Source organism: Mus pahari, chromosome 10 (genome assembly GCF_900095145.1).
Source record: "Mus pahari chromosome 10, PAHARI_EIJ_v1.1, whole genome shotgun sequence".
Taxonomy (NCBI): domain Eukaryota; kingdom Metazoa; phylum Chordata; class Mammalia; order Rodentia; family Muridae; genus Mus; species Mus pahari.
This window is the reverse complement of record NC_034599.1, coordinates 51728851-51790977: the sequence shown is the minus strand read 5'-3', so window position 1 is coordinate 51790977 and position 62127 is coordinate 51728851. Positions and strand designations below refer to the sequence as shown.

Sequence of the window (62127 nt, the reverse complement as noted above, 5' to 3'; positions counted from 1 at the left end):
TGGTTGTGAGCCACCATGTGGTTGCTGGGATTTGAACTCAGGACCTTCGGAAGAGCAGTCGGGTGCTCTTACCCGCTGAGCCATCTCACCAGCCCTAAAGATTTAATTTTTATGTATATGGATCTTCTGCCTACATGTATGTTTGTGTGCCGTGTGTGGGCCTGGTGCCCACAGAAGCCAGAGGAGGGTGTTGGATCCCCAGAACTGGAGTTACAGTTAGTTGTGAGCCACCATGTGGGGGTTGGGATTCAGACTTGGCTTAACCGAGACATCTCTCTAGCCCTGCATCCTACCAGTGAGCTGTATCTCCAGCCTCTGTGAACTATTTAGTAGAGGTGAAGGAACCCTGCCCTTATGTTTTAGGAGTCTGTTTGAAAGGGTCACACACACACACACACACACACACACACACACACACACACACACACGCAAAGTTGTGTTCAGCCCTCAGCTTGACTGTGTTGTGAAAGACTCAGGTTCCAGCACGGCTTGGGCACAATGGTCTGGGTACCAGCTTACCACCTTAGCCCAGGCTCAGAGCAGCAGAGCAGTGTCAGCCTGTGCCAGTGCCTGGGGGCAGGGCTGGGCAGGGCAGGGCAGGCTGTGTGAATAGAGGGTGTTGTCAGTCCTCTAGGGGAAACAGGAGATGAGGGCAGATCCTGCCTGGCAGGTTTGTCACCCACATCTCTGCTTACACTTTCAGGGACGCTCCTTACTCTGGGTGGAGACTGGCCCGGAGGAGCCAGCCTTAACTTCCTGGGAGTGGCAAGGTGGAGCTGTGAGTTATATGGGGATGCTCTTGGTCTTCCTAACCTGGGGGTCAGAGACATCACATTTATAAAAAGGAAACTAGTGTTGGCAGCTTAAGACACAGAGTATTCTGGGGAGGTACGGGGCGGGGTGGGAAGTGATTTTTTTTCATGGCAGTGTTTCTCTGTGTGGCACCACCGAAGCCTTGCTGGCTCTCATCTATCGTTCGTTACTCTGCTGTGTGGCTCTAGCTGGGTCTCAGGCCCTCCCTGATTCTGTCTCCCTGTCCCTCCTGTCCCTCTGGAGATCTTTTTGTTGGCAATCCACCTGGTTCCAAGTTTCCTGCATGAAGTCTCTGAGAGGGGCCCAGATGTTAAAATGGGCACCATACCATGAGAGAGTGTTGTCTGGGGGCAGGCAGGGTGGTGAGCGGGAGCGAGGCTCAAATGTTACAGATACTGGGACACGTGCAGAGGAAATCCCAGTCCCCAGAGCTGGTCAGCTGCCAAAGGTCTAACTTCCTGTTCTTAGGCCTCATGGAGTCCCATGTTTTCCCAGAGCACAGAAACCTACTGCCTCCTCCCTTGTGCTCAGATAGGATCTCTGGGAGCCCAGATTGGCCTTCAATTTTTTAGGATCAAGAATGACTTTGGGGCTGGAGAGATAGCTCAGCTGTTTTTTGTTTGTTTGTTTGTTTTGTTTTTGGTTTTGTTTCGTTTTTTGGTTTTTCGAGACAGGGTTTCTCTGTGTAGCCCTGGCTGTCCTGGAACTCACTCTGTAGACCAGGCTGGCCTCGAACTCAGAAATTCNACTCACTCTGTAGACCAGGCTGGCCTCGAACTCAGAAATTCGCCTGCCTCTGCCTCTGCCTCCCAAGTGCTGGGATTAAAGGCATGTGCCACCATGCCCTGCCGGCTCAGCTGTTAAGAGCACAGACTGTTCTTCCAGAGGTCCTGAGTTCAATTCCCAGTGACCACATGGTGGCTCACAATCTTCTGTAATGGGGTTTGATGCCCTCTTCAAAGAGAGCAATGGTGTACTCATATACATAAAAAAAAAAATCTTAAAAAAAAATGACTTTGAACTCATTTTTATGCTCCTGCCTCCTAAGTACTGGGATTATAGGCAAGAGAGAACAATTCAGCTTTATGTTTCTTTTTTAATGACTTCAGCCCAGATGATCCCCTGGGCCAGAGTTTGCTTCCATTGCCCCTGATCTTGCATCATGCTCTCGTAGGAAGGGCCGGAGGATTCTATCTGCCCTGTGGCTCTCATAATGGCCTTTCTTTGGAGACTTGAGATCTCACAACCCATTGCTAGCATGATATGCTCTAGGGGTATGGCTTTTCTGTGTCTGCGTTGGTTCCCCTCCTTTAGAGAAGTACCTGGGTCCTCCTAGTGAAGCATGGAGATTGTAAAATGTTCCACACAAAACTCTGCACGTCCAATCTTCCCTTTATGCACTGTGTCCCAAGCTTTGGCATCTCCCCCCCCAGTCCCCATTTCCCTTACTTTTGCTTTTGCAGCCACAATGAAAGGAGGTTGGGGGAGGAATGGGGCTTTGGAGGCCAGGCCAAGGACTCTATGGCTGGGAGCATTTATTTTTATTTTTATTTCCCTGAAGTTCCCTGTAGCGTAAGGGCTTTGGTCCCATCTCAACAAACAGCCCGTCTGCCGGTACAGGTGAGAGTAGAGGACTTTGGGAATGCCCCAGGAGGTGGAAATTCAAGAGCTTGTCCAGATTTGTCCATCCCCACCCCCATGAAGCTAGGCCACATGGCCTGCCCCAGGGGAGTGAAGCTGCCAGGGATAGGAGCCCAGTGCACAGTCAAACCCAAACGACGTACAGCTGCCCGGAGCCTCCGAAGCACCATTCGCCACGGCTCCGTGGAGTCAAGTGCCCCCATTTGCCTGCTCCCTCGTCTTGAGGACAGCATGGCCGCCAGGGTGGCCTCTAACACTCCCGGTCCAAGCGCTGAAGGTTGCTGGCCAGTGCTTCGGGTGCTCTACCCCAGGGCTCTGTGGGTGAAATGGCTTCAGACCTTTGTCCATGCCGTGTTCTCCAGGGCTTCATCAGGCCTGGCTAGGCCAGCACCATGTTCAATAGCTTTCTTGCCTTAAATTAACCAACCCCAGAGCAACCCCACCCATCTTGCACCTCAAATATATTAATCTATTGCCTAACACTCCTCCCCATTCGGCTTCAGGAAAACACAGAGAGGTTGCTCTCATTCTCCTGACCTTGGCAGTCTGGGTCAGGTATGACTTATCTAAGGCCACAGTCCCAGGACCCGGAGTTGTGACCCATCTAGGATGCTTTCCTGTTTTCTGCAGTGAGCTGACTTTAGCTGCCTCTCACCTTGGCCCCCATGGCACTCCAGGTCTAAGAGAGCCGAGGACGGCTCCAGCTCTTGACCCTACTTGTTCCAGCTGTCTCCCAGCTCCCTCCACCCCTGGCATCTTAAGGTCTTTTTTTTTTTTGGCTCTGGAGATCCTCAGGCCAGACCAGGGTAGAGCAGCAGTGGGCCTGGCGGGTGGGCAGGCAGCATCTGGTACAGGCCAGGTCTCACACCCAGTACTGGCCATTCCTGAGGGCAGGATTGGGTGTCCGGCAAAACTGCAATAGTTCTGGGTCAGGCTGGCCTCCTGGTGGGGGCCCCTGGCCAGGCACAGTTATGAGTGGAATGGCTTGGCCTGGCTCTACCTTTCGAAAGGTCTCTGTGTCACTGGCTAGGCCATTGCGGGGTTTGGTGGTCAACACCTGGACATCGTGCTTGCCCGTCTTGTTGCGTTTGCGAAGGTAGAAGAGCAGAGGCAAGATGAGGGCCAGGAGCAGGAGGACCAGGCACACCGGAATGATGATGCTGAACATGTTGGCCTCTAAGAAGCCCAGGAAACCACCTTTGGCCACAGTGGGCATGGGGCTGGATGCTGCCCGACCTGGCTGGCCAGTGGGGACGCTTCTTCCTGGTTTCTCTGTTTCTGTACGAGCCGCTTCAGGGACACTGAGTAGGGCCACACTGTAGGATTTGGCTGCATGGTAAGGTTCAGTGGCAAAGTCCAGCAAGGCCACAGCAGGTGGGACACCATGTGCCCTCAGCTCCAGAGTAAGTCTGTCACCTGCTGGGCCAGTGGACCTGCCCTCTGGCCTGCCCACCTCTAGCCCCAGCCTTCCCTCTTCCAGGTCCTGCTGAGTGAATTCTTCCACAAGTTGGTCGCTCCTAGATTCTGTTCGGCCTTGGGACACCAAGACCACACGGCCATAGCGGGGTCCTGCCAGGAGCCGGAAGCAGGGAATACTGCCTGTGCGGTTGGCCAGCTCACTGGCATCGAGCACAGTGGGGTCAAGGCGCAGGGTGGTACCCTGAGGCCATGGCCCACCGGCCCACACACGCAACAGAGCCTGCACTGTGACATTTACGGTGGCTGATGCGTTCACACCCCTGGCCAGAGCTACGACTTTGAAGTGATCCTGAGAGGAAGAGAGGTTGGTGAAGACAAAGACCACGTCCCCCTGGTCCACCTGCAGCTGGCTGAAGGCCGAGGCAGGCTGCCCCCCTACTAGCAGCTGCCCATACAGGGGTCCCCGAGTGAGGCGATAAGCTACATCTGGCTCCTCACGGTCGGAAATAACCTGGAGCTGCTGCCGGCTCAGTGAGGAACGTCCTAGAGCTTGGGGCACCTCCAGGGGTGCACGCAGCTGCACCTCAATGGTGGATGGCAAGACATCCACAGACAGGGACATGGGTATTGGGGGGCTGGCTCCATCAGACATGCTCAACTGGAAGACGCCGGCCACACTGCTCCCGTTTGCCACGAAGGCCAGTCGCCCTGCATCCACATCAGCCTGTGTGAAGTGTGTCACAGGTCCAGTGTTGTCCCCAGCCAGGCTCAGGAAGCCATTGTGGGGTGCCCTCTGTACTTCATACTCAATTTCCCCTGGAGCTGAGTCTGGGTCGACTACACTCAGCTGGGCTCGAGAGACAGGGGCTCGTGAGCCCCTGGTGACACGGAGAGGAATGGAGGCCTGTGGCTGAGGGGGCCGCTCATTCACGTCCCTCACAGTGATGACAAAGGCCTCAGAAGTCTGGGGTCCTGCCACAGACGTCCCCATCGGTCCCTGGAGGTGGGCACGGAAGCGGAAGCCATCTTGCTGGGTGCCCCCACCACCATGGGTGTACACCAGTTGTCCCGCGGCCAGCTCAGACTGCAGGAAGTGGGGCCTCCTGGCATGGAGTGGCTCCTCAGACACCAGGAGCTGGCCCCGGGTGGGGAACTGTGTGACCTGGAAGAGTACGTCGTGCCGACTGCGCTGAGATGCTGGCACACTGGCTAGGAGGTTGGCGGCATCAAGGGCAGCCACGGTGATCTTGGCCCGCTGGCCCTCAGGGACCCAAAGACCTGGGGGGAATGAGACATAGGCTATGAAGTTCCAGTCCACTGGAAGGAGAACCAGGAATCCCCAGAAAGGAGACCCCGGGGCAAGTCTGCACTGCTCCAGGATGGGGCTCATGGCCCCGGGAGAACAGGACTTCTGATGCCAGCGTTCCTATGCACCATCCCTCTAACTCCCTGGGACTAAGACAGAAGCCGCTATCCCTCTGTTTGGGCACTCTCTATTTCCCTGCATCCTCCGCCTTGCCATCCCACCATGCTATTCACCTTTGTTCTTCCAGAGACGGCTGGGATGCTGGGGACAGGCAGCTTCGAAAGACACCATCACGGCCAGGGTGGCAGCCAGATCCCTGGCAGGTGGTGAGGACAGCTGGAGGCCGATGGTGTCGTGGGCTTCCCAGAAGGGCTCAGAGGACATCTCGTGCTCATACAGAATATTCCCAGCGTTCACCTAGTGGGAGACACGGTGGTTGGGTGTGACAGGTGGGTTCAGTCTGTAGTTCCTGGGAGCTCCCTGTCAGGCTGGCAGGGCACGGGCACTCTCTAATCTCCTCAGTGTCCGGCCTTACCTCTTCTGGCTGAACCTGGGTCTGTCTGTGTAGCCTGCTGTCTACCTCATTGGTTCAAGGGGTCCTTAGGGAATCACACGGCCGGGAAAAGCTGGGCTCTGAAGCTGGGGTGATTGGTCACTGATTCATGTTTCCGTTTAAACTGGGTCCCTCTTCCTTGCTTCCCACAGGCACCGCTTCTAGTCTCCCTTCTGTTACATCAGATCTCCCCCAAATAGATTATCTTTCTTTTTTCTATGCAACCAAGTTAATTTTTCCTTTCATCTTAAAGAAAATCACTCTTGGATTTACATTTTTTTTTTTTCTCGAGAGAGGGTTTCATGCATCCTAGTCTGCCCTGGAACTTGCTAAACTGCCAGTTTTTTTTTTTGTTGTTGTTGTTGTTGTTTTGTTTTGTTTTTTAAGATTTATTTATTTATTATATGTAAGTACACTGTAGCTGTCTTCAGACACTCCAGAAGAGGGCATCAGATCTTGTTAGGGGTGGTTATGAGCCACCATGTGGTTGCTGGGATTTGAACTCTGGACCTTTGGAAGAGCATTCGGGTGCTCTTACCCACTGAGCCATCTCACCAGCCCTAAACTGCCAGTTTTATGTGGTGGTGGTGATGACTGGAACCAGGGCCTCGTGTCTGCTAGGCAGGCAGGCTTCCATTCGATCCATCTCATCTTTTCAGCTGGCACTTACCACCTCCCTCTTTTCACTGCAGCAACATTCCCCAAGAATAGTGTCCAATGTCACCATACATCCTCAGCCCGCTCCACTCAGGATTTTGTTCCTATGATGTCATCAATGGCACTAATGAGCCCTATGCATTAGAGCCAGAGACTGGCTTGGGTCTCGCTGACCGCTGAGCATCGATTGACAAGATGAAACTTCCAGGATGTGATTTTCTGCTTTGGGTCTCCTCGGATCTCTCTTGGGTCTCTGCGGGTCCTGCTCCCCAGCATCCTGTGGCATGGTCGGTCCCTGTCCTACCTACTCCGTGCAGTCTCAGAGCCCCAAGTGGTCTTCCCCAGGCTCTACAGCCCAGCTTACTCTCACTGGAACCCCAGTCTTAAATATCCACCTGTGTCTTTTGCTCCACTGATGTCTATTCAAGCTCACTAGGCCCAGATGTGCCCAGTGGCCTCACCTGAGACTCTATCGCCATGACAGCAGCTCTGCTGTTGAGTGGCTCAGGGAAAACCCCAGAGACTTCCTTAGCTCCTTTCTCCCTCCCCACCCAGGTCCTATCTGGGTTACTGCAAACGTTTTCTCTCTCGTATTCCGCTCAAGGCCTTGGCCCACTGCCTCTACAGTCCTAACCCAGGGTGAGCCTTTGAAAACGTATGGTGAGTTTCCTGTTTTTGTTTTGAACAAGGGTCTTACTACATTGCCCAGGTTGGCCTTGACCTCCCAAGCTCAAGTGGTTCTCCTGCCTCAGTCTCCCAAGAAGCTGGTGTGTGCCACTGTGCCAGGTTGAGGATGGCTCTTTCTCAGTGCTGTATCAATTCACTAACTGATCGCAAAGACTCCATCATTATCCAGGAGACCTCACATCAACTTTACAACCCATTCTTTAGGGCCAAGTGTATGTTCAACCCCAAGTAGTATTCTTTGTTTCTGTAAAGAAATCTGTTTCCTGCCCCTTCTGACCAAGACGCATCCTCATGCCTTATCTTTGTTTCCCCCTTTAGGAGGGAAAAGCAGAAAGATTTTCCTTTCAGCAAGGCAGGGCTTGCACAATCGTAAACCAGAAACGGAGTGGGGTGGCTGTGAGCGAGCGAGCCACCTCGGAGTCCCAGAGCACTGCAATCGGGTTGTGCTGTCTACACTGGGAGCCGATCTGCGTTAAGGGAGGGGGTGTCTCCTCAGTGGTTTGCTATGAGAAGGAGCACAGGCTTTTAAAGAATCGGTTTATCAGGTTTCTGGAAACTTTCCTAAGGCTTCAGCGGTGACAACTAATGTTAAAATATTAAATGTAATGTGTATTCAAATAAAACACATCTGTGGGCCAGATGTGTCCTAAAGGATTGAAGACTGTCAGTTGTAAGAAACCTCTAGTCCAGGCTGCTGGTGGGCACGGTGGGAAATGGAGCCCCCCTCCCCCCAGCAGTGGTGGTGGAGGTCAGCATGACACCTGGCTGCCTGTTGGTGCTCCCAGTACGAGAAGGCCCGAGTGAGAAAAAGGCAAAACTCAGGCCAGGTGTGGGGACAGTGTCCTTAGGTGAAGGGAACTCAAGGCTTAGTCATGGTCTTGCTTCTTACTAGCCATGTGTACTGAGCGAAAGTCACTGGACTGCATATGTACTGCTTCATCTACAAACGGACGTTACCTGAGCTCTGCTCTGTCTAGCCCAGCGTCTTGAAGGGCAGTGGTACTGTTTGTCAATCCACTGCCTACTGCTACCTGACCTCTGCCAGGGGAGGAGGGTGTCTGTGCCACGTAGCCTCTTTCCAGCCTTCTTGGGTGGCACTGCCAGTCTGGCCCCCTGGTGGCCATTCAGTCCTGTGTCCTTCATGTTGCTGGAGCATGGGGGTTGGCTGGGTGGGGAGGGGCACCCATGGCCTTGTCCCAGCCTCTCCTCCTTCCTGGTCCCTGATAACAAGGCTCTCAGTGACTCAGGGCATACAGCTGCCCTAGCCACTGGCAGATTTTATTGTGGGGGGTGGGGCAGAAAGGGGCTGTGGTAGATGCTAGGGCCCGGGAGAAGAGAGAACACAAGCCTAGCAAAAGATGTGCAGGGCCCAAGGAATCTTACTTGACCCTAGTTAAGGCAGCTTCCTCCTCTGAGCTACCTGCTGGGTGGGAGTTGCTCCCCCGCCCCCACACCCGGAGGGCTCCCTGCCCCCCCAGCCCCACCCCCAGCTCCTCTGTTCCAGTACTTCTCAGGAGGAGCACACACCCTGATGGGGTAGAAAGGAACTTGTGGGGCCCAGGAGGCCTCTGAGTTCTGGAAAGAGACCTGGAGGTGGGTCCTGCCCTTTTCAAGGGCCAGGGTAAGCCTTGTTGGAAAGTTCTTGGAGCAGCACCACAGTGACAGGGCCAGTGGCAGGGTCAGCCATGTTCTCGTGGATCCTGCTCATGGGGTCATGCTGTGACTTTATGTGCCCACATGACCTCTAGGCGGGAGCACCGAGTGAGTTGTTTGTTCACAAGAGCCTGTCCTCCACCATGGCCCAGAGGAGCTGCTCACAGTGCCTGAGACCTTGTGGGGACCAATCCGTTCGTTCGTTCATGTGAAGAGTGATGACCACTGCCCCCCACTAGTTAGCACCTATAGCTCAGACAGCCTCGACACGCGGCTGGGAATTAGAATGTTGATCCGTGGTCCTGGTGTGCCCTAGGGACTCTGCTCCGAAGAGCAGATCTCAGTGTCCCTCAGCTTGGCCCACTCTGCCTGGGACTCATCTGCCCCCAGCTTGCTTACATTCTCTGGCATCTTTCCTGAGTTCCAAGCTCAACTTCATCCCAGACTGTCCGGCTGAAGTGAGCTCGGCCCCTCACCAGTCACTGGGGTGCCCCTGGCCCTCCTTCCTGGGCCCTGGTCACCCTCTGGGATCCAGCTGTGGCTTCCTTCTGGAGGCCTAACCCTGAGCTGGGGCAGGATCCAGAGAAGCTAGCTGCTGGTGAGGTGCATGCTCCAGCTGGCAGCCACCTAAGGTAAGGTTGGGGTCTGTGTGGTGGCTGAGGAGTGAGGCCCTTACCTCAGCCTGGGTGAAGTTCACCAAGGCCTCCTCTGCACTTCCTTGCTGGGCATGGAGGAGTCGGCCAAGCTGGGGGCCTCTCACCACCCGGTAGAGCAGGTGATGAGGGTCAGCGCCTGTGCTGGAACTGGCGCTCAGGCTCTGGCTGCTGAGCGGCTGCACAGACTCTGCGAAGCATGAAGGAGCCCATTAGCTTTTGACAGGAGCCCAGGCCAGGGTCCCACACTACCATCCTCCATTCTGCCTCTGCTAGCCAGCATGCAGACCTACCTGGACAGACAGTCAACTTCCGGGTGCCCTCCAAGGAGAGGACTACCTGCTTCTGGGCCACCACTCGGAAGAAATGTCCAGGAGAAGTGTGTACGCCGTCAGAGAGGTCGAAGTGGAAGCCTCCTTCAAGGGCTCCTGAGCACAGGGCGGGTGGAGCTGGATCCTGCTGGCCCGGGGTAGCTCCCTCCCCTCAAGGTACCCCCACCCCAGGAGGCTGGAGAACCCACTTGGCACCCACCTCTGTGTGAGAACAGTACAAGCCCACTGTCCAGCTGGGCCTGTGTGAAGCGGAGGACCTCGCTGTCCGGTGCTACCCTCAAGGCTATCCGTCCGTTGCTGGGCTGCTCGATGGTGTAGACCAAGTCTTCTGGCCCCGAATCATTGTCTGTTCCCCTGAGGGCCTCAGGAGGGATGGGCACAATGGCCCCCTCCCAGATCTAGGGACACAGACTGTGAAAGTTCTGCCCACATTGTGCCCTTCCCATCCCCTTCCTCCTGGCCCTTGCACTTCCACCAGGTCCCCAACCTGCTCTGCTCAGCTGTCATGGACACCTGTGCCATTCTGGGCCTTCTATCTCATTCTCCTTTTCTGTCACGCAGGTTCCTTCCCCACCTGGCCTAATCTTAATTGTACCTCAAAGCCAGACCATGTTCCATCCAATAGCTGACTAGAAATGTTCCTGTGTGGTCCTTACCAAGTTCTTACTTCAGAGATCCCCGACCCTGACTGAAGGTGCTGCCGTGTCTCCCTGGTGGGCAGGGCCCTCCCTTCTCTCCCGTCATGGCATACACCACCTGGCGAGGGTGGGCACAGGACAGAGGTAATGGTGTCGGCTAGCACACAACACTTAGAACTAGGCTCTCCTGCCAACTGAAGCTCGGGAGGGAGGTGGAGAGTGGAGAGGAGAGCTGAATTTTCGTATCAGCTAGGAACCCATCCATGCAGAGTGCAGGGGAGGCCCCGTTGGCTACCCACCCACGCAGGGCAAGGTCTTCTTCCGGAGCCCTGTTCCATGTGGCACAGTGCCAGCCACTGAGGCCATTCTGGGTAGGAGGCCCTTATCTCAGAAAACATCCTTCTAATACCTATCTCCCTTCCAGAGTCCAAGAGTAAGATAAAAAAACCAGTGTTGGGCTCCGGGGGGCTAACATGGGTGGATATTGCCACCTAGTGGCCAATTTACCACACAACATTTCCAACTTAGGCAGCCCTTGGTTATCTAGACCCTCAGTCTCTCTCTCTATATGCATGCTTCGTTGTGATCTTCTTCTTCTTCTTCTTCTTCTTCTTCTTTTTTTTTTTTTTAAGATTTATTTATTATATGTAAGTACATTGTAGCTGTCTTCAGACACTCCAGAAGAGGGCGTCAGATCTTGTTAGGGATGGTTATGAGCCACCATGTGGTTGCTGGGATTTGAACTCTGGACCTTCGGAAGAGCAGTCGGGTGCTCTTACCCACTGAGCCATCTTGCCAGCCCCGTTGTGATCTTTATTTGTTGTGATCCCAGAGCTCCCAACCTGCATCCCACAATACAGGGCTTATAATAAATTTCTTTAGATAGGTATTTTGGGCCTGAGACATGAGGGAAAACCCTTCTGTGAACAGGTAGGTCCAGGGACTAGCAAGGCCAAGGATGGTCTTTCTAAACCAAGACTGCCCAGTAACAAAACCTCACAACCGTGTTCCGTTTTCAGCACAGTATCATCTCTCTTCTTCCAAAAGCCAGTGAACCCATTTCACAGAGGATGAGACTGAGCCAGAGAGAAGGAGAGAAGGGACTCTAGTCTCTTTCTGGGACTAGAGATGGGATAGGTCGAGGAGTGAACTCACCTGCAGGCCTGTGTTTGTGGTGAGAACAGGGGGTTGGTCATTAACAGGAAGGATGGTGACAGTGAAGGCCACAGGCTGGCTCTGGCGGTCCATCTCCGAGGCATTAGCTAGCAGGACAAAGCCGTCTGTCTGTGTCTCACTTCCATCATGCACGTAGCGGATCAGCTGCTCTTCCACCTATGAGGAGACTCAGGATTGGTTGTCAGGCTCCAGCTAGCCCAAGACTCAACAGGGATCTTGGGACCAGCACCCTTCATGTCCCATGGTTAGGTACAGGAGATAGATCCCTTTACCCACAGGTAAGAAGTGTGTATGTGGGGCTGGGGAGATGGCTCAGTGGTTAAGAGCACTGACTGCTCTTCCAGAGGTCCTGAGTTCAATTCCCAGCAACCACATGGTGGTTCATAACCATCTGTAGTGGGATCTGGTACCCTCTTCTTGTGTGTCTGAATAGAGCAATGGTGTACATATATAATATATATATTATATATATATAAAATATATATAATATATATATATTATATTAAATACATTCTTTAAAAAAAGAAGTGTGTGTGTGTGTGTGTGTGTGTGTGTGTGAAAAGTGACAACGGTTTCCATTTCCCAGGGGAAGACTGAAATAAAGCATAAAGCAGTGTCAGTGACTAGAGCCGAGGAGGCCCTGGTGTCTCCAGTACCTCTCTCCAGGAGAAGGTGCTGAGGCTCCCATCTTGAGGATGATCCTCCTTCTGCAGGGCCCCGTGCTGCGGTGGCTCTAGCACCTGTAGGACAAGGCCTGGCAGCGTGGGGAAGTAAGGCCCAGTGATCTGGACCAGCGGAGGGGCCAGCGTTCGGGTGCCACCCTCGGGAACGCTGAAGTTTTGAACATCCAGGGGGATGACTGTGGGCAGCACTTCCAGCTCCACAGAGATGCCTTCAAGAGGATCACCCAGGCCCGAGGCCACATCCAGGGAGAAGGAATCACTCCAGGCTCCAGGGCGAGAGTGCAGGTAGAGAACCCGGCCTGAATTCACTGCCTCCTGGGAGAATCTCTGCACAGGATCCAGGCTGGGCGGCTCCTCTGCCGAAGCGCCGTGGGACACCATCACCAGGTAGCCGGCGTTCGGGGGGCTTCTTAACGAGAACATGATGTCGGCAGGCAGCACTGCCTCCTGGACTACCTGGTCAACAGAGACGATGGGGACAAACGGGGTCACAGGCTGTCGTGGACCTCAGGTGGCAGAACAGGTTCGGTCGCCACGTGTGGCTAATTCAGCCACGTGTGGCTGGTCAGCGTTCAGGAGCTATTATAGCTGACACTATGTACCACAAGAGGGCGCTCTCACCATGCGTAGCAGCACAGGCTCCCAGGTCTTAAGCAGTTTGCTGATTTGATCCACCCCAAAGGAGGCCGAGTACTCACTCAATGCCTGATCTAGCCACAAAAATGTCTAAGCACAACCCTTATCAAAGGGTCTTCAGATCCTATGCCTTTTCTTTCTTTCTTTCTTTCTTTCTTTCTTTCTTTCTTTCTTTCTTTCTTTCTTTCTTTCTTTCTTTCTTTCTTTCAGATTTATTTATTATTATATGTAAGTATACTGCAGCTGTCTTCAGACACACCAGAAGAAGGCATCAGATCTCATTACAGATGGTTATGAGCCACCATGTGGTTGCTGGGATTTGAACTCAGAACCTTTGGAAGAGCAGTCGGGTGCTCTTAACCGCTGAGCCATCTCTCCAGCCCCCAGAATACATTCTTTTAGCTTGGAATGCCATCTGCTACTTTTTTTTTTTTTTTTGTGCTGTCCATACTTCATACTTTTCTCTTCTCTCCGCTTCTCCCCTACCTCTTCTTTTGTCTGGCCTGGAACTCATTTAACAGACCAGGTTGGCCTTGAATTCAAAGAGCTCTGCCTGCCTCTGCCTCCTGAGTGCTAGGATTAAAGGTGTGCACCACCAAAGCTTGGCTCATATGCTGCCTCCTCTGGTGTGGACACTTTCTGACATGTTTACTCATGGTCTTTCTCAAAGTCCAAACACTCAGAACTGGAAGGGCCTCCAAACTGGGCTTTTACAGCAAGGCAGTGAGCCAGCTGGTCAGCGTTGTGCTGCGAGCTCCCTGAGTTAACAGACACTTCATAGGCCCTCACAGTCCTGGTGTGTGGGGTCTAGAGAAAGAGCTGAGAACCTGTGGATCTGAGGGGCAGCACTCCTAAAGGTCACCCCTCATGGTATCCTCCTAGGGACTGTGACAGGATACACACTCTTGGTCTCTGCTTCAGAGATTCTGTGGATTTGGCTGGAGCCCAGATTTTACACGGTCAGCCATAGCACGGACACATGTGTGTGTGTGATCTCTGGAGGGGCATGACACTTAACAGGTAGGTGTATGTTCCTAGACGCAGCATGTGGAGCTACAGCACATACAGGTGACTACTGAAGCTGTAATACTCCTAAGACTCGAGTGCCCACAGGAACACCCCCTTCATGGAAGTATCCTCAGCTTGGCAGGGCCTCGTGCACCACCTTACCTCTAGCTGGTCCCTTCTGATCTCAGCCGCTTCTCCCTGGAAGACGTAGATCTTTTTGTGCTGTACCAGTTGTAGTGGGGCCAGGGGGCCCTCTAGGGCAATGGTCACTTGTAGGATGGTGTTAGTGTGCACTGGCCCTGCTGCCACAGAAAACGCCAGAGTGTCTTGGGGGCTAAGGCTGCCATTGTGGCTGTAGAGAATGGCCCCATCCAGCAAGTCCCGTTGGGAGAAGGAGGTGACTGACTGGCCATCCCGGAGCAGCTGCCCCCACTGAGGGCCAGCGGTTAAATGGTAATGGACCTCATTTCCACTTCGTATATCCAGGTTGGTGTCTAGGTGGAGCACAGCGGTGTCAATGGTGCCCTGGCCTCCTTGAGGAACCACGAGACTAGAACTGTTGGCTACGTGAAGATAGGGTTCTGAGGCTTGGACCTCCAGCATGGCAGTAGCCTGGTGCTGCCCATCAGACACCTGTAGCTGGAGCCAGCCGTGGTCGGCCCCCGAGTGCACAAACAGAACTTGCTTCTTCCTGAGATCCTCTTGGGTGAACCGGTAGATGGGCCTTGTGGGGTCCTCCATAGCCACGATGCTGCCAAAGAGGAGGTCCTTGCGGGTCAGCACCAGTTGCGCATCACTGAACCCTGAATCAGCATCGCTGAAGGCCACATCATCGGTAGTCAGCAGCCGCTGTCCCCCCCGGGCCACGTGGAAGACACGGCTGATGGTCTGCACAGGGGCGTGGTCATTCACAGGCTGGATGGCCACTCGGAAGACACCACGTACCTCCTCCCAGGCCATGTCACCGCTGCCCTCACCCTGGCGTGTGGCCACAAACGGGATATCATCCTCTATGGTCTCAGAGTCATCGTGCTGGTAGACCAGTCGGCCATGGAGTAGGTCCTCATTAGTGAAGGATGTCACTGGGGTGGCCTTCCCCTTTGGGTCCCTCCAAGCCAACCTGCCATGGTGGGGCTGCTCCATCACCTCATAGAGATAGCTGGCGCTGTTGAGACTCTTGACGAAGAGGTGGTCAGCGGACAGCACGCCCTCCCCCCCCTCGGGTACCACGAGAAGGACGTTAGTGAGGACGGGAGCGTTTGGGTCACCACCAATGTGGATGGGGAACGTGTAGAGCGGGGAGAAATGGGGTGGGGATGTGACCCGGAAACGGAAGGAGTCGTCGGCTGCCTCCGAGGTCCGCATTGTGGCCCTGTAGGTCACCCGACCGGCCTGCAGGTCACTCTGGCTGAAGCTCTGGCCATCTGACAGCCTTGTACCCTGAAGCAGGAGATTGCCTCTCCTGGGGGCCTGAACCAACTCATAGTGGAAGGTATGAGAGTGTGGGCCTCCCTCTTCCTTCTCTTCCTCCAGGGACGCCTCTAGATGGGCTGGGGTGAGGGTCTCCTGATGAGGGTTCTGCGTATGCAGAGGCTCAAGCCTCAGCATCCATATTGTGGCCCTCTGGATGGTCACTGGGAAAGACAGATTGCTCAGCGTCTCCTGGCCCACCTGCACCTCCAAGGTCAGGTCCTCCGCCGTGTCTTCGGTGTGGTGTTGTGGGTCAGTGCTCAGGTACCTCACTCGGCCTTGCTCCACATCGCGCTGGTGGAAGGCCATTGTGTCCCACCACTCGGTGCCCTCGACCCCGCCGGCCCCCTGCTTCTGCAGCTCCCCAAATTGCAGGGTACCAGTGACTCGGAACAGCACGCTCACATCCTGTCCCACTGCGTTCGTTTCTACTGACAGGTTGGCAGGCAAGATGGTTGCAGCAGAGCCCTGGGCCAGGTGCAGCCCTGTGTTGTGGAGGATCTGTATGGCTGGACGGACAGCCACTACCTTCAGTGTAGCTGGAGCACTGGCCTGCATCCCATCACTGACCCGGAATGTTAGGTCCTGCGCAGGCCCACCACGGTGGACATAGACTATGTCGCCCGCCTCCAGTTCCCGACAGGAAAACTCAGTTGCTGGTTCTCCCGGCTGGTCTCGGTGTTCCACAGGGACACCAGAGGAGATGCCAAGGAGCTGGAAGGTGAGACCCTCACAGGCAGAGTCTGGGTCGTAGGCCTGGAAAATCTCGGGTCCCAGAGGCTTCTGTGTGTGTTCCAGGATCACCATGAGGCTGCCGTGGGGGAAGATGATGCGAGGTGGATCGTTGACAGGATTGACCTGGATGGGCAGGATGTAAATTTGGCCCCTCCGCAGGCAGGAGGGCACAGGTGCCCGAGCAGTCACCGACACCTCCAGCATCAGCTGGTCAGAGGTGTCTTCAGAGCCGTCGTGAACAAAGCGGGCCTTACGATTCACCACGTCCAACAGGGTAAACATTTTCCGGGTTTGGGCTCCCGGGATGTCTAGCTCCAGCTCACCATGGCGTGCATTCTGGCTCACACTGAACAGCACCTGGGACTTGCGCAGCTCTGCCTCTGTCAGGTCCAGGGTGGGCTGCACGTGCCGCCACTCAAGCCAGGCCGTGCCACCCTCGGCCACCACCAGGGGACTGATGGTAAGCAGCTGGGTGAAGTTCGCAAAGACCGCAGGCAGTCCTGGCTCAGGAATACACGGCTCTGGCAGTTCCATGGCTGGCCAAGCTTCCGGTGCCAGGGTGGAGAAAGTTTCATATGGGCCATAGACCTCTTCTTCATATTCATCCTCCTCAGGCCTGCAGCCTGCTGCCATGTCACGGGTCAGCCAGGCATCCCGGAGGCCCCGCCTCCTGCCATTAACGCTGAAATCTTCTATGCAGCCTACCAGGGAGATATTGGCAGCCCCCGGTGCCAGGCCCAGACGGTGCTCCTGGAGGTGGCGAGAGGCCTCTGTGTCCAGACCCCCAAGGAGGAGACTGCCACGTGGCTCCAGGTAGCTGAGGACCCCACGGTTGAAAGTACGCGTAGGGTATTGGTCTACAGAGATTTCCAGCCGGTGGACGTCTATGTGTACGCTGACCTCGTGGGGCTGCCCGTCAGCCACAGGCACGCTGTTGCGGAGTAGCATGGTGCCTTGGCCCTTCTCAACCACAGCTCGCAAGTGGCCCTCAAATATGTCCACGTAGATAAAGTTGCCACGCTGGTCCCCTGCTTGGAAGGCCAGGGGCGCTTGCTGACTCCGAGTGGTGAGCGTAAACTCCAGCGTGCCCTCCTCCCGAGTGCTCCAGGCGGGGAAGGCAGCCAGTGAGTGGGGCCCAGAGAAGCCCAGGCCCACTTCGTCACCAGCAGAGAATTCTTCAGAACAACCTTCACGAACGTCGGGGGTCAGCGGACGGAGGAGGTTGCGGCCATTGAGAATGGCGGAGTGGAGGCAGCCCCTCAGGGGTCGGCTGATTCCCTTCAGGTAAGGCAGGTCAAGGCTTCCAGAGGAGCCCACAAAGAGCCCGTAGGTGGCCTTGAGGTGGGATGCTCTTGGGATGGGGGCAGAGGTGTTCAACACTCCGTCGACAGACAGCACAGCCCAGCTATCCGAGACAGTGAGCACTACTGTGTGGGGGGCCGAGTCACTCAGCACTGTGTCTGCTGGCGTCTGCAGCCTCAGCTCCTTCTGTCCCAGGGCAAGTCTGACCTGAAGAGAGACAGGGAGATCAGGGGTGGGAGTGGCTGTCACTGAGCCCCCCTCAGAACCCGGACCAGGACAAGGCTTTCACCCTTAGCTCCCTATTGTTTCAACTGGGTAGAGTCAAGGCCCCAGTGTGGCTCAGAGACTGTCCCTGACCCTGGGGATTTACACAAAGCAAGGTTCTCCCCTGAAGCAACACTTTGCATGGTCTCCTCCTTCATCTCTTTTCTTGAGTAAGCAGTGTCAGAAAACCTACTGTGGGTTCCAGAAAAACTACCCCTGGAGGAGTAATGTGCCCTCTGGAATCCCCCGGTGAGCCCCTTAGTATACAAAAGTAGCTTGGCTCACTGTAGGTGAAGAACCCAGAGAGATGGTCTGTGTTTTCCTTTTGAATGTTTTATCTATTTATGTGCATGTGTGTGTGTGTGTGTGTGTGTGTTCATGTGTGGTGTGTGTGTGCATGTGTGAGAGACTGTGTGTGTGTGTATGGGTATTTGTGAGTGTGGTGTGCATACATGGGTGTGTGTATGTGTGTGTGTGTGTGTGTGCTTCTGTATGTATGAGAGTGAGTGTGCCTGTGTGTGTGTTCATGTGTGGTGTGTGTGCTTGTGTGAGAGTGTGTATGTGTGTGTGTGTGTGTATACGGGTATTTGTGAGTGTGGTGTGCATACATGTGTGTGTGTGCTTCTGTATGTATGAGAGTATGTGTGCCTGTGTGTGTGTTCATGTGTGGTGTGTGTGCATGTGTGAGAGTGTGTATGTATGTATGTGTGTGTGTGTACGGGTATTTGTGAGTGTGGTGTGCATACATGTGTGTGTGTCTGTATGAGAGTGTGTGTATGTTCATGTGTGGTGTGTGTGCTTGTGTGAGAGTGTGTATTTATATATGTGTGTACGGGTATTTGTGAGTATGGTATGCGTGTGTACATGTGTGTGCACCTGTGTGTGTGTGTGTGTGTGTGTGCACCTGTGTGTGTGTGTGTGTGTGTGTGTGTATGTGCAGGTACATGTGAAGGTCAGAGGGAAACTCTGAGGAGTCAGTCCTCTCCTGTTATGCTGTGGGTTCTGGGCACTGAGTACTGGTCACCCATCTGGCCTGCACAGAGGTGCATCCACCCACAAGCTGTCCTGCCAGCCTGGATGCTCTGTTTTGGAGGATCTAGTAGAGGAGGTGTCCTCCATGAGACATAGACACCAGAACTGGAGTGGGCGGTGGCAGAGTACAAGATCTTAGGAACCCAAGCATGGAGCATCTATGGACCCTACTGTATCTGCTGCCCCAGGCCCAGGCTCCAAGTGACAACTTGTGGCATCGAGAAGCCATGGCAGCTGTAAGATGATAGGGCCAGGGTCCCTCAGTCGCAATGGGGCATGAAAGCAGATGGGTCCAAGCCTAAGATACTGGGTTCCTAAACATTTTATAACTAGGGGAAGACTCAAGAGACGGCTAAATGACCCCTGGCTAATAACATTGGTCTTAAAGCATGAAATAAGAACAAAAGAGGGTGGTGGTAGGTGGTAGATGATCTCAGATTGTACCACCTTATTACAGGGGACGGGGGAGGGGGAGTCCCAGTCAGATGAGTAGGACAGGGATACTCCCTGGGAGCAGGGATACTCCTCACACATAGATGTCAAGGAGAGGGAATTGGTCAGGCATGGGGAAGAGAAAGAGAGGCACGCAAAAGAGAAAGGCAGGGGTAATAGAGAGGAAAGCCTGTTAGTCAGATACTGCGAGGAGGTGGATACAGCAAGTTCAGTCCAGATGGTCAACTAGGGGCGACAAAGAGAACTGAGACCCGAGACAGCTCGTAGGCAGAGCCACTGCCACCAGGAGCTCACTCTGGGATGTTGCCGGCCACCCACAGCGACAGACCAAGACCCAAGGGCAGAGGTGACTCGCATGAGGTTGCACAGCCAAAGACGAGGCCTTCCAACCTACAGAAGGGATCCCCTAGCCCTGTTACCAGGCGTGCCACTCACCTGCAGGCATCCCGAGTGGAGCTGGAGCAGGAGATGGTCAGTTTGGCCTGCTGCCAAGAGAAGCAGGGCTTCGGGCTGGGATGTGGAGAACTGGAGCAGCAGGTCTATTCTGGTCAGGGTTGAGGGCACAGGTATCTCCAGGTGGTTCTCCCCGAAGAAGGAGGCTGGTGAGAGAGGGAGCTGTGGTCAAGGTCAGGCTCCGGCCAGGAGGAGGTTAGGGACCGTAGAGACAGACAGATGGGCTGCAGGAGAGGGAAGGGCTTCTATGCTGACATGCCCCATGGCTCTATGTGGCACAGCCTAGGGGCTCGTTAAGATTCCCGCTATTCAAGTTTTCTTGGGTTCCTGAAGCCATAGGTTCCTACCACCTCTGGGCCCCAGCAAATGTCCACCTAGGGTCTGGTCTCTCCCTATCTTGTCTTCATCACCTGGCTTGGTGGGCACAGGTCCCCAGGAACAGAGTTCCAGGGGGGACTCTCACAATGAAGGCTGATCCCTGACCACAGTCTTCTCCTAGGGTGGGCTCCTTGTCACAACTGCGCTTCATCTCTGTGTTTGGCTGTGGAGCCTGATGGTGGTGCTATACAGGCATGTCATTTCTTCTCTATTTTCCCAGTGCCTGTGGGGACGGGGTGGGGTGGGGCCGTTTATTGCTCAGAGCCTGCCAAGGAGCAAAGGCTCCCAGGCCAATGGGAAGCACGTGCGGTGTCAGACTCAAAGCCGGCCAAACTGTGCTCCACCGCTCTGCAATTGCTTCCTGCCTCAGCACCACCATGGGTCCCTGGTGAGTACTCGCATCCGGCCTCTCTGTTTCCAAACATGCCTAAGGAGCCAGGGAAGACATCAGCAGAGATCCCCTTCCCAACCCAAGCCAGGGATGTCTCTGAATACAAGGCTGGGGACGCACCACAGGCCTTCCAGTTGGACCAGCGAGGGTCCTCCTCAGGCAGCAGGACAGATAAGGTCTACCCAGGGTTGGTGAGCACCGTGCAGGCCGCTTTGGACCGCACTGGGAAACGTCCTCCTTCAGGCAGTTCCCTAAAATTAGCTTTCTTCAGTCTCCAGCAATTTCTCCACCATTTCTGACCCATTCTTGCGGTGGTTAGAACCTCAACTGCCTGCAGATGTCCAGCGTTGGGGGAAGACAGCAGGAGAAAAGGAGTCCCATCCCGGTCAGGCTGATGGCTCTGACCGAGAGATGTTCTGGCATCAGCCACGCTAACGCTGGGCCCCGGCCAGCCTGAGCCAGCTGACATGGCCTGAGAGAGCAGCAGCAGCCACTGCAGGGGTCTGCACCTTTTCTGTCCCAGGAGAGATGGCCAAGAAAGATAGTGCTGTTCCCGGGGCTGAGCTGAAACCCTCCCTGGTGACTCCTGAGTTAAAAGGATATCATGAGCACAAAGCCACTTGCCCAGGACTCAGTGGGCCCAGCACATCTTGTGTCAGGGAACCTTAGACCGGGACACTGCTCAGCAGAAGGAGCTTGTGTGTGTGTGTGTGTGTGGGGGGGGTGCCGAGTCTGCTTGAGCAAAATGCAGCAAGCCAAACCATGGGCAGCCACGGAACAGAGGGTGGGGCACACGGCCCCCACAGGATGGAGCCACCACCCTGGTGGGCTGGAGTGGCTTGGAGCAGCTGGCGAGAGCTGAACAGGGATTTTGTGGGCCAGGTGATACTGCCCACTCTGAGAATATTTATATCCCGCAAAGAGGTAAACATTTCAACCCTGGGCTGGGCTGCTCACCACCCACAAGGAAGAGGGCATGCTCCCCTTTAGTGGGAGTGATCCCACCCCCACTCCCTTGCCCAGAAGGTATGCTAGGTCTTAGGCAGGGCTCTGGGTCAGGTGCTAAGATGCATGGCTGGCCCTAACCACTGAACCACCTCCCTCTTGCTCCCTTCCCACAGGAGAGAGCAGCAGCCTGTTTGGCTAAGTGGGAGGGTGGCAGGAAGCAGAGGTACTTTCCAGAGAGCTGGGGTCTGAATGAGCCCTTTGAGGGCCTGGGCCCGGCTGTTTCCTGTGTGGAGAGGCACTCACACTGGCTGCCTTGTGTTGCTGGAGTGTGCAGGCCAGGCAGCCCCCTTGTCAGAACAGAGGCCTCTGAAGCCAAGCTGGCTGGGGCTTTGGGAACTCTGACCGGACCCCCACACCTCACCTCCACCCTTCTGCTCCTCTCACCCTCTGACAGGCTGCATTCACAATTGCTGTCATTAGGTAGGGGGCAGTTGGAGAGGGCCTTCAAATATAAAGAGTGTGCAGGATGAAGAAATAATAAGCCAGAAGTCAATCCCAGAGGACATCCTGGAGCAGGTGAGGGCGGCATAAAGCATCACAGAGGAAGAGGAATAAATGATCTCAGGGAGAAGGATCAGTGGAAGGGGGAGGTTTCTGCTCCCATGCCCCCCTACTGGTTCTAGACTACTTACAGGCAGAGGGTTAGTGGTGTAGGCTAAGGAAGGGGGGTGTGGTGGTAGTATGTACAGGCCAAGCTCTCTGTGTGGGAGGGGCCCCAGGCTCTTGGAGATGGGCTGGAGCTTCGGAAAGGCTGCATGCTTGCTGCCTGTGTGGGCTTTTTTTTTTTTTTTTTTTTTTTTTTGGTAGAGGAAGGTCACAGGTGAGTGTCCAGGGCTACGCAGATGTGTGTGCCTGAGTGTGTGGGTGGCTGCTCTGGGGTTTCTTTGGGGTTTGTGTAAAGCTATGTGTTTGTGTATACGCGTGAGGACCCAGAACTGCTAGGACAGAGGAGCGATTGTGCCCAGCCCCTCCTGCCTCCCTTGCCTGCCTGCCATTACTTGGCTAGGCCTGGCTCCCTCAAAGAGGCCATGTGTTCCTGGAGGGCTCCTGCCCCTCCCGTGCCAGAGTTCTGCTGAAGGTGGGGAGGTCCTCGTGGCTTCCCACCCTTCCTCTCATGAACAGGGAGCTGCTGTCTGGACTCCAGGGTGGGGTGGCTCCATGCTTTTCCTGAGACCTGGGGTTAGGAGAGAGAAAGAGCCAGTGTCCTGCTGGGCTGGTCTCTTTCACAGATGGTCAAGCAAAGCTTTGGTCAATCTAGCTTGCCATCCCTCCGCAGGCCCCGGAGTGTGCTGGTACCTCCTGGGTCTCTGGGGTGACACTCTTGGGGAGTGTGTCAGTGGGGATCTGGTCCCTGCAGTCCCTAGTTCCCCATTTAGTTATGTTGAGGTAGGGTCTTACATATAGCCGTGTAGTCTGCATCTTCTTGGTAGGATTCTATACGCACTAGCCTCTTTCTGCTGGGCTGGGAGTGAGGTTTCCAGTTTCCAGGCTTTCTCTACTCCTGGGGGCCTGCTACAGACCCAGTTCCTCGAACTCCTCTGAACTCTGTGCAAGCCAACTGTCTTTCTTTCTATCTGTCCTATTTCTCGACACCACAGCTCTGACACCTAGCTCTGCTCACTGCCCCACCTCTAGCCACGAATTCCTTCTTGTCTCCCCCCTCCCCGCAGCTTTCTCTTTGGCTTCCCCTGCACCTATCTAACTGGGAGTACAACTCCCTGCCCTAGGGATGCACTAGAGAGCCAGGCCTCTGGCCACCCCTGTCCTGGTGCCCTACCCCCGGAGAGCACGTTCCACATCAAAGTTCTCTATAGCCCAGGACATATAGGGGCTATAGGGGAGAAGCTATCTGACTTGGTCTCAGAAAGATAAGCTTCAGGTCTCAGTTCAGCCACTGTCTAAACCCTACCCCAGCCCCACCCACAGCACCCTGTTCCCTGGCAGTGAATCCTGTGAGTTCTGTGCTACCCCTCATAGCCTAGGGCAGTCGGGCAGACTCCCACAGCTGGCTTGCGTCATGGGCAGAGGCAGCATTCCTGCTTGCCTGCCATAGCCTGACTTTATAAGGGAGAAAATGGGAGCCTAGGGCTGTTGGGCAGGATGGGCAGGAGTACCTGCTGTTCAGCTGAGGGCGGGGTGGGGGTGGGAGGCCTGGGTGTGTGAGCATGGGGGTGACGCCTAGTGCTGCAGCAAGAGAGGTGGGCAAGAGAGGCAGGGGACCAATCTTCCCCGATCATCCATCCATCCACACGCTCGGGCACACACAAGCATATATGCATATGTTCCTTAATGCAGCAACTGGGATGGAAAAGAAGAACCAGCCTGGGAGAAAGATGCTGAAAATGAGACATAGTGACCCCTCTTCACAAGGACTGAACTCGCGGGACACAGACTAGTTAGGAAAGGGGACAAGGGAGCCCAGGGAGACAGAGATGGCAGGACCTACTGCTGTGGGCTGGAATGAGGGGTGTTAGTGAGTGGGAGGAAGAGGACCCTGCCTTGGGGAAGCTGGATTTCTCTACTGTAGCCTGTGGGGTTTGGCATCAGGGTGATATATCCTGGTTCCAGGTCTGAGAAGGCAGGGTGAGGCGGGAGTTTTCAAAGGAGTCTGAGGGATGGCGGGCTAGATTCTTGGGAGGGCTGGGGCAGGGTTGAAGGGCTTTCTGTCCACATTCATGGGTGTGAGGGTCCACCTGAATACAGCCTTTGTAAAAGCAATGGGCCAAGTGCCGTGCCTGAGCCACTATATTCTCTCTGAGGTCACCTAGCCCTCAGGCCAGCTCACCTTCTCTTGCACTGCCTAGGACTCCCTCTTTTTCTCCACCATAGTTCTGCCTTCAAGCCATGGAAACCTGAGGGAGGTTTCCCTAGGGATGGGCAGAGGCTGGACACTGACTTTCTCTGCTCTGGGCTGGTGGAGCAAAGTGACAAGCTGATCAAAGCAGCCTGTGGAGTCCCCACAAGTAGTCAGCATGCATGTGTGTGTGTGTGTGTGTGTGTGTGTGTGTATACGTGTGTGTGTACACATGTGCGCGCACGTGTTCAAGAGTGCATGTATGTGTGCGCATGTGCATGTATGCATGAGCTCGTGTGTGCATGCATGTGCATGTTCATGTGTGTGTGTGTGTGCATGCTTGTCTATGTGTTTGTGTGTGTACGCATGTATATGTGTATGCACGAGCTCCTGTGCACGTTCATGTGTGTGTGTGTGCACAAGCTCATGTGTGCATGCATATGTGTGTGTGTTCGTGTGTGTATGGATGAGCTCATATGCAAGTGCATGTGCGTGTGTATGTGTGCATGCATGTATGTGCTCGTGCATGTATTGGGGGTGTCAGCATATCTGGATAGTATGTGTAGGCGGGTATGGGGTAAGTGAGGATGCTGGATACTGGGTACAAAGACTGATAGAACTGTGTTCAGGATCCGAGTTGGCCAGGACTGAAGGATAATCTACCAGATCTGCCCCCTCCTAAGAGCACTTGGCAAGAGCAAAGCTGTCTGGTGGGCCTAGCTGGGCAGCTATCTCCTCCCAAATCTCCTCCCCACATATCTCCATCAGCACATCCCACCCCACTGAAAGGCCAAGCCATCATCTTGAAGCAGGCCCTCATCCTTCCTCACCTCTGCTACTCTGAAGGTATTCAGGGAAGGTGAAGTAGGACAGATTCAGGTCAGACTACAGGAATAACGGCCTTATTGGCACGGCACTGGGTGACGGCCAAGTCTGCAGCTCTCACTTCTAAGAGCTGCCCAATGGCAGAAGACTGCAGGCCGTCGATGCTCTTCAGTCATCCTCACTTGATTCCAGCCTCCCCAGCCGCGTGAGCAATCGTAGGCTGGTTCACAGTCACATGGGATTGGAAATTAGAGTTGTCCTCCCTCTCAGGAGACAAGACCTCATCCCAGGGCAGTGCTGGACCACCAAGCACTGAGAGGTAATGACCTCATGACCACCATGAATGAGCATCAAAAGAGTTCTGCTGGGCTCACGGTAGTCTCCTTTCCCTCATCCGAAGAACTCTGAGGCCACAAGGATCACACTCGGACCTTGACTCTCTTATGGCCTCTTAGGTTCTCTGAAAGTCCAAAAAGGCCAGAACAGAACAGTCTCCTCAATTATTGCCTGAGCTCTGGCTCTGGCACCAGTCTCAGCGGCTGGCCCTCTAAACAACTACCATCAGTCAGCCATGCTGAGGGGCATATACTAAGGATGATCTCCAGAGTAGCGAGGCCCATATGGAGGATGAGCGCTCCCAGAGAAGAGGAGGAGTGGTCTCAGAGAGCCCCTGTGAGCTCAGTAGGGGCAGGACTAGTGCCCGGGCTTCCAGCCACATATGCCAACCCCAGGGCCATGCTGGGCATAAGAGGAAGTAGGAGGGAAAATGAGAGGTTTTGATGGAACCAATCGCCCAGGGTCCACCCAGGCTGGAGGCTGGGACAGGGAGGAAGCGGGGCTCAAAGGAGTCTTTGTGAAGCTCCACCGCTCCCCAGCCTCAGGCAAAGAGGGTGGGGTTAGTGTGGTACGGAACAATTCCAAGAGGCTTTTCTCTGCCTTATAATTTTCCTCCTTGTTCAGATGGGTGGATTTCCAGGGCACTTTCCACTTTCCCTATCCCTGGCTGGCCGGGCCCTGGTGGGTGTGAGATTCCCAACTCAGCGGGTCCAGCCTGGGATAAGGTCACTGGCATGCAAGAGGAAAAGAAGGGACCCTCCCCAGCCCTGGCAGGGTCTCTATGAGACAATTTCCATCTTACAAGAGAAGATACTGAGGGCTAGAGAGAGGTTCACAGGGACAGAGGCCAGGCTGGGGCTGTAGTCCCTGTGGGTGCGGGCAAGGAGGTGTGTGCACACAGAGGTGGTGGCTGGAGCATCTGCACTTGCACTGGCTGGGGAGGGAGGAGGGTGTGAGGGCTGGCTGGCAGCTTGCCCGGGGAAGACACACTTTTTCCCTTCTTGTCCCCCTGAGGCTCCCTCTGTCAGGGTCGGGTGGAAGTGGGAGGAGTGGAGGGCCGGAGGGAACGCATCTGCTTTGGCTGGCAGGGTGAAGCTGCCTGGCTTCTCCTGGAGCAGCTGCGGGTGGGCTCAGGGAGCTGCTGGGGAGGGAGGGGCTGGCGAGAGGTAGCCCAGTCTTCTCAAAAGCGGGTGATGGAGTGCCAGTCCTGTCCACTGGGGACGTGGGGATCCAGGGAGGGTGGGAAGTAGAGGTCTAGATAGAGACTAAGCAAGGGTGGAAGCTACTCAGAGAGTGTCTGTTGTGGCTGACAGGAAGCTGTGGTCACTAAAGCGGGTCTTTGGTCCTCTGGTTGGAAGCTTGTGTGTGTGTGTGTGTGTGTGTGTGTGTGTGTGTGTGTGCTAGATCAAACCAGGGCCTTGCTCATGTTAAGCATGTGCTTTGCCACTGAGCAGCACCTCCATGTGTCAGAAGTTCTTCAGAGTAGGCCCCAGGCTTGTGTCCCTGCCCAAGGCACTCCCACATCCACAGGGTCTATGGGAGGGTAGACAGAGGAAGCATCCGTAGGTAGAGGAGTAGAAATCAGAAGGAGGTGACATTTGGCCCACGTGAGAATTTTCTTCTTAAAACACTTTATTTTTCTATGTGTCTGGGCACCATATGCATGCAGTCCCTGTGGAGGCCAGAAGAGGGTGTCGGATCCCCTGGAACTGGAGTTACGGCCAGTTGTGATCTACATGGGGGTGTTGGAAAGCAAACTCAGGTCCCCCAGAAGAGCAGCCAGTGTTCCTAACGTATGAGCCATCTCTCCAGTCCTGAGAGTTTTCTATCAAGGAGGTCTCTCTCACAGGGGCAGAGTAACAAAATATTATACTGGCCAGTGCCCAGCCATCAGAGTCTGTGGTTACAAGGTTGGGCCCAGAACCCACAGGGTCTCTGCTAAGAGCTTGAGGTCTAGTTAGGCATTGCACGTGGGCCTGCCTCCTGGTATCATTGGTTCTCACTGAGGTTTCCTGCCACCTGTAGCTCCCAGAGCGAAATCCTACTTCTGCTACAATGTATCCATTTTTGCTTCTCTAGCCTTAGGCATAGACAGCCTCTTTTGCTGGATCCTCAGGCCCTTGGCCATCTGGGCCAGAACCCCCATGTCCAACCCCACTCATAGCAAAAAGACTGGCCCAGTAAAGGCCCCACTACCCAGCCACTGTAGAGAGAAACTGAGCTCTTCTGGACCCACTCTTTTCTCCCTGGTCAGAATCAAGGGATATCCATTTTCCATCTATCCTGTCTCTAAGTTCTCCCTTAAATTAATCTCCCTTCCCACTGTATCTTCCCACAAGTCAATCACCACCATCCTGTGCCTGTCTTAGTTAACTTCCTGCCTTCCCTGCAAGGAGTAGCCACAGTTAAACCGATTTGCCCAGCATCGACCCTGGCCTGGAAGCTTTGGGTGGCTCTCCACCCCATGATCAGGCTCCAAACTCCGAGCGTGATGTGGAAGGCCCTGGGTGACCTTGCTCCTATCCACAGCCTTCCCCCTCATTGACCGTGATCGTTCTAGGTCCCAGCCTCGCTGGACCTCGGGCTTTTCTGCCCAAATCTAGGCGATATCTACACCGTTTGGACCCAGCTCTTTTCTTCTCTCTCTGAGGACAGGTCTCATGCTTCCCTCGCCCCGTCTCATAGCCAAGGCACCTTCGTTTTATTTGGGGTGCAGATACTCATCCGTGGTTTGGGGACCTGTACCACCTCTCTGTGTTGACACTGTGAGTCTTAGGCACGAGACTGACCTTGTGTGATGGAGGGAGAAGGGGAGGGGTGTCTAAAGGGTGGCCCCCTAGCTGGTCCAGGTAGCACCTTGGAGACTGCTTCTTCTGTGTTTTCCCCACCACCACCCTCCTTTCTAGCCCTGCTAACCATTTATGGCACCTGGCCACAGTGACTGAGGAGAAGTGGGAGCCTACTCCAGCCAGGGGTTGCTTTTCTGGCCACGGTCACCCAGTCTGATGCTTGTTTTTAAAGAAAATAGACTCTGAGCCCCTATTTATAGCTGGATGCATAACCACAGACAGAGGATGGGGTTTGAAGTTGTGCAGGCTTCTGCTCCAGCAGGACCCAAGGAAGGACCATTCCCAGGCCCCCTCCCCACCCCTGGGGCTCTAAGGAAGTGCCTGTGGGATCCTGACATTCCCTGGGACAGGATGCAGCCTATGCTTTGGGGACGGGGCCTGGGTGAGGGGGATGGAAAATTTCTCTCGGGATTATTGGTCCCTGGGGCCCAGACTCTCACGTTGGGATGGGTAGTTGTGGGTCTATTTTGTCTACTGAGAAGACAGATGAGGGCCTTGGGGGTGCCAGCTGCAGAGTGCGCACTTCAGACTGTCACCCAAACTGGGTAAAGGATGACACAGAGAAAGAACAGGACCAGAGCTGGGAGAGGCAAAAATGAAGAGCCAGCAATGCCAAGGGAGGAGAAGGAGAGACAGAGGAACCACAGATACGGAGAAACAAAGACAGACAGCCAGGGATGGGGATGGTCGAGATGGAGAGACAGAGATGGGACAGAAAAGGGTCAACGAGAGAGATGGGGAGCCTGCATCCATGGATCTGTAAGCAGTGTTAGACAGGAGCAACAGAGGAAGCCAGAAGTGGGCAACCCTGCCAACAGGGAGTCTTTAGGGCACTCGGGGCACAGTGTGGGGCATCTCCATGGCCTTCCCATTCATCTCCAGACACTGGGCTTGGAGACCCCTCTCATTCTGGCACTCCTGCAGTACAAGCTTAGCTATGGTGGGGTGCAATAAAATGCTACAGGCAAGACGGCCTTTGGGGTCAGCTCTTCTTTGGCTTACTAAGGAGGAAGCTTCCTAGTCCTGAGAGGTTACAAGCTAAATCCACCTGCTGCTATTCACTACGCAGATGCTGCCACTGTTGTACTTTTAGGGGCTATGGGCTGACTGTAGCCTGGGCATGTGTCACAAAGCCATAACCACAACTGGTGACTCAGACAGTTAAAAAAGGAGCAGTCCCAAGCAGTGACTCAACTGGCTCTGGAAGGGCTGGGTGGGTCTGGCTGGGATAAAATGGGGTGGTCTGAGTTTATTTTTGGCAGGGTGGGGCCAAGCTAGGGGGTAGAAGATGGGAACTGGGGGGTGGGGGAAACTCTCATCCTGGGAGAGCCCCAGAGTCTGGGGCCAACTTCGAAAAGTGGTTTCCCAATGCCCGGGAACATGGGCTATCCAATGCCCTTAAGGCCTGAGGGAGGTCTATTCCAGCCTGCTGTGTGGCTCAGGACAAGCAGCTAGCTAGAAGCTGAGACCCTGTGCCATTCTTAAGAAGCTGAGACCCCGTGCCATTCTTAAGAGCTTGGACTCTGAGTTTTCTAGATGACTTGGGAGATTAAAGTTTTCATGCAGAGGCACAGAGGGGGACAGAGGTCTGTTGAAGGCCACACAGCATGGTCAGAAATCTCAACCTTGTCACATAGTAAGCATGGATACAAGTTCCCTATCAGTTGATTGTTACTAAGTGGAGGAAGAAGCCTTCATCTCAGGCCCTACGTCTAGATGGGCTCAGCTGGGCTACAGATGGGAGATCAGAAGCACATGAACTCCAGATGCCTGGAGACAGAAACAGTCTATTAGAACATCCGGGGAGATGGCAGGGCCCTTCCCAGAATGCTCTGGGGTGAAGGCAAAGGTGTCCACACAGAGAGCTTAGGCTCTGGATAGTCCTTCATCCCGAGGATGCCTCTAGAGTCACAAGGCCAGGCTTCTCACCCTGTAGCCATCTCTGGAAAGTCACCTCTCACATGTCCTCACTAAACTCACATGGGCACCGCCGTCACCAGCATCCCAGAGACATCTTTCAGCTTCACCCAGCCTGAATTTCTGCCCCGTGTGCCACAGCTACTGCTGATTACAGTGGTGACTGTGGGCCATAGTATTCTGCAGCACTTTGTGTCACTGTCACTGGGCTCTGGTCAGAATTGGAGAGGGGACCAAGGGAAGGCCTTGTGGAGTTGGCAGAGGACAAGAAAAAAACAGGCTTCTGGGTTCCCTTACTCATAAACCATACTGGGCCCAGTTTTTCCTTCCAGGTCACTTGCTTTGGGCACAGAGTCTGCCTACCCTCCAGTTACTCCCTTAGCATCCTCTGACTGGGTTTCAGCTGCATATCAGCTCGTGTGCCTTGTGCAGGGCTGTCTGCTATTGGGAAGTGGGTTCTAGGTACCCAGGAGGGACCTTCTGCTCTGCCAGTGAGGTCCCAACAAGGTGACCTCAAGTGGGACAGATGCAGAACCCTGCCTCCACTCTGTAAAGGCTCCTGGGCTGGGGGTGTGGTGGGTGACTGACAGCCCTCCCAGAGTCCTGGCCTTGGAACCTTTCCTGAACAGGATCACCCCCCACCCCCTACACACACACACTGCTTGAGCCATCCACCGCAGAAAGACAGCAGTGACAGAACAACAGCAACCTCAGGCACAGACACCTGGCAGAGCTTTATTTCCAGGCCATGGACTGGCTTTGTTGTCTTCAACACATAGGAGAGGTAGGGCTTATTCTTTCCTGTTGTATAAAGGGCTAACTGGAGGCTCAGAGCGGGCTGAGTCAAGGTCCTCTCACAAGGGCGGGGATCTAATCCCAGATGGATGCTCTAACACCATGCTTGTAACGGCCGCGTCTAGCCTCCTGCCTCCCCATAGAAGGTCTCTGAGGAACTGAGGGCTAAGAGCAGGAAAGGTGGGGGCTGAGTCAAAATGAGAATTGGAAAGATGCTCAGCCATAACCCAGAGACTCCCCAAAATGGTGATTTGTTCTCCCTCCGCCAGGAAGTGGGGGGGGGGGGCACAAGTCTGCCTTGCCCCAGCTGCAGCAGAGATTCTTGGCCCCAGTGCCTGTGCACTAGGGAAGGGGGGCAGGGAGGAGCTGATGTCGTGGGAATCAGCATCCTGGGCCCATTGATATTTATAGCTGCCCCTCCTGAAATGTGGGCGGGGAAGGGTTTGCTCTTAGGTGGGAACGGAAGTTGGGCTCCTCTCCCCGGTCTCCTCTGCTCCCCAGAGAGCAGATTGACTGAGACTTAGCCAGAGGCCCTTTCCTGGCCAGGGTATGTGTCTTGAATTGGGGGCTTCCCCTAGAGCTGCTGGTTTGCAGGCTGGACATTGTCTTGGTCAGAGCCCACTGAACAATGTGCTGTGTGTATGTGTACATGTGAGCACACACATATTCATGCATGTACACCTGCTGAGTGTCTAACCATACTCAGGAGACAGAGGGAGTTTTATACAGCACCCCGGCAGAAAGGCTGACGACAGCAGACGTTAACTAACGGCCAGACATTAGGACGTGACTCATGTTGACCACAGGAGAGGAGGGCACAGCAGAGTAGTAGTGTGTTGGTGAGTGTGGCCACGAGAGAGTGAGGCTTCTGCTCACTTGGATGGTCAGGAATGCTCTATTTGATGGTAGGAGTAGCNAGTGGGAGTCTGGGCAGGAGAAACCTCAGAGTCAGGCTGGGTTCAGGGGCTGCTCTCTGCCTTCAGGCTCCCTGCTGACCCGTCTGGAGAAGGACACTTTACAGGAAACCCTGCAGTCAGCCTTGAGTGGGATTCTTTGAAAGCTAGGGAGCAATCTTTTTTTTTTTTTAAAAAAGATTTATTTTTTTATTTATTATATGTAAGTTACACTGTAGCTGTCTTCAGACACTCCAGAAGAGGGAGTCAGATCTTGTTACAGATGGTTGTGAGCCACCATGTGGTTGCTGGGATTTGAACTCCAGACCTTCGGAAGAGCAGTCGGGTGCTTTTACCCGCTGAGCCATCTCACCGGCCCGCTAGGGAGCAATCTTAGTCAGTCTCATTCTCTTTCTCTGCTACAAGATCCTCTATTAAAACTGTCTACTTTTATTGTTTTGTTTGACACAGGATCTCACGATTGAGCCAAGAACGTCTAAAGGTCATAGACTCACTATTTAGCCAAGAATGACCTTGAACTCCAGGTCCTTCTGCTTCTACCTCCGAGTCCTGGGATAACAGGTGCATGCTCTCACACTCAGTTTATGCAGTGGGGCTGGGGCCCGAACTCAGCTTCCATGCATGCTAGACAAACACTCTACCAACTAAGCTACATCCTCACCCAACCATGTTTTTCATCATCATCATCATCATCATCATCATCATCATCATCATCATCATCACTATTTTGAGACAAGGTCTTGTTATATAGCCTAGGCTGGCCATGAACTTTCAGTCTTGCTTCTTCCTCTAGAGTACATGGTTTATAGGAATATACCATCACTCCTGGCAAAAAAAACCAGATAAAACTCAACCTATGAACATGTGTGCAGGAAGCTGCTACAGTACGTGCACTGGGTGAGACAGGCATCTCATATTTTCAGGATCATATACTTTCGGGTGGGCTGGTGTGTGAACGCTGAGTGCAAAATCCCTGGTCAGCCCCCAGTGGACAAGCCCTGTGCTCAGCTATGTGGTGGAGAGCCATGAGAAAGGAGGTGAGACACCAGGGGCTGCTGGTCCTCTAAAGAAGCACCATGTAAGTCCTGACTAGCAATGTCTTCAGTCCTCCTGTGACAGGGCTGGTCTGGAGTCAGGGTTTCTGCTGTGAGGTCTGTGGAGGCAGCGGGGGAGGGGACAGACCGAAACACTTAAGTAAGCATGAGCCATGGCTGGCAGCCGGGTTAATGCACACCAGAGTTGGCAGAGCTGGCTTCTCCACAGGCTTCGAGTCGGCGGGCGTGGGTAGGCACTGAGTGAGAAGAGATGGTCAACAAGACAGGCCTGCCCACACGACTTCCAGAACGTGGATGATCCACACCACCGAGCCACCTTGACAACAGCTGCAGGCTACAACCCGTATCAGAGACAAATGTGTGGCTTCCTTTTGTTGTTGTTGTTTTTTTTTTCCTCTAGCTGGAAGTAGGTGGAAGTTTTTAATGGAAGATTTGCTTCTGCTATGAGGTAGGAGAGCTTGGGAAAATGGAGGCAGTTGCTGGAGGGACAGCGACAGAGACCTGAATTTCTCTAGAGAGATCTCTCTTGGGGGTGTGTGTGTGTGGTGTGAGGTCACTGGTGTGTGCCCCTACTCTGATGGCCTGATCTGGGATGGCCACTCTATTGGGATGAGTGAGAATGCCTGGAGTGATGGTGGGGGGGGGGTGCAGAGGGGTGGGGTTATTTATTATTTTTCTCTGAGCCCAGTTTCCTCTTCTGTAAAACGGGGCCGTTTCCTGCTGTGTACCCCAGCACCCACCATGGCTAGCGCTGGAGGCAAATTCTCAGACTGAGACATGAACTGGCTTGACCCTCCTCCTGCTAGGAGGTTTGGATTCTCCTGGAGGCCAGAGAGCAAGGGAAGCCTGCCCTAGAAAGGATCTAAGCACATAACTATTGATGCTAATCCAGTTAATTCCAAGATTCCTTGCAGATTCAGCATGAAGGCAATACTGTGTACCCAGACCCACTCCGTCTGTACTTAGAACAAGAGTTTTATCTCTAGAAAGCTTTGTGGAGTTGACATAGGCTGGGGCAGAGGGCATGCTGGAGGGGTGCTGGACCTGGCTGGCTGTTGTAGGGAGTCGGTAAAACAAGAGAACAGAGGAAGCAGGCTTAAACTCCAGCCTACAGGCCCCTAGTTCATCTGCTCCTGGTCCTGACCAGGAAGTACAGCTCTGGCCAGCACCCCCACGAACTCCAAGGCACTACCCAAGCCCAAGCCTGTCAGGTGGAGGGCTGGAGACGAGAGACGGCAGCTACTCTTGCCCTTCCTGCATTCTGTCAGGGTCTGTGAGAACAGCTGGATAGCACCATGGCCTGAGCCTGTGAGTCCTCATGTGTGAGCCCCATCTGTGTACCAGCGAACAAGCAAGCATGAACGTCAGGAATATCCAAGTTCCCCCTCCCCTACCCCATCCTGGGCAGCACGCCCAGTTCCCAGACAGCCTATACACTTCCTGCGTGAGCGCCACACATGCCCAATCCCTTCCCTGTGGCCCCCCTCCCCTCCTAGTTCCAGCAAACAGCAGCCTAGCCCACCTGGCATGGCTCCCCCTCCCCCCACAGTCCCTGCCCAGGCAGGCTCTGCTAAAAGGCCCTTCTTGTCCTGCCTGGGCATGTGGACATTGGGGTGTGTGTGTGTGTGTGTGTGTGTGTGTGTGTGTGTGTGTGTGTGTGGAGCTCAGTTATCTTTGGTTCTGGGGAAGCTTTTCTAGAGTCTGGGTGGGCTGGGCTAAGGCCCTGGCCTCTGCCCTGCCTCAGAGTTCCGGGGCAGCACGCACAGTGTATGAACAAGGTTCGTCTGTATCCACACCACTGATGCTCCTGTGAATCACTGTCAGAGCCAACGGGATCTACTCCGCTTCTCTTCTTGCATCCCAGGCCCTGAAGTCTGGCTGCCTTAAATACCACATTGCTTCTGATCCCCATTCGGAGAACCCCGAGAACTCCTCTGGGAGGCATGTATATATATAGGTCCCGCCTCAGTCTCTCATATCCCACCTTTTAGTCTGTGAGGGCAGGCCAGGGAAGAGGCATGGCAGTCGCTATCCCCAGTGCTACGCTCTGACACACCTCAGGGTCTGGGGTTACAGTCAAGCCTTCTTCTGCTGGAATGTCACCTTCTTTCTCCTCAGCCTGTCCCCAGGCCACACCCTCCCAGCTCAGCTTCTCTGTGGCGGGTCTCCCACAGAGCTCAGAAGGAGCAGACTCCCTTTCTTCCCTGGGAATTTTCTTGGGCAGCTGGGTCTCTGCAAAGGCCTAAGGCTTTTGCCTCCTCTCCTGTCTGTACAGTCGGGATGTTGGTCCAGATGGCTGCCAAGAAAACTTGCCTCCCAGACCCCATGACCTGGATCCTCTGGAATGTGGAGAGGTTTAGGGGGGGCCACCCAAGTGTGCCCCAGCTGGGACAAGAGAACCCAAGGGCCTCCAAGAGAGGTGGGCATGACACTTCCTTCACGCAGAACTCAGGAGGGGTCTGGGCAGTTTGACACCATGGGTCATAAAAACCAGACAATCTGGGACAGCTGGAGACCCTACAAACAGAAATCAGCCTGGGGAAGAAATACAGGCCCCTGGACTCCTGATGCCAGGCTGTGAGTCCAGCCCCCACATAGCTCCCCTAGCCTGGGTTGGGGGTGACAGGGTTGTTATGCAGAAGCTCTGTCTGGCACAGGGTAGAACACAAGCCGTTTCAATCCTTCTCTATGCCCAAGTCCTTCCTGAAGTCCAGGGTGGGTTTAACCTTACAAAACAAACAGGCACCCGGTTGTACCTTCTTCTCACCATCGGTGCCCAGGCTGTGGGCTTCATTTCGCCATTTAAGGTTTCAGCTCAATGGCTCTTCCTGTCCTGTGCTCAAAATATGCCTTCCAGTCAGGCTGCTGGCCTTTCTATTTCAACGCCCCGTTACACCCACCTCCTGCTCTTGTCCAGGCTGAGGACGGCAGACGGGAGTCAGACTCCCTTCCCACCCTTCAAGGCTTGACTCAAGGCTGGCCCCTCTATCCCACCCATCTCGTTTCTGATTTCCTGCACATTTTCACCTGGATCTTTCCACACACAATTAGAAACCGCTCTTTGGATTTTACCTTACTTTACTATATCTCCTGAATTAACACAAGTCCTTTCCTCTCCTCCTCTTCCTCCTCCCCCTCTCCTCTTCTTCTTTCTTCCCTGCCCCCTTTTATCCTCCGACCCCCACTTGTTTTGGAGGCAGGGTCTCACTCTAGCTGAGGCCAATCTGAGACTCATTCTGCAGTCCAGGCTGGCCTTGAACCTACAATGCAACCAATCCCCTTCCTCCAGTCTCCTCAGTACTGACATTACAGGCATGCATGGCCACACCCTGACGCAGCCCGCCCATCTTTGTGTAGTTCTAGCATCACAAAGCTTAGCTTCTTGCCAGAGCTAAGATGGTGTCTAAAAATTGCTCTTGGTGGAAGCCCAAGCAGGTAGAGAGGGGCTGCAGTCATCTCTTGACTGGAAATGCCCAGCTACCTCAGTGTTCCCGCCTCACACCCCTCATGTCTGTTTGTCTCTGGGGCTGTGAGATTTTAGGAAAGGCGGTCTGTGCAGTGGGGATGAGGAGCCCAGATCTAGCTGGAGTCACCTTAGTGAGGGGTCCCCTGACTCACTTCCCTTCTGGGTGCCTCATGATACCCTTCTTTAGAGCTGGTCTCCTCCATTTGATGGGGGAGAAGGGTGTGGTCCGGGCCCCTGGAAGGGAGACTCAAGTTCCTTCTCTGCTTAGTTGCTCTTGGAAATGGTCCTGAAAGATGTAGGCTGACTGCCTGATTCATACATTGGTAGTAATGACAGATGGGGCCCCGAGGCCACAGATCTCATGGTCTAACCAGACTTCGTCTCCAGGAAAGGAAGAGTGCTATACTGCTAGGGTTCCTGGGATTGTGACAATTGTGACAGACAAGATGCCCATCAAAGTGCTCTTCACTCAGGCTCTGCTGGTCAGACACCAGAGCTAGGGACAGGGGGTGTGGCCTGGGTTGCCCCAGGGCTATCAGAGAGATATCTGAGGGGTGGCAGCCTTGCCTCTGGACCCTGGAGAGTGGGTGGTCTTATCTGTCACCAGCCAGGTCCTCTTAGTGAGGAGAGCAGACATGAGGGAAAAAATATATAAGGGCTGACGGAGGTAGGGACAGAAGCCAACTAGCCAGCCCTGGGAACAAAAAGAGGGTATGGAAGCCAGAGGCAGTTAGAGGAGGCAGAGTCGCAGAGGTGTGCTGGGCACACACAGGGTGGGGCATTGTGCCTCCTCTCCAATTCTCACTTCACAGCACCCCCACTTCTGGCTCAGAGTATCTGTGGTCAGGACGCACACTTAATGCTGCTGCTGGGTATCCTTTGATACCCACTGCGGTCACTCAGACCTGTATAGCAAAGAGAATGGATAGCATCGAGGTGGCTAAGTGTCCCAGACAATCTGGGTGGGCAGAGCCACACCCTTGGCAAGCTGACTCCACGGGGCCCTTTTCAGAGTCTGACTTTCTAGGGTCAGGAAAACCAGACAATCTTGGATACCCAGAGTTCCCATAAACAGAGAGCACAGCTTTCCTTCCAGACCCTCAGCCTGGGGAAGATGTATGGGCCCCTGGGCTCTTGATCAGGGACCATGAGTGCAGTCCCCATATAGATCCTTTAGGTAGGGTCAGGGTCTCAGCCCTTCACTCACCAGGAGCTGTAGATCTGACCAGCAAGGCCAAGGTAAGAGCCAAGGCCAGGGCTGGAGCTGACAGCCGGTGTCCCGGGCCGAGAAGCATCGCGGCGGGGCTGGGCGCCTGGACTTGTGAGGCGAAGAAACTGAGCGTACTGAATCTGGACAGCAGCGAGTCGCAAGTTGCAAGCAAGTTGCAAGTCAAGTCCAAAGTCAAGGGAGCAGGGCTCCTCGCGCGGGCTAGGGCGCAAGGGCTGTCCGGTACTTAACTCCGGGGGCGGGGCAGGCGCCGACCCGCGCTTGGATTTCGGGCGGGGGCTCCCTCTGTCTGCTCCCACCTCCAGCCTTCTTAAAGGGGCCGTGCTGGGCTCTTGCTCCTGGTTAGGGTTGAAGGACCTTTCCTCCCAAGGCAGACCCATGCCCCATTTTAAGGGTTTGGGAAAATGTCTCTTAAGTGTTTAGACCCCCAGCACACTGTGGACAGGATTGCTTGAGAACGGGAAATAAAAGCGAGAGCTGCCAGCCCTCTTCTGCCCTTGCGGTGATGTAGGGGTTTAGGTGCCTTCAAGGTCACAGGTCCCGAGGATTCCACCAGAGCAGCCGGCTAGGCAGGGCTCTGGGTTTGCCCTTCTCTTTCCACAGACTGCAAAGACAAGAGGTCTGGATTTTGTGGTGCAGGAGCTCAGCCCTGTGGTAACACATGCTTCAAAACGACCCTGCAAGGGAGGGGCTGAGCACCCTTCCCTTCATTTTGTGGAGGAGGAGCCCAGCTCAGAATCCAAGGTCAAAGGTAGTGCCTGGCCATTTCCTGCGAGGATCCCAGGCCTCTAACCCCAAAATCTTGGTGTTTTCACTTGCCCCACCGACTCCTGGAAATCTGGCCCTGGATTTAGCTCCTACCTAACAGCTTCAGGCCTTCTCCTCCTGGCTCCTTCCCAGGCAAGAGCCTGCCTAGTCCCAACCAGGAGCTGGAAAAAGCAGTTACTGTGGCCTTCTCCCCCCCCCCCCCCATGCCTGTGTTTGGCCAGCCCCAGCTGCATTGGGACCTGGCCTGGGTTTTTCCAGGGGATGCATAGAGGACCATCCCTGTTCCTCTCTTCTTTCACACATATACCTCCACTGGGCTCCCTGCTGTGCCCATGTTCCACTGCGCACCCTCTTTCCAATCCTTACCCCTGAGCAGCAACAGTCATAGCCCAAGTCCAGTATCTCATGACTTCTGATAGAACCGAGCCCCATTTGGATAGAGAACCGGAGGCTGAGAGAGATTAAAGGGCCTGGGCAAGTTGATCCAGGCGAGCACAAGCCAAACCATCGAGCCCACACTCTGTGCTCTCCCTACCATGCCTGGTCTGATGTGTTCTTGATCTCAATTCTCCTACTTGACTGTCAGGCCTTTGACTAGTACCTTTTTCCTATGTTCCAGTTCCTCATTTACAAGTTTGAATTTATAAGCATTAAGTGCTTTAATATGTCTCAAAAGCCTACCTCAGGGCCTGGCATACAGTAGGTGTTCAACACATACCGCCTTTTCTTCTTCCTCTCTCATTCTGTACACCCCAGTACTTCACGGTTTGTATACAACTACCGCACATCCTCCCCTTGATGGAGGGTCTTCTGTGAAGACTGACTTTCCCCTCCGTAGGCAGTTGCATGCGGTAGGCATTCGATACGTACCTGTTAAGGTTGACTAAGGAGCTGATTGTTGCTATTCTGTGGGGGCTTAGACAGACTTCGGAACTATCCAGGTACCCAGGGAACCCGACACGGTGAACCTAGGCCGTGTTTCTTGTTTTCCTTCTTCTGAGTCAGCACAGCACTTGGTCCTCATTAAGGGCCAATTACTGTCCAAATATGGATCCAGGGTTTGGGAGGGGAGGCTTCTAGGAAGGTTGGGGAAGAAGTGTTCTCTCTTTAAGAATGAGAGGGAGGGGAAGTGTTTGCCTTTTTATGAATTGGGAGCTAGAGAGGAGACGTGCACCATCCCATACCACCCGTCTTCCCACATCTCGCTTGGCCCCTACCCACAGATTTATTTGCCCACCACCACCAGGAATCGCTTCTCTGTCTGGGGAGTCTCCAGACGAGTAGCTGCGGCCCAGCCCACAGCTGAGATTTAAGACAGGATGAGCTCAGAGCCTCCCCAGCCTTGTTGCCGGTAGGGTTGAGAAACAGACCTAGAAAAAGAATCCAGCCAGCACCGCGTTCATGACCCGGCTTGCGCATCTCTGCCGGGGCTTCCCAGTCTGTAAAACATTTACCAGGGGAAGGCCTAGGCGACAGAATGCTTGCCTAGCGTGCACGCATGCACAAGGGCCTGGGTTCACTCTCTAGCACTGGAGCTGGGGAAGGGCCGGGGTAGGGTGGGGGATGTAGCTCAATTGATAGAGTGCCTGCCGAGCAGCAAAAAGTCCTGGGTTTGCTCTGCATAAAACCTGGGCATGGCGTGAAGAGGTAGCTTAGCAATTAAAAGTGCCTACTGCTTTTGCATACGACCTGAGTTTGGTTACCAGCATCCACATTGAGGGGCTCACAACTACCTGTAGCTCCAGTTCCAGGGGCTCTGATATCCTCTTCTAGATTCTATAGGTACCTGTATACATACATGTCATACATCCACATAAATACACACAAAATTAAATTCAATTATAATGAACTTTGCTTTTTTAAAAACAATTTATTTATTTATGTATATGAATAACACACTGTCTTCATGCACACCAGAAGAGGGCATCAGATCCCATTACAGATGTGGTTGCTGTTGTGAGCCACCATGTGGGAATTGAACTCAGGACCTTTGGAAGAGCAGCCAGTGCTCTTAACTGCTGAGCCATCACTCCAGCCCCCCTGAAGTGAATCTCAAAAAAACAAACAAGGACAAAAAAGTGGACATAGTTACACAAGCTTTTGATTCTAACACTTAGGAGGTGGAGGCAAGAGAACAGAAATTCATGGTCATTTTCTATAAAGCTACTTCCAGACCTAGCCTGAGGCAGGGGAAGACAGAGAGAGAGAGAGAAAAAGAGAGAGAGAGAGAGAGAGAGAGAGAGAGAGAGAGAGAGAGAGAGAGAGAATAAGAATCGTTCACCTGGGAAATAAANAGAGAGAGAGAGAGAGAGAGAGAGAGAGAGAGAGAATAAGAATCGTTCACCTGGGAAATAAACATGTTCATGGGCAAAAGAGAAAACTGAGGCTCTCGATCCTGCAGACCAGACCACTGGCGCTCTGGATATTCATGCTTGCCCTCTGTTAGTCTGTAGTGTGAGGCTTGAACTCTGCACAGCAGCTCAGCAGAGACATGAGGATTGAGGCCCCGTGTAGCTTTAGAGTGATTGATCATCTCGCACTGACACAGAGCGCGCTGTTGTGTGGGATAGTGCCAGCTCCCTAGTTGTCTTCACCCCAGCCTCTTGGGCAGAGCTGAGCCAAACCTCCCTGGCATCCTCAGGGTTGACTCTTGCCTCCCTTCTGCCTGCTAACCTTTGCCATGATTTTCCTTGACTTGGGTTGACCAGATACACACAGTGACTACTCCGGTGCCCTATCTCCCTGGTCATGTCTTACCTTCCCCCGGGAACGTCCTCGCTGCCCGCTTTCCCATCAGGCGCTTTTCTGTCTGAAAACTCTATGGAGTCTTCCCCCTAGCCAGTCCATGGGGGGTTAACTCAGTGCTTTCCCGACCCTCTAGACCGACACCCGGTGAGACAAGTGAAGATGACGACGACTCTGAACATCCCCATCTATCAATCAGTGACCCCCAAGCACTCTAGGAGAACGAGACAACAGGCAGCCTAATGATTTCTCCTTCCCCAACCATGTGTCGCTCTGCAGGCTGGCTAGGCTCTTCTGGTCACTTTTACTAGCTCCCGTCCCCAGTGCATCTGGGACTAAGCATGCCCGCTTTGGCAGTGGCAGCCACACCCTGCCCTCAGCCTGGGTGTTTTGCACTCTGACCGACTGGCTCCACCCTAGGAGCCTGTGGCCAAAGCCAGCCTGCTGGTAAATGGCGTGGGCTTCTGCCCTCAAAGGGGTGGTGTTCTTCAACTGCTTGGAACCTGCCCTTAGGGAATTGGCCCTTTGCCGTGAAGGACACAGAACTCAGACTACCCTGTGTAAGGGGACATGGGCTTTAGGCATTGGCGCCTCGGCTCTACAGCCTCAGAACCAGAAACTCTTCTGCAGCAGCCTCCGGCTAAGCTTCTGCTAGGAGTGGTCTCGCTCCCGCTTTTTTGGCGAAGGAGCCTGTGGGGCTCCTCCAAGTGCAGGCAGCCAGGCTCAGGCAGGCAGGAGCAGCTAGTCCCAGCAATTACACAATTCAGAAGCTGAAATGTTGTCTTTGCTGGTTTGGGAGCAAGGCTGTGAATGGGAGGCCCGTGGGGAGCTTTGCCTATCTAGCCTGGGTGGGCTTTGGGCCATGTCTGTACCATGTTGAGAGCATGGGGACAGGGGTGGGTTACCCTCTCGGGGCTTTTCAGGTTCCCCAGAACAGGCTTTCCCCTGCCACACCAGGTCCACAAAGGCTTGTGGCTTCAGTGGCTGTGACCAGCTGGCCACAGCTGACTCCCTTTGGGATGTGCTATTTCTAAATATTAGTTCATGCTGTTAACCCTTGCCTTTGCTGTCCTAATGGACACTGGAGGCCTGCAGGGACAGGCTTTGGGAGGGGGCTGAACGGGCCCCAGCTAGGTGGAAAATCTGTGAGTATACTCACTCAGGGTCTGGCATGGGTTGGGCACCTTTGAGGGGCTCTTTTGGGTTCCTGCAAGGATGAGAAATACCTGCTTGGGCCTGGGACCAAGGCTTGCAATAGGCTTTAGATGTGGATCTGAGCTGGCGGTCTGGGCAGGGAAATGGAAAGAATGTGGAGTGAGGAGCCAGGAGTTGGGTCTTGCCAAACCTCTTCTGTGTGCCTCACATGAGTCATGTCACCTATCTGTGCTTTTCCCTCATCTGGGCAGAGCCGCCATGGTACGGGATGATGGCCTCCGACAGAGATGCTGAGGCTGTGTAGACGGAGGGGCAGAGCCTGGAGGTTCTGCTAGGGTCTCACTTTTTGTTTAGGACTCTCAGGATTCCCTTGGGAGAGGCACAGAGCAAGCTGTTGGGGCTGTCATCAGCCTGAGGAGTGTCACAGCTTTGGCTGCAGCCACCCCCTGGCTATTGACCACTTGCCCCTGTAGAGTGAAACACTTCGCGATGGGGCTGAGTTGTCTACAAGTGGGAGGATCTGATGTTGTATCCCCAGTACCAGTGTAAAAAGCTAAGCATGGGCTTCCCCGTGATCCCAGTCCTGATGAGTGGAGAGAGGTAGATTTTGGGGAGTTTGCTGGCTAGCCAGTTTGTCTTAAAATGACGAGCTCTAGATTCAGTGAGACACCCTGTCTCAAAAAATACATACGGTGGAGGGGAGGTTGGAGAGATGGCTCCGTGGGTAAGACGGTGCATTACTCTTCCAGAGTTCAATTCCCAGCACCCACATCCGGCAGCTTATAACTGCACCCCTCCTGGGGTAATCCTGCATGCATGGCATAGAGCCGCAAAGACAGACATATATGCAGGATTAAAAATAAGATAAACCGTTAAGAACAGCAAGTTCAAAAGTGATAGAGGAAGACAGCTTACGTTAACCTCTGTCCTCCATGGGCACAGGCAAACATACTCATCGTTACATGCATATAACATGCACACACACAACCTCACAGAAGCCAGTGTCTAAGATGCCCTCAGCAGTCCACAACTGGGGCAGCCCCTGCCTTGGATGAACAGAGCTGACCTGAACAGAGAAGGCAGGGCAGAGAGGATACTGCCGCCTCCAGGGCCAGGTCACAGTGGCACTGGTGACTTTGTCTTTGCTCCCTCTGCTCCTTTGCTAGGAGTGGCCATCCAGTAAGGCCAGGCAGCCTGCGGAAGGAAGGCCCGTGTGGGGCGGAGCTGAGGCCTCTCCCTAACAGACAGCACCAACTCACCTCTTAGGAGAATGAGCCATCTTTGGGTGTGTCTGCCAGCTCCAAACGTACTTTCTGATGACTGCAGGCCCTACCGCCATTCTGATTGCCATTTCCCAAGAGCTCTAGAACCTGAATCTCAAGCCAGATCTCCCCCAAATTCCTCAACCCCGGGCACTGTGTGAGACAGGAGATTGCTGTTCCTGTAGTAAGCTGCTTTGTGATACTAGATAATGGGTTTAATAATGCGCAGCTGTCAAGGATAGACCAGTGAGTGAGCTAGACCTGTGCACCCAGAAAGGATGCTCTGTGCCTGCTGACCGAGCAGCATCCCTCTGATCATCAGTGGGCCAATGAATTAACTTACTCCAACAGCGTTTCTCCACTCCGGTCTCACACAAGCTAGACACGAGCGTGCCCGTGTGCACACACATGCATGATGAGGTCAGAGTTCAACATCAGGTGTCTTAATTGCTGTCCACTTGTGTTTGTTTTTTTAAGGTTTATTTATTTTATGTATATGAGTACACTGTAGCTGTCTTCAGACATACCAGAAGACCCCATTACAGATGGTTGTGAGCCACCATGTGGGTGCTGGGATTGAACTCAGGACCTTTGGAACAACAGTCAGTGCTCTTAACCACTGAGCCATCTCTCCAGCTCATTTGTTTTGTTTTTTGAGACAGGTTTTTGTTTTTTTGTTTTTTAAAGATGTATTTTATGTATTTGAGTACACAATTGCTCTCTTCAGACACACCAGAAGAGAGCATCAGTTTCCATTACAGATGGTTATGAGCTACCATGTGGTTGCTGGGAATTGAACTCAGGACCTCTGGAAGAGCAGTAGGTGCTCTTAACCACTGAGCCATCTCTCCAGCCTGAGACAGGGTTTTTCTGACAGCTTTGGCAGTCCTGGAATTCACTCTGTAGACCAAACTGGCCTTGAAGTTACAGAATCCACCTGCCTCTGCCTTCCAAATGTTGAGATTAAAGGCCTGTGCTACCACCACCCAGATGTCCATCTTAGTTTTAATGTGTGTGTATATGTACAGCAGCACACGAGTGGAGGTCAGAGGACCACTTTCAGGAATAGTTTTTCTCCTACTACTTGGGTCTTGGGTCCCAGGGTTTAAATCAGTGGCAAGTGTCTTTACCCACTGGGCTGCCTAGGCAGCCCCTTCAGCTTAGGTTTGCTCTTCTCTCTCTCTCTCATCATTTATGTATCTGTGTGAATGGCTGCCACATGTGAGAAGGTGTTGACAGAGGTCAGCTGAGGATGTCAGATCTGCTGCAGCTGGAGTTACAGACAGCTCTGAGTCAATGACATGGGTGCTGCCAACAGAACTCAGGTCCTCTGGAAGAGTTTAGCTCCCGAGCCATTTCTCTAGCCACTCCACTGCCATCTCTAGCTTTTTAACACAGGGTCCGTCACTGAACCTGGTTTGGATAAAATGACCTGCCTAAGAGTTCTCTGTCCTTAGCCCCTACCCCTCAGCACTGAAGGTATACGGGTCACATCTGTGCCTGCTTTTACCGGGTCCTGGGGATCTGAGCTCTGGTGATCATGAGGGCATGGCAGGCAGTTTATCAGCAGGTTCATCCCCCACCTCTCAAGAAATATTTCTCAAACGTAGACCAGATGCCAGGCATGATGCCAGAGCGGGGCATTGGGGATACTGGGGTGACCAATTGTAGGAGTCAGGATTTTGGGATTTATAAGCTTTCCAATGTGAGCTGGTAATTGGCAGTAAGGACAGAAGGTGCTGGACAAGCCCAAGGCTCAGGCACTGAGATGGATGTGGTCGGGCATGACACACTGAGATGGGCTGGGGGCAGGGCCAGCTCACAAGAAGTTCTTTGGACGTTAGGGATATAGCTCAGTTGGTAGAAGGCTTGTTTAGCATGTGCAAAGTCCTAGGTTTGATCAGGTGAACAGAATAAAACCAGACACGGTGGTGCTCACACTGTGAATTTTAGCACTTGGGTGGTAGAGACAAGAGGATCAGAAGTTCAAGGTCACCCTCAACTACAGAGTGAACTGGGCATGTTGATTTTGCAGAGTGTGTGAACTCCAAATGACATGGTGCAGGCATGAGCCTAATGCTGCTGGGAATATAGGAAAGATGGAGAAATGTTGAGGAATTGTTGATGAATGAGATTAAAGCCACAAGAGGAGAGGGACTGCCTAGTGCAGGTGTAGAGTGACATAAGAGACAAAGAATCAGGTCTGAGCCTGCAGACATCAGTACTGACAGCTTGTTTTTTTAAGTCCCCCCCCCCCGCTCCCTCTCTCTCGTGTGTGTGTGTGTGTGTGAGTGTGTGTGTGTGTGTGCCACCATCTTCTTGGGGTTCTCCTGCCTCTGCCTCTCATCGTATTGTGGGAGCCAAGGACTGTAAACACATGCTACTGAGCCTGGCTTTTTCTTTTTTCTGAAGACTCCAACTTGGGTCCAAAGTTTATTTATTTATTTATTTATTTATTTTTGGTTTTTCAAGACAGGGTTTCTCTGTATAGCCCTGGCTGCCCTGGAACTCACTCTGTAGACTAGGCTGGCCTCGAACTCAGAGATCCGCCTTCCTCTGCCTCCCAAGTGCTGGAATTAAAGGCGTGTGCCACCACTGCCTGGCTGGGTCCAAAGTTCTTTACTTGATATTTTTTTCTCTTGATTTTTTTTTATTGCACATAGTTTTAGACTTACATAAAAGTGGCAAGATTATTGCAAATAGTTCTCACATACCCTTTGTCTAGATTTCCCAAGGGTTGATATTTTACCGCACCTTTGTTTTGAGACAGGGTCTCTTTGTAGCCCTGATTATTCTGGTCTACTTTATACATTAGTTTACTCCAGTCTGGTTTCAAACTCAGAATTCTGCCTGCCTCTCTCCTAAGTGTTGGGAGTAAAGGCAGATGCTTTTTATTTTAATCTATATATGTATGCATCAATCATCTATCTATCTATGTATGTTTCCATAATTTTTCTTTAAACAAGTCAGTGTTTTCTAAGAACAAAGACCTTCCCTTAAGGAATGCAATGATTGACCAAGAAAAAAACATGGCTACATTTTGAAATAAGCCATAGACTTATTTTTGCTTTGGCCAATTTTCATAACAACATCAAAAGCAAGCCCTGCCAGGGCTGGAGCGATGGCTCAGTGGTTAAGTGCACAGGCTGCTTTTCTAGAGGTCCTTAGTTCAATTCCTAGCACCTGCCTATAACTCCAGTTCCAGAGGGTCTGACACGCTCACATGCAAGTAAAACACCAACATATATAAAATAACAATAAATCATTAAGAAAACAAAAGCAAGCTCTCCCTTCCATGTTGCATTGAACTGTCTGGGTTTTTTTTTCTTCAGGATTTCTTTGTTTTCTGTGATACTGGCAGGTTTTTGTTCTTGTTTTTTGACTCCAGGCCAGTTTTAACCTTGTGGACCGGTCTTAACCTCAGTTTGTCTGGTATTCTTGTGGTCAGATTTGTATCTTTGGGAAACATAACAGAGTGGCATTGTGGTCTCCCAGTGTATCCTTCCAGGAGGCACCAGCATCTCCCTTGGTGGGATTTTGTGTTGTTTGTCTTTGTTTTGGTTTTTAATTTTAAAATATTGTGGAATGACTGGTGGCGCTTGACTCTAGACTCAGCACTCAGGAGTCAGAGGCAAGCAATATCTATGAGTTCAAGGCCAGCCTGGTCTACATGGCAAGTTCCAGGACAGCCTGGGCTACATGGTGAGACCTGTACCCCACCTCCCCTCAGCAAGCCAAGATAGTACAGTGGGTAGAAGCACTCACTAACTTGATGACCTGAATCCCTGGGTCCCACCGTAGAAGTAGGACACTGACTCTTGAGTTATCCCCTGTAGCATGCACGCACCCATACAACACACAATAACAAAACGATAACAGCTTCTGTGTGAGATGGACGTATACTATACACCTGCGTAGAAGCCAGAGGTCAGTCACCATTGGGTAGCTTTCCCTATCTCTCCTCCCCTTTTCTCATTGTACCTGAAGCTCACTGATTAGGTAAGCTGAAGGGCCAGGGACTCCACCCCAGTGCTGGATTACAGGCATGCACTGCTTCACCCAACTTTTCATGAGAATCCTGGGAGTCCAGGCTCAGCTCCTCATGCTTGCATTGTGAGTACTTTACCCACTGAGCTTTGTCACATGTGTCACCTGGTTGAGGCCGAGCCTGCCAGACTGCTTCCAAGCAAAGTTACTGTTTTCCATTTTTGTGATTAATAAGCTTTTGCCAATACTGAAAGGTCGGCATGAGGAAGAAGACCCAGAAGCCAGCCAGTAAAAGAACAGTGGAAACCAGGGAAGGAAAACCAGAAGATCTTGGAGCTGGGAGAGGGTCTGTGTGAAGCAGGAGGAGTGGTCAACAGTGTTGGTTCAGGGCTACCAAGTGGCCAAATCAGAAGAGGTTGCTAAGAGTCTACTGTGTTCGGCATCTGTGTGCAGGTCTGTGGGCATCTCATCCAACTTAGCTTGGGTGGAGCAACGGGCCTAAAGCCAGCTTTCAGTGAGTCAAGAAGGAGAGAGAGGCAGACTGGCCACCACAGAGAAAACACCCTTTGAGTAAACGTGTGAGATGGCAGAGACAGACAGGTAGGTACAGAGACATGTGTGGGCTCAAGGGCAGGGTTGCTTTTATTTTTAAAGAGATTATTTATTTATTTTATGACTATGTGTGTATGCTTGAATATATGTTTATGTACACCGTGCATGCAGGGCCTAAATGGTAGAAGAAGGTACTGGACCCCCTGGAACTGTAGCTGTGGGTGGTGATGAGCTACCTGATGTGGGTTCTGGGAGCTGAACCCCAGCCCTCTGGAAGAACTGCAAGTGTTCTTAGCCAGTGAGCCATCTCTAGGCCCCAGAGGCAGAGTTTTTAACAGGAAGGGGGACCTTGGCTATGAGAGGTGATAAGAGTTGCCAGTAGACGTGGAAATCGGAAGAGCAACCATAGCTTCCAGGGGAAGCTCAATGAGGTTGCCAAATCCAAGGCTGAGAGCTATGAAGGCAGGAAGAGGTTGAGGGTGAGGAAGAGGAGGAAGAGGAAAAGGAGGAAGAGGAAGAGGAAGAGGAGGCGGGAGCTCATCAGTCTAGTACATAAAGACGGCTGGGGAGTGGGAAATGGAGGGCTGTGTCTAGGGAGGTGGCAGTTGGTGTTGTGGGAGGTAATAAAAAGCCCAGGACCACTTCTGGAAACAGGGTTTGGGAGGGACTTGGCAGAGGTCCTTGGCGCATGAGGAGGACTATGCATTGATTGCGGAGTGGGTCTTAGGTGGGCCAAAGTTACCAAGTCATGGTAGGAGTTAGGAGAAGGGCAGAGGTAGCCATGAACCAGGGCTGCCACTGTGTTATGAGGAACAGGTGGTCCAGAGAAGCTGAGGCAAGATACTTTAGTTCACTGGAGCCCATGTGACAAAGATAGGACTCTAAAGAAGCCATGAATGGGAGAACTATTATCTCGGGCCTGAAGCAGCCAAGAGCCTGCTTCAGAGGATCCCAGACTCCATCAGAGGCGGAGTGCATGCCACAGAAGTGAGCAACTTGGGCCAGCTGAAGGTGTGGGAATCCATATCCTCAAGAAAGCTGTGTACGAGGGCATGCGACAGGAACAGAACAGACCCCTGGGAAGGAAGCGCTTGGAGAGCTCTACCAGGCAGGGGAGAGGGGGTGGCCCGGAGTGCTTGCAGGGTGGGGTAAGACGAGACATGGTCACCAGTAGAGAGGCTGCTGCTGCTGGCTGGGAGCCTGCTCTGTTCTGAGCCTTTCTGCCTCCAAGACTCTTGATTTCTCAGCATGCCTGATGATGGCTGCGCTTGGCGGACGCCTTGAGTTCAGAGTGCCACCACAATGGCAGCTCTCTGAACAGTGAGACTGACCAGAAGAGATTCCTGCATTTTGTGTTCTGCTTCCTCTTCTGTCACTAATGAAGCTGGGGGCTCCGGATAAGTCCTTGCTCCCTGCTGGGGCCTCAGTTGTCTACATTGGGGTGGTGACAGACCCCATCTAAAGGTCACTACCATTCATCCTTTAGTTCCCATGACAGAGACCTTTCTTAACCTGGCTCAGATCTAATCCCGGTGGTGGATGTAAGGCCGGGTCCTGGATCCCTCTGGGCTCTTCGGCTGAAGCCATCTCTGGGGTTTTCCTAGACCTGGGGCTCATCCCTCTTGTCACATGGAGCCTGCGTAGCCTCCGACACTCAGTATTTCCTATCATCCTCCCTCAGAGGTGTGTTCTCTACAAAGTCATGGGAACCTACTGCTGTGGACCCCAGTGTGAGCCCTTTATCTTCCTGTCTGCTCCCCACACTGTGTCTGACACGCCACCATTAGGTAAGTATTCCTTTATCTAGATGTAGATCTAAAAGATACTGTGCTTTGGCAAAGGAGTCTGGGAAGGGACTGGGAGAGACCTTAGTGGGAAATAGGGTAGCTTACACAAGTAGACCCTGATAGAAGATAGGACTTACCCAGAGTCCAGAGGAGATGGGTGGGAAGAACAGGGGGTGGGTGTAGACCATCCCAGGGGCTGCAGGAGTGGCCAGGAGCCCTTCACCCAGGACCTACTCAACCTTTCTGTCCCTGTCCCCAGTTATAAAATACCTACGGGTAGTGAGCAGCTGGCTCAGGATCCGAGTTATTTGCTACCCCCTTCCCAGACCAGGGAACGCCCAGGGCATTCAGCCTGGTTGGATATATGAGAGGACACGGAGCTGAATTTTCCTGTATCTGGGCTCTCAGCAGAGAGCTGCCATGCCACAGTTCAGGCACCACGGCAACAGAAGAAATAAACACTCCGGGCCTCACAGTCCAAGTTCTGTTGCGATGTGACGTCATCCTCCACCCCAGCCATTGGGGCCCTATCCCCCCTGGCCCCCTGTGCTGCCTGCACTTCCGTGGTGGCTTCAACTGTTGAATCCAGGCATCTTCTCACACAGCCCCTCCCCCCCCAACTGTTTTGGTGTCTCTGAAGTGGGGTGGGGAGTGGATAGAGGGGCCTGGGCAGGGGTACTTGCTCCCAGCTTCTCAGGCACTGCTTGTAACAGCTACTGTTTTCCTCTCAGCCTTCAGTATGAAGCAGTCCAAGGGGGCCAGGAACTATGTGTTCTACGCACAGCACCCAGAGAAGGAGGAAGAAGAGGTGCCCTCATGGCATGAAATCAAGCAGACCCCTGTCATCATGGCCACAATCAGAGGTGAGAGCAGCCCTGTCCTAGGGCCCGCTCTGCTAGACAACTCCTGAAGGCCTTGCCTGCCAGCCTTGCCTCCCACAAAACCCCAGCAAACACTGCTCAAGGCCTTAAAACAACCTGAGCCTCCAAGCCAAGCACACCCACTGGCTCTGAGATGCTGGAAGAAGGTCAGGACATAGGGGCATACAGCATGTTTGGGGGAAAAGGATTAGGAGCTTTTAGCTTGGTTTTTACTTTTCAGTGCTAGGGACTGAACCCTGGGGCCCATATGTTAGAGGTTACAGGTGAGGGCTCGACCACTCATCTGCTTCACCAGTCCTGCCTTTAGTGATTTCTATTTCCTTCAAGCGGAGATCAGGCAAATGAATTCTCACTAAGTTGTCACTGACTGATTATTACTTGGGAAGAGTCTTAAGAGTGGTGAATGATGGAATGTTTGGGCTCTCTTGAGTCTCACATCGCCAGTTACTGTGGCTGGATAGAGTGATTATTTCTTAGCCTCAGTATTGTTATCTGTAAGATGGAAAAGATGAAGGCATCTGCCTTAATAAGGTTGTCTAGAGGCTCAACTGAAATAACCATATCAAGTGGTTAGCATGAGTCTTGATACAGACCAAGTTCCCCATTGACTGCGACTGTTGCCCCTCTCGTTACAGTGAGCTGGACCCACAGGAAATTGCCTTTTATCTCTGCATACTACCTTGTAGGGAACTGGCTGATACCCAGCTCTGTGGCAGTATGCCTTTAGCCAGAGCAAAGCCCCCTGTGTTCTCACAGTGGGCTGGGGGCTGAGGCTAAAGGTTGTCTTGTTTGTCCTCCCAGGTCCAGGGCCTGCCAAGTACCTCCGGTCATCCTGTACTGGCTATATAGCCCATGACATCTCCATGTTCCAGGAGCCAGCTTACAGTCTGCACACACGGCACACTAAGAAACGTGAGCAGTCCCCACTGTCTGTCCCTTAAGGGTCAGGTCTAATGTCCAAGGTTGCTACCACAGGCCACTGGGGGCTGTGGCTGGTGAAGATGGAGTCAGAAGGAAGCCAGTAAGATTTCCTAAGTGGACCCACACCATCTGAAGGTAGATCAGGCAGATTCCCACCCAGGGAGCTGAGGGGCCTGGACCTGTCACTGGCAGAGCAGGGCTCTCTTTCCCTGGGGCTCATTGGTTCTGGTGTCACTTATTCTGCTGGGGGATGCTTGTAGTAGTCAGCAATGACCTGTGGCTGACAGCCAAGGCCAGTGAGATGAGAGGCTGGGCAGGGATACGGTCATGTGTTTGGGGCCCTGAGGTCTAGGGTGACTGCTCCCCTCCCGCCCTAACATCCCTTTGGCAGAGGTTTCTTGGCTGGGGCTGAGCCCTTTCTCAATACTCACAGTAGCTGCAGTGGTTGTCACTGCCCTTGGCAACAATCCGGATGTGTCTGCGGTAGGAGACTGACCACACTGTGGTCCTGCCAGCAGCCTCCGGCAGTCTTGCACAAAAGGTCCCATTTTACAGATAAGGAAATCAAAGTCCACAGACAGCTAAGAGCCAAAGGAGTCTGAAGGGAGCCCTTGCTGGGGTGGCAGCTGTAACAAGCCAGCCCTTTTTTTTTTCCCGTCCCTCGCAGGGATCATAGACATAAACAGCCCCGGACCTTGCTATTTCTTGGATCCCAAAGTAACTCGTTTTGGAATATCCACCTGCCCCCAGGTCCCCATGGAGGAGCGCATCTCCAACCCGCGTAAGATTGGTTGGGAAAGTGGGTCATTGGGAGGATGAACTCTGTGTGTGGGGTGTCCATCCTTAGCACCTGGAAAGGGACAAAGCAGGGCATATCTGAGAGTGTTGGCATCTCAATACACATTAAGACAAATGTCAAAGCAGTTGGAAAGCAGAGGTAGGCTAGCCTGGCCTACACAACCTGTTTCAGGACAGTCAGGACTACATAGTAACTGTCTTTAAAAAAGAAAATGGACACAATGTTGCCATTACTATGCATGTGTCCGTTTCCATTCATAGATGCCAGTGATAATATACATTAATATATATTGTGTTGTGATGTCACAGGGCTCTTGTTAAAGTAGTAATGTCGTCATGCTAATTAGTTCGCATATCTAGTGAACTAAAGAAAATTTCCTGGTCCTGTCGTGGGACACAGGGCAATGCTACCATGTTGACTGCCAAGGAATTATTGCTACAATGACAGTGATGGCTTTTCTACACAACAATGTCGCCATCCTGGGGACTGTCTTGGTGCCCTTTCCCTGCTCCCAGTCCCATGTAATCCTAATGACCTGGGTCTGCTGCTGCTCTGTTTGAAGGCCCTAGAGCTGGGCAAGAACTCAACTCTCTTTGAGACCCAACATTTGGTATCAGGATCTGTGAGGCTTACTCCACTTTCCTTACTTTCAGGCATAAATTGCACGCCAGCCTCCAGCAAGTACAACCTTGAGAAGACTCGGCCCTCTGGGGAACGCCGGCCTCCCCAGTACACTTTTGGCTACCGGTGTCCATATAGAGTGATGGATCCCAACCCTGCTCCTAACCAGTACCAGCTGCCAGTCACACTGGGGACCAACCTCCCTGTCTTCCGAGCTGCCCCTTCCTATAGTCTGGCTTCCACAAACAAGAATTGGTCCCACAAGGAGAATATAGCAGGAGGTCCTGGACCTGCTATGCATACCCGACCCGAGCCATCGGTCTACCAGAACCGCAGCCCCTTGTTTAGCATGGCCAAGCGCTTTGGCTATCCTTTGGACCACACGCTTCGGCCTGGCCCTGGCTCCCACGACATCCAGCCGGTCACTGTGCACAAACCCCGCATACCTGCCTTCACCATGGGCATCAAACATTCACCCCACTTGTGCCCACTGATTGTGAACATTTGTGACTGAGGCCTCTGCTGGTGCATGCCCCTCCCTCCCACCTTACAGATGCTATTTTCCTAGATCACACTGAACAACTTGACCGTGGATTTTGGTAGCAGATCTGGTGCCTGCTGAGTGGCCAGAATGCAGAGGCATTGGATAAATATTTTTGTTTATTCATTCCTTTGTTTCGCAACCACTCTCAGCGGCTTCCTCTGGGCCTTGCTATGGGTGAGGGGCGGGGATCTTTGGTACGTTTATCTGGTATACATGGGTTTCCATGCTGGCAACTAGGTACAGTTGCTATGTGACCTCCAGGGCTCCTGGGCAGGCCCACCTGAGCGTGGCCACTGACAAGCTATGTGGCTTTTCCCTTCGTCTCTGGGTCTCATAGTCCCTTGCCAACAGGACTGGGGATGGCCCTGGATGAAGTCTAAACTCCCCCCAGTTCTAGGGCTGTATCTCTGGTCCCTGGTTAGATGCAGACTAACCAGTCCCCAAGGTAGGAACAGAGGAGACAGGGCATGGCCAAAATGGTTTGGGAAAAAAAAAATCCAAATGGGCACTCGGAAACTGTTGGGAGCAGGCATCGGTAGAGGGACAGCACACAGAGTGACCAAAGGATGCAAGCTGAGGCGTTGCTCAAGTAAGGAGCTCCGGGCACACTCTGAGAGCCTTAGCTAGATGGGACAGTGGTTTTGTTTGTTTGTCTTGTAGCCTAAGCTCTCCTTAGCCTTCCAAGTGTGGGATTAGTGCATAACACTATAGCCAGTGAAGACACTGTATTCCTTAAGACTTTGAGCAATTAGAGAAAGCCCGCCAGCCAGGGCAGTGCTGGAGGCTGTGGTCAGCCTGTGGGCTCTTGGAGGGGGTTTGAGTGTCACACGCTATCTTTGGAGAGTCACTCACTCACTCACTCTGCCCCTAGTCTCAGTAGCTCAGCCTGGCAGAGGACGGATGGCAGTGTGGCCAGAAGAGGGCAGCACTGCCTAAGTCTTCAAGGCCAGGTCTGGCTCCACAGGCTTCTGGGTGATAGGCACCTGCAGGCTGGAGCCTTCCAAATAGACACCTACCAGTTCTTGACTCTCCATCTTCCCCTCCAGTCCCTCAATTCACCTCATTCCTTAGAGTGGTTCTCTCCCACTCTCTACCATAGGAAGGTGTTGACAGTTCCTGATCTGTAGTTTACTAGGGCTCAGATCCCGGCAGCTGGGAACCTGGAAAGGAAAAAGGAAGGGCTATGGCCACAGACCTCCTGGGCTCAACCAGAGGCGGACATCAGAACCAGAATCAGTATCTGATGGCTTGTCCCTCTATATTTTTTTATTTTATTTTATTTTATTTTATTTTATTTTATTTTAAGACAAGGTCTCTCTTTGTAATCTTAGCTGTCCTGGAACTCATTATGTAGACCAGGCAGGCCTGTGTGTGTTAAGTGTTTTATGTTGGCACACACGTGTGCATGGGTACACATGCATATGTATATATATGAGACCACAGTCAACACTAGGTGTCTGCCTCAATTCCTCTCCACTTTAGTTTTCGAGACCGGGTTTCTCAGTGAACTAGAAGCTCTTCAGTTTAGCTGTTCGGGTTAGTCAGGGAATCCTCCTGTTTCCTCCCCAGGGCTGGGGTGGGTTGCCATACCTGAAAGGTGTTGGGCATCAACCATAAGACCTCATGCTTGCATGCCAGGCAGTTTACTGACCGAGTCATCTTTCCAGCTCTAGGATTTTGTTGTCTTTTAAAAGGCAGGGTTTTGCTGTGTGCAGCCAGCCCAAGCTGGTCTTGCCTCAGTCTCCTGAATGCTAGAATTTCAGGTGTGTGCCACTACACCTGGGTTAACATTGTGATTTTGGCTGAAATGAAAACTGAATTGAATAGACCTAAGTATGGATGGCAAGGAACCGAGATCACTGTTGGAATATTAAAAGAGACACAGTAATGTTTAGGAAAGAGGTTTATAGCAGCCACCTGGGTGCATACCTGGCTCAGAGCCCTGAAGTCTCTTCCTCTATGAGTGTCCGTGTCTGTCCCATTATCCCCAAATGTCGGCAAGGCTTGGGCAGACAAGAGAGAGAGAGAGAGAGAGAGAGAGAGAGAGAGAGAGAGAGAGAGAGAGAGAGAGAGAGCCTGTGCAGGGACCCATCTGTCTTGCAGCAGATTAGAAAGATGTCATTTTGCCGACAATGCCATTTATCATACCGGCTGCAAGAATTAGTGATGCTTGGGCTGAAAATGTTGGGTGGGGGTGGGGGTGGTGGCTGTGGCTGTGAGTTTCCTGTGTCATCAGGTCAGGTGAGCCTCAGACTAGTACCTGAGCAGGCCTTTTCTTTTGTCTTTTTTGGGGGTGGGGTGGGGGAGGGTTAGGTTTCAAGACAGGATTTCTCTGTGTAACAGAGCCCTGACTGTTCTGGGCTTGATTTGTGGACCAGGCTGGCCTCAAACTCACAGAGATCCACCTGCCTCTGCCTCCTGAGTGCTGGAATTAAAGGCGTGTGCCACTATGCCTGGTCTGAGCAGGCCTTTTGTGATGGAGTGCCTAATCTAAGCCAACACTGTTAGAAAGATGGAACTAAGTCCCAGGACAAAGAAGCAATCCTGATTAGATAATAAATGAGTGGCCTGTCTCCAGATTAGTGCTGGTGTGTCACCAGCAGTGGGGCTTAGTGTGGGATGAGAGCTTTTACTCACCCTGGGGCTGAGTCCACTCTTTTTTCACTAGACAGATCAGCCAGGCCCCTAGGCTCACCAGATAAGAGTAGGGTCAGAGGACGTGAGAGCTAGAGGGAATCTTGGAATGGATGTGGGGTTCTGAGGGATGAAGAAAAGGAGGAAAGAGTTAGAATGCGTCACTTGTGAACTTATGTCCCTGACTTACAGGTACACTGAGCCAAGATGTCTCTCAGAGAAATGGAAACCCACAGTTTACCTTCTACCAGTCACCCTCAAACATATCTGCCACACTGTCCTCTCAGGGAGAAAGCACGAAGCTCCCCTAGATTCCACAGCAGACAATCCCCTCACCTTGTAGCAACCCAGGTACTCCAGCTACCTCCTCATCTCACATACCCTGGGCTGGTTCACAGATGCACTCCAGCTCCCCAGAAGCAAAGGATATAGACTATAAGGGTAGTAGAGCACATGCATGCATGCATACATACATACACACATATACAAACATACAATACATACACATATACATACATACACACACACACATGCAGAGGTGGGGGCTGGGGTAGGAGAGTGCTATGTGCTCATGGAGGAGTTGGGGTGCTCTGGGTCAAAGGTGTCACTTATCCACCAGGATAAGTCAGGTGGTCTCTGCCCGTCCCCAGCACACAGAAGGAGCACCCAGAGTGAGGGTAGCTTTTCTGTCCTCGTGCCTCAAGGAGCAGGGCGGTGGCTGATTGGAGAATGTCTCCTTGATCCCTAAGGGTGGGAAGATGCACATCTCAGTTGTCCATGGTGGGGAGAAAACTTCCTGCTCTTCCCCTCTGTGTCTGCAGCCTCCCATCTGACCTAGCTCTTCGGACTTGGTCTCCTTCCTCTGGTCCCCGACACTACTATCCTCCTTGACTGCTGTGTCCCTCTGCCCTGTTTATACTCTAGAATAAAGATCGACATTTTCAATTACCCCGAAATAACACAGCTGCTCTTGGAGGCTCCAGCCAGTGTGTGTGTGTGTGTGTGTGTGTGTGTGTGTGTGTGTGTGCGCACGTGCGTACGTGCATGTGTGTGTGTGTGTGTGTGTGAGCACACGAGAATGCTCATGCATGCAAGCATACACATGAGTTCTTGTTTGTATGTGGAGCCCACGTGTGTGAGTGGGATGTCACCCATGGTCCCAGTGTCCTTTGTGTCCTTCCTGTCTAGAGCCTTCATTTCTTCTGGGAGATTGGAAGCACGTTTCCCTTCAGGGGAGGAAGAGAGACAAAAGAGAGAAATAAAAAACTGTCACTGCTGTCTTGTAAACACAGTTGCAGTGCACAGCAAGCAGAGACTCAGCAGGAGAGGGGACCAGGGAGAGGCAGGGCTGAGGAGAGGGGGCTGGGAGTGGGGCTGGGGGTGGGGGTGGGCTCTGGAGAGGAGAACAGTGGGATGTTGAGGAGAAGGGGTCCCTTAGTTCTTCCTCAAAGCTTGGGTGTGTGGGTGTGAGCAGAGGGAGGTGCCCAGAGAGGAGAGAGATAAAAGGGTCCATCTAGGATTGTGGAGAGGATTCAAGCAGGAAGACGCGGGAGCCAGGTGCCAGGTGACTAAGATAGACATGCCTCCTGTGGAACGTGACATCTACCAGAAGCAAAGCAAGAGCCTCATGCACAGCTCCAGGCACTGACATAAACAAAGGATCAGAGAGGGTAGATGAGCGGACCAGCAACACAGCTGGAGGTTAGATGGGTGCATCCAGCTGCGGTCAGCCTGGCCCCAGATCTCCTTTCACGTGGCCTGTCCCAGGGGATGGCAGCTGAGAAAGAGGGTGGAGGAGTTGGCTCCAGCACACTTGCTTTTGGGACTTGGCACAAGCCCTCCCTTCTTTGGCTCATCAGTTTCCCCATCTGAAAAGTGAGAATGCTGGCTGCTCTTGGTGGGGGCGGGGGTTGTGGGGAGCATCACACATCTGGATAAGACGGTCTCCCAACTCTGGTTCTCTGAAAAGCTGGCTGGAGGTGCAGAGGAACTACACCCATCAAGCACTGGGAGAGGGACCGGCCAGCAGCCAGACTGCAACCTCAACTGAAAGGCGGCTAAGCTCCAGGTCTACTCCCTGCTGCCTCCAAGTGGTAAGAAATGGGTACTGCAGAAGGTGGGTCTCACAGTTTCCCAAATTGGTCCTCCCTGACTTTGTCTTGGATGGCCAGAAACAGGAAGGGACTTGCTAGCAGGTTGCCCACAGCAGAAACTTAACTGTGGCAAGGCACTAGGTGGTAACCTCAGCTCTATTTTCATGGAAAGCTCTGGATCTTCCAGGGAGCCCTCTTACTCCCCTCCAGCAAAAAGCCACCTCTTCCTGGGTGCCACCTGCAAGCCAGGTGGTGGATCCCTTGAGATCTCAGGTGCTCTATCCTGGGGTTTGGAATCTCACAGTGGTTGAGCTTATATTGATCTCCTTTTTCCTGGTAAGGAAGCAGATATGAAGAGGTTGTAACTGGTTAAACACACACTGGTGGAGCAGGGATTCAAAACCAAGTCAGTCTATCCTCTGGGAAGAATCCCTCATTTGGGGCCAAAAAATTGCCCCCATGAACCTGTGATAATCAGCTGGGACAAGGCTATGGGCTCAGGGTCAGCCTTACCACTGTACTGATGTGTAAATGGATAAGGCCCATTCCTTTGTTCATGAATTTGTGTATGTGTTCGCGTGTGCATATCTGTGCATGTGTATGTATATGTGTGTACGTGTGTCTATGTGTGTGTGTGTGTGTCTGTGCATGTGTGTGTGCATGTATGTGTATATTTATGTGCATGTGTGCACATGTGTTTGTGTGTGTATGCATGCATGTGTATGTGTCTATATGTGCATGTATGTGTTTATATCTGTGCATATGTATGTATATGTGTGTATGTATGTGCGTGTGTGCCTGTGCATGTGTGTGTTCATGTGCATATATATGTGTGTGTGCGTGCACATACGTATATGTGTGTATATGTGTGTATACATTGTATGTGCACATAGTTGAGCATGTGCATGCATGTATCTGTATGTGTGTCTATATGTGCATGTGTGTGTGTGTGTGTATGTCTATACATGTTCTGGACTTCTCAGAGGTCTGTTCTGGTTCTGGACTCAGCAGGTTCAGTTGAACAGCTTCCAAGGCATGGGTCCGAGGGTGAGAAAGTGGAAGACCTGGCTTGCATCACATTAGTCCTGACAAGGTTGCACAGCAATGTGTGAGTACGGGGGTGCGTGGGGAAGCTGGTCTGTGAGTGTGGGCACATTCAGGTCTGGAGCAGGTGAGAAGCCACCCCTTGTTCCTGGGAGTCTTTTCCTCACTGCCAACCTCAGAGGGGAGTTTTTCTTGGCAGGAAACAGCCTCATCAATCAGCGGCAATGGGGGGCTGACAGGCAGCCCCTCCTCACGGCCGGGGCTTCAGGCAGACTCATAAATCCCACTCTAGGCTGGCTGTAAATTCCTGTGATTCACACCAGCCTCTTGGAGGACAGAGATTTGGGGCTGTGGGAGAGGCTTTTCTCTCCTGGGCAGAATAGGTGAGCATGGGAGGAGCCTAAGTCATGACAGGGGCCTGAGGCAGCCTCCCAGGGGTGCAGAGCTTCCTCCCTCAGAGAAGACGTAGGTCATTCTGAGCCACCTCTGTCCAGATATAGGCTTCAGCTAGGTCCCTCAGTGTTCTGACCTGAAGCACACTGAGGCCATATGTGTGCACTTTGGGATCATGAGTGTGCAGTATCTGAGATTCTGTGGGACCTGTGGCCAGAGTGTATGTCTGTCCTATGTGTCCCTCAGCAAATGGCTCTGACTTTTCACATAGAATTCTGTCCTGGTGACCGTGAGGGCAAAGGGGTGCAGGACCTTGTTTGCATCATTTGAATTCCAGGGGTCAAAAATCCAACACTCCTCAGGCAGAGAAGAACCTCAGGGAGTGGCAGCCATTTGTTAACATCTGTCCAATCAGGACTTCTGTTACACTCACACACCCTCGGAACTCCTGTTTGCTTTTTTTTTTTTTTTTTAAGCTGGCTTACAAATTTCAAGCATGCGAGTTTGCCTTGTCTTCAACAAGATTTGTGAAACCAGAATGCAATGCCCTAGTTAATACACACAAATATATATGCACACACATGCGTAACTCTGCTCCATGCATACAAGTGTATACAGTCACCACTCCTTTCTGGTGACATCAGCAGCCATAGATTTACCCAATTGTGAACTGAAAATATCTGAGAAAAGGTATCTATACTGAAAATGCACAGATTTTTGTCATTATTTCATATATAAACACACACACACACACACACACACACACACACACACACACACACATATATATATATATATATATATATATATATATATATATGAGAATGTATTTGGGTTATAGCAAATGCAATGCACTTTGCGCAAGGCATACTTTCTAAATGGTTAGGCATCATCATGGGTCACACACCACTCTGTGAATATTGATTTCTAGTCTTCCCTCATTTTACAGACGAAGAAACCAAGGCCCAGAAGTGTAGGGACCTGCTCAAGGTCACACAGCTGTGGGGTTAGCAGCCCAGCCCAACTGACCCCTAGCCTGGTGTTCATTATTCAGGAATATGTTCCTTGTCCACGGAGGAACTGCACTGGGTGTGCAGGTCTTCCTTCCTGCTGAAACACACTGGGATTTCTGAAGGCTTCTTGGAGACTGTGCCCTAATACAGAGGAATACACAGGAAGTGGTTTCTGGAAGCAGGCTAATGGGGCGGCATACAAACATCTTGAGTCTCTTGGTGGGACCAAGCACTGACCTCTGATTAGCCCTCTGCTCTTTCCCTCTTTGTGATGTCTGTGGATTTGGCTGCACCTCAGGGTTAGCAGCAAGTAGAGAAAGAGGACTCAGGGGAGGGAGAGAGCAGGGCCCTTCAGCAGCCCTTCTCCAGGGAGCTGCTCACTGAGCAATAATTAGCAGTACCTGCTCCCAGGCTGGCAAGGAAGGTGGCCTCATTAGTGAGCCTTCCGCTCCATTGCATAATCCTTACCTACAGGCCTAGCTTCCTGCTGCCCCTGCCGCCACCATCACCTAGAGACATGGCACAGTGGTTCTCTGGTAGAGGACAGGTGTCAGCTCCAGGGAGCCAGGATGACAATATATGCAGACAGCCAGAATGTGTGAACACAGCATAAAACACACAGAAGTGCCCATGCATATGGACACATGGTGTACATTAGTAAACAGATGTGTACAGTGACATATGTATTCCCCAGCCTTGCCACATAGACCTGTATTTAACACATGGACATTGCACACAGATGATTTGCTGTGCATGCATTGAGACCCACAAGAATTGTAAAAATCTCATGCCAGCAGTTGCATGTGCATTTACACAAACACCCGAATTCTTATAACTCAGGCACGCTTGGGCTATTTAGAGACACATACAGATCAGACCTGGGGGTTCGGACAGAACCCTAGGGTATGGGTGACACCTTTCTGTGCAAGGACACCTGCATATACACATATCTTCACAAAGAGCACACACATGCATTTTTCTTGGACTCTAACAGGGCTCAAGGGTCTGGGATTTAATTCCCTGGGGAAAGTGCAGAGACGGACACTGAGGATGCCATTAATTCTTATTGTTCTGGCAGGGATGAGAGGAGATGCAGGAGAAAGTGGGCAGAGCAGAGGGGACACAGGGAGGAGCAGCTGGGGGATGACCTAAGGGACTAGGAGCTGTGGGGACTGAGAAAGTTGAGGGACCTTCAAGGCTTCAGAATGTTGACGCTTCTACTTGATACTTCTGAGCAGGCTCAAGGGCGGTCCTTTTACCCTACTCCCCAAACCAGTGAGTTGTCAAGGTCAAGTGCCTGGGCTGGCGCAGAAGCCTCTTTCTAGTGCTCTTGGCACACACTGGAAGGAGACCATTCCATTGCTTTCGCCCAGATGGAATTCTCCCTGGAACCTCCAACCCCAAACCC

At 52.8% G+C, this 62127-nt stretch overlaps 2 protein-coding genes across 2 annotated transcripts; one reads left to right on the top strand and one right to left on the bottom strand.

The window, feature by feature from the left end:
- Positions 1–2321: 2321 nt before the first annotated feature.
- On the bottom strand, positions 2322–37742 carry Cspg4 (chondroitin sulfate proteoglycan 4). The gene is made up of 10 exons (XM_021207232.2): positions 37500–37742; positions 19547–19710; positions 14018–17569; positions 12185–12667; positions 11508–11684; positions 9914–10112; positions 9676–9810; positions 9406–9572; positions 5413–5596; positions 2322–5151 (listed from the first exon to the last, which is right to left on the bottom strand). The coding sequence occupies exons 1-10, from the start codon at positions 37585–37587 to the stop codon at positions 3317–3319; spliced, it is 6984 nt and encodes a 2327-aa protein (XP_021062891.1). The 5' UTR covers positions 37588–37742; the 3' UTR covers positions 2322–3316.
- A 12583-nt stretch (positions 37743–50325) lies between these two features.
- Odf3l1 (outer dense fiber of sperm tails 3 like 1) lies at positions 50326–53665 on the top strand. The gene is made up of 5 exons (XM_021208102.1): positions 50326–50420; positions 50508–50639; positions 51459–51569; positions 52246–52359; positions 53031–53665. The coding sequence occupies exons 2-5, from the start codon at positions 50516–50518 to the stop codon at positions 53510–53512; spliced, it is 831 nt and encodes a 276-aa protein (XP_021063761.1). The 5' UTR covers positions 50326–50420; positions 50508–50515; the 3' UTR covers positions 53513–53665.
- Positions 53666–62127: the final 8462 nt, after the last annotated feature.

What these genes read in the sequence shown, in the direction of transcription:
- Cspg4 (XM_021207232.2), bottom strand. Translation starts at nt 37,587, where the DNA reads ATGCTTCTCGGCCCGGGACACCGGCTGTCAGCTCCAGCCCTGGCCTTG. An exon ending in TGTACTGTTCTCACACAGAG is followed by an intron (nt 9,811 to 9,913) that starts GTGGGTGCCAAG and finishes CCCTGTGCTCAG; the next exon opens with GAGCCCTTGAAGGAGGCTTC. An exon ending in GAAGTTGACTGTCTGTCCAG is followed by an intron (nt 9,573 to 9,675) that starts GTAGGTCTGCAT and finishes CATGCTTCGCAG; the next exon opens with AGTCTGTGCAGCCGCTCAGC.
- Odf3l1 (XM_021208102.1), top strand. Translation starts at nt 50,516, where the DNA reads ATGAAGCAGTCCAAGGGGGCCAGGAACTATGTGTTCTACGCACAGCAC. An exon ending in CATCATGGCCACAATCAGAG is followed by an intron (nt 50,640 to 51,458) that starts GTGAGAGCAGCC and finishes TTGTCCTCCCAG; the next exon opens with GTCCAGGGCCTGCCAAGTAC. An exon ending in GGAGCGCATCTCCAACCCGC is followed by an intron (nt 52,360 to 53,030) that starts GTAAGATTGGTT and finishes CCTTACTTTCAG; the next exon opens with GCATAAATTGCACGCCAGCC.